The following is a 72,089-nucleotide window of genomic DNA, read 5'->3' on the forward strand; positions in this document are numbered from 1 at the left end:
CTAGGCTATGGTAGATGTTTTGACTCCCTCTAGGCTATGGTAGACGTTTGACTCCCTCTAGGCTATGGTAGATGTTTTCACTCTCTGTAGGCTATGGTGGATGTTTTGACTCTCTGTAGGCTATGGTGGATGTTTTGACTCTCTGTAGGCTATTGTAGATGTTTGACTCCCTGTAGGCTATGGTAGATGTTTTGACTCCCTCTAGGCTATGGTAGATGTTTTGACTCCCTCTAGGCTATGGTAGACGTTTGACTCCCTCTAGGCTATGGTAGATGTTTTCACTCCCTGTAGGCTATGGTAGATGTTTGACTCTCTGTAGGTTATGGTGGATGTTTTGACTCCCTGTAGGCTATGGTGGATTATCTAATCTATCTAATCCATCTATTCATCTACAGTGCCTACAGAAAATATTTATAGCCCTTGACTATTCCACATGTTGTTACAGCCCGAATTCAAAATGAATTAAAATATATACATGAGACATTAGAGACATGTTTTGCAAATGTATTGAAAATGCAAAAAATAAATATCTCATCTACATAAATATTCACACTCCCACGAGTCAATACATGTTAGAATCACCTGTGATAGTGATTACAGCTGTGATGCTTTCTGGGTAAGTCTCCAAGAGCTTTCCACACCTGGATTGTACAACATTTGCACATGATTGTTTTTGTAATTCTTCAAGCTCTGTCAAATTGGTTGTAGACAGCCATTTTAAATCTTGCCATAGATTTTCATGCCGATTTAAGTCCAAACTGTAACTAGGCCACTCAGTTAAAAAGAAACAGAATAAGCACAGACATAAATCCTAGAGGAAAATCTGGTTCAGTCTGCTTTCCAACAGACACTGGGAGATGAATTCATCTTTCAGCAGGACAACAACGTAAAACACAAGGCCAAATATACACTGGATTTGCTTTACAAGACAACATTGAAAATAGATAAAATAGCATCATTCCACTTTGACATTATGGGGTATTGTGTGTAGGTCAGTGATACAAAATCTCAATTAAATCCATTTAAAATGCAGGCTGTAACACAACCAAATGGGGACAAAGTCAAGGGGTGTGAATACTTTCTGCAGGCAGGCAGGCAGTCTCTCTCTCTCTCTCCCTCTCCCTCTCTCTCTCTCTCTCTCTCTCTCTCTCTCTCTCTGTGTCTCCCTTTCTCTCTCTGTCTCTCTCTGTCTCTGTCTCTCTCTCTGTCTGTCTCTCTCTCTCTGTCTCTCTCTCTCTCTGTCTCTCTCTCTCTGTGTCTCTCTCTCTGTCTCTGTCTCTGTCTCTCTCTGTCTCTCTCTCTGTCTCTCTCTCTCTGTCTCTCTCTCTCTCTCTCTCTCTCTCTCTCTCTCTCTCGGAGGAGGAGGAGTTGATGAAAGTCTTTAGGTGTCCCTGAAAGGCTTCAGGGTTTATGTACGCGTGTGTGTGTGTGTGTGTGTGTGTGTGTGTGTGTGTGTGTGTTTCTCTCATTCAATCTGGAGAATGCCTACCTCCACTCCTTCCCTATCAGTCTGGTATGAGCTTGTTTTTTTTAATTGGACCAGAAATCATAAATTGAGTGAACAAATCATTATCTTCCAATCCAAATGGTGTGTTTCTTTCTCCAGGCCAAAGTCACATTGTTTGAAGCTGGCCATCAAGATGATGAAAGCTGTTGTTTACTTTTGGTGGTAGTTCAAACGATTGTCTTTGGGCAATTACCAATGACATTTCATCCTGTTTCCCCGAGGCCTGAGTCCTTAAAATTCCAAATTCCTGTGCCGGCGGAGTTGGAACATTAGTATTAAAGAATGTGGTGTCTCCATTGTCGAGAGCCAAGCTGGCTGGACTCATTAGCACAGTTCCAGTAATGGGAGGAATCCCAGGCCACAATGAAGCCAAATACCTGATGGCTACCAATCATGCCCTGTCCTTCCTTCCTTCAGCTCACCATGGGAAAATATGTTTCTTCACATCTTCTGTTTCAAGGCCAGTTAGCCATCACGGGGATACTAATTTACAGAGTTGATTTGATTTATTTAATTCACAGTCGACATGACACATTTTTTTTTTTAAATAAGCAGAATGTAATACATTTAGACAATACTTTTAAAAAATTAAAAATAATTTAAAACACTAAATACTACATATAATGAAAAAAGGTGCTAGCTTATAAGACATGACAGTTTACAATCACATTCAGTTGGCTCTGAGGAGGGAAGTTCACTCCAACAGGTCCCATTCAGACCAGGGCACTGGGGGTTATTGATACACCCCCCCCCTCCTTCTTCATAAAATGATCTCCCTCTCTTCTGTTCTCCTCATATTTCCATCCTGGTTTCACTATAATATAATGAATATATAATAATAAATATAATGATGCTTTTATCTAAAGCGACTTCGTCAGGAGTGCTGTACTTTTTTCTTTCTCTCAGTTTTACTCTACAAGTGGGATTCAACCCATGACCCCCTGGCATTGCAAGTACCATGCTCTACCGACTGAGCTACATAATACTACAAAAATAATATTTATGTTAGGGTTGATTGGGTTAGAAATGTAGCGATGATGGGTGAGATGAGTGTCCAAACAGGACTCACAAATCATTCATTTTCCAGATCATTTAAATGGCACATTCCATAGTGTCTCCCAATTAGAAGCGCTGACACAGCACTTTGATGGTCAGCCTGTTGTACTCTTGTTTGGGAGATGGCTTTTGATCACCACAACAAAAGGGCAAGCTGCTTCAATAAAGGGCACTGACTGTCTTTTGTGAAAATGTGTGTGAGTCTTTTTTTCTCAGCTCGTTTTGGGATTTGCTGGTTGGTGACATGCCTCCCTCCGCCTGGCTCCTTATAGCGCCGGACCGGGTAGGGTTAGGGAGGTAGGAATTCTTGCCGAGTCGAATGGTACGGACATCGCCGACAGAGACCGCAAACACGGAGCACTCCTTTTAAACACGGTCTTATGACTAGAACCCGCTCAATCAGCTGGCTACTCAAGGAGCAGACAGGAGTAGCCAACAAACACAAGGACAGGAGAAGTGAGAGGGACATACGCGCACACAAGCTCCCCAGTGACAGTGATAGCAGACGTTTGTGGACATCGGATATTTGGCGATAACTGCCTGGAATTGGAACGGAAAACCAAAATAATTGTAGTCTTTCTCTGTACCTGTCTTCCAGGTACGTTTCTTGCAGGTGAATTATTCATGATTAGGGCCATGATACATAATAACAGACCTATAACTGCGATGATTTCAGATCATTAAAGTTCCTTATCTGTTGTCTTCTATGGTTTCCATTAGCTTGAGCTCCTTAAAATATGGATAGAATGTATAGGTTGAGCATTTACGTTGGCTGATGTGTCAGTCGTGATCACTACAGGCTACAAATATTTATGGATTATATTGAATTATAAGACTAGTGTTTTTTTTACTTTAACTAAATGATGCGTGCTTTTGATTGCAATTTCCAGATTTGACATGATTTATTTGTAAAAAAAAATGTTGCAGTATGAAATCTCGTTTTCAAGTGTCCCCAAAAAATAAAATAAAAATGACTTAGTAACAATAATAATATGGCAACTACAGTCTAATAATAATAACAACTAAATAATAATAAAATACAAACGTACATTAACGGCATAGAAACGTTGTACAATTACTAATAGGCCTACAACTAATTTAAAATACTACTACAACTAATATAAACTACTACTACAACTACTATAAAATACTACTACAACTACTATAAAATACTACTACAACTAATATAAAGTACTACTACAACTAATATAAAATACTACTACAACTAATATAAAGTACTACTACAACTAATATAAACTACTACTACAACTAATATAAAGTACTACTACAACTAACATAAAGTACTACTACAACTAATATAAAGTACTACTACAACTAATATAAAGTACTACTACAACTAATATAAACTACTACTACAACTAATATAAAGTACTACTACAACTACTATAAAGTACTACTACAACTAATATAAACTACTACTACAACTAATATAAACTACTACTACAACTAATATAAAGTACTACTACAACTAATATAAAGTACTACTACAACTAATATAAACTACTACTACAACTAATATAAAGTACTACTACAAATAATATAAACTACTACTACAACTAATATAAACTACAGCTAATAAAAACTACTACTACAACTAATATAAAGTACTACTACAACTACTATAAAGTACTACTACAACTAATATAAACTACTACTACAACTAATATAAACTACAACTACAACTAATATAAACTACAGCTAATAAAAACTACTACTACAACTACTATAAAATACTACTACAACTAATATAAACTACTACTACAACTAATATAAAGTACTACTACAACTAACATAAAGTACTACTACAACTAATATAAACTACTACTACAACTAATCTACTACTACAACTAATATAAACTACTACTACAACTAATATAAAGTACTACAACAACTAATATAAACTACTACTACAACTAATATAAAGTACTACAACAACTAATATAAACTACTACTACAACTAATAAAAACTACTACTACAACTAATATAAACTACTACTACAACTAATATAAACTACTACTATAACTAATCTACTACTACAACTAATATAAACTACTACTATAACTAATCTACTACTACAACTAATATAAACTACTACTACAACTAATATAAAGTACTACAACAACTAATATAAACTACTACTACAACTAATATAAACTACTACTACAACTAATATAAACTACTACTACAACTAATATAAACTACTACTACAACTAATATAAACTACTACTACAACTAATATAAACTACTACTACAACTAATCTACTACTACAACTAATAAAAACTACTACTACAACTAATATAAACTACTACTACAACTAATCTACTACTACAACTAATATAAACTACTACTACAACTAATATAAACTACTACTACAACTAATATAAACTACTACTACAACTAATATAAAGTACTACTACAACTAATATAAAGTACTACAACAACTAATATAAACTACTACTACAACTAATATAAACTACTACTACAACTAATATAAACTACTACTACAACTAATATAAACTACTACTACAACTAATATAAACTACTACTACAACTAATATAAACTACTACTACAACTAATCTACTACTACAACTAATAAAAACTACTACTACAACTAATATAAACTACTACTACAACTAATCTACTACTACAACTAATATAAACTACTACTACAACTAATATAAAGTACTACAACAACTAATATAAACTACTACTACAACTAATATAAACTACTACTACAACTAATAAAAACTACTACTACAACTAATATAAACTACTACTACAACTAATATAAACTACTACTACAACTAATATAAACTACTACTACAACTAATATAAACTACTACTACAACAAATATAAACTACTACTACAACTAATATAAACTACTACTACAACTAATATAAACTACTACTACAACTAATATAAACTAAACTACTACAACTAATATAAACTACTACTACAACTAATATAAACTACTACTACAACTAATATAAACTACTACTACAACTAATATAAACTACTACAACAACTAATATAAACTACTACTACAACTAATATAAACTACTACTACAACTAATAAAAACTACTACTACAACTAATATAAACTACTACTACAACTAATATAAACTACTACTACAACTAATATAAACTACTACTACAACTAATATAAACTACTACTACAACTAATATAAACTACTACAACAACTAATATAAACTACTACTTCAACTAATATAAACTACTACTACTACAGTGTATAAAATCGAGCACACAGCCATACAATCTCCATAGCTAATCATTGGCAGTATAATGATCTTACTAAAGAGCTCAGTGACTTTCAACGTGGCACCTTGATAGGATGCCACCTTTCCGAAAAGTCAAAAGTCAAGTCAAATATATAATACTGTATAATAACATTAACTCTGAATGTGGTGCAATTTCCTGGCCACAAAATAGGATTAATGAATTATTGGTTCATGAGGTCTCCATTTTCTGCAGGTCAACATTTCTCTTTAATTGATTGAATTGAATAGGGATGACAGCACCCCTCAACGGTACGTGGCCTTCTATGGAAAGAGCAGGCACGTGGCGGAGCTTAGGATAAGAGAGAGAGCCGGGGCAGTAATTGAACAAATGTTTCAACCATTGGAAGTGTTGGTTTTACAATGAAAAGTTCTTCCACGATTTCCATCAAGACCGATTGATGAAATGTATCTTAGGCAACGCTTGATATCATCAGGGACAACAATGGAAATCAGTCATTGGATTTATTGTGCCGTCCCTGTCATAACGCTGCTGTGGATATGCTTGCTTTTTAAACTGGCAAATAAAACTAATACAATTGAACACCCTTCTTTGCAGTGACCTCATCACTGCGGACCCGCCCACTCTGACATCATCAGCTCTATTTTACCTTTGACCCTGCACCTCCAAGGCCATGCGTCGCCTGTCGATGACCTCACTATTCGTCTGCTTCTGGTTGGCGGGGAGCGGTCAGTGTGACGCCAGCTTTCAGGACTCCATGGGAGAGCTGCACACAGAGTTCGCCGTCAGACTCTACCAAACGCTCAAAGAGACGGAGAATAACTCCAACCTGATCGCGTCGCCACTGAGCGTCTCACTGTCCTTGGGACTTCTGCAGCTGGGCGCCCGCGGCAACACGCTGGCACAACTGGAGGCGGCGCTGGGATATGACGTCAACGGTAAGACCCTCCGCCACGAGTGGCCTGTGTGATCCAGCATTTACAACCTCTGACCCCTTGGAACACATGTATGCCAGAGTTGGCATGGATTCGAATCCGACCTACTGCCCTTTGGCTCACCCTCCCCATGTTCCCCATCTTTCACAATGTACTATACTTTCAATCAAATAGAACCTATTATAAAAGGACTGGGACTTCCCCAGAACCCACCACCAAGCAGAGCCCCTAAGAGTTCAAAAGGCATCCAGAGGAGTGCAGTAGGTTACTGGGTGGTCAGACTACTGGGTGGTCAGGTTACTGGGTGGTCAGGGTACTGGGTGGTCAGGTTACTGGGTGGTCAGACTACTGGGTGGTCAGGTTACTGGGCGGTCAGGTTACTGGGTGGTCAGACTACTGGGTGGTTAGGGTACTGGGTGGTCAGACTACTGGGTGGTCAGGTTACTGGGTGGTCAGACTACTGGGTGGTCAGATTACTGGGTGGTCAGGGTACTGGGTGGTCAGACTACTGGGTGGTCAGACTACTGGGTGGTCAGGTTACTGGGTGGTCAGGTTACTGGGTGGTCAGACTACTGGGTGGTCAGGTTACTGGGTGGTCAGACTACTGGGTGGTCAGGTCACTGGGTGGTCAGACTACTGGGTGGTCAGGTTACTGGGTGGTCAGACTACTGGGTGGTCAGGTTACTGGGTGGTCAGACTACTGGGTGGTCAGGTTACTGGATGGTCAGGTCACTGGGTGGTCAGATTACTGGGTGTGTAGGCTTGTGTTCAAAGCCCATTACCAACACACCTTGTTCAACGAATCATGGTCTTAATGAGAAGTCGATTCTAAAGCAGTTTTAGTGCTGGGGTGGAACGAAACCCTGCATTTGTTTGCATACCCCTATTACTCTCCGGGACCAGTCAGTGGTGATGGGTGCCACAGCTGTTGATTGTTGGTATAACATGCTGTGCTGGTACAAAGACAGAGCACTTTAAGTAACATCTAAGTGTGGGGTTTATTTTGCTCTCTATTATTGTTAGTTCAAGTGTTTCTGGGTGTGTGCATATCATTCCTTTAAACTGGTGCTGGGCTATACCGTTGCTATGGGGCCCTGTAGGCTGGGTTGGCCCAGGCAAGGTAGAGTAGAGTGGTGTCTGGAGCTCTAATACCTGCCCCTGCTAATCTGATTATTCAGAGGGTAATACTGAGACTCTGGGGTCGAAAGGCCACCGTGTTACACTGCAATAGTGACAGCAGACACTAAACAAGTAGAGTTCACAAGTCATGAGAAGGACTTACTCCAGGCAGGGACATAATAACATTTTCTCTTGATTTATTTAGCATACTTGATTGAACAACAAAAAAAGGTGCAGGTGGTAAGGTGTCAGAGTGAAGAAAACCAAGGGTGTTATACATGTGGTATGGATCTGGTGCCTCAAGTAGGCCGAAATGAACTTACCAATGCAGACCTGGATTAAATTGGCTTGGCTGACACCTGGTCTCTTTTTCACTCATTGATTCTAGCGGGAACCTTTCCACTTGGCCTAGCCACTGATTCTACTTCCTGTCTCTCCAGACATGCAGGTGCAGGACTTCCTGTTGCGGTCGCAGAGGGACGTGGGTAACTCCAGTCAAGGGGTGCGGCTCCAGCAGGCCTGCGCCCTATTCATCCAGACCGGCGTCCAGCTCCTTCCTGTTTTTACCCAGCATGCAGCAGCCCTGAGCAACAGCAGTCTGGTCCAAGCCAACTTCAGTCAGCCCAACCAAACCCGCAGCCAGCTGCAACAGTGGGGACGTAACCACGGCACCGGTGAGCCGCTCCAGTCTGGTGGCAGCGGGGAGCTGTTTGGGTCTGGCGAGGCCAAGGGAGAGACCTCGTTGTGGGATAAGCGGCTGCAGATGGCCCTGGTCAACACTGTAAACTTCCGGGGCGTGTGGCAGAAACAGTTCCTCTTCACTGATACCCAGAACCTTCCCTTCACCCTGTCGGACGGCAGCACCATCAAGGTGCCCATGATGCACCAGGCCACAGAGGTCAACTTTGGTAAGTAGTAGGTTATTTTGAAGGGACCAAGTGCAATTAAAAGCACAGTTCAGACAGTGAAATATATATGCACCAATGTTCATTTTCACCCACAGTCCCTAGTGAGTACAGTACAGCAATAGTTTTCTGTCTGGACTTTTTTTTGCTGTAGTTGAACTTGTCAGTTCATCCCTTACATACTTATCGATTCATTACCTACATACTTATCGGTTCAACACTTACATACTTATCGATTCATTACCTACATACTTATCGGTTCAACACTTACATACTTATCGATTCATTACCCACATACTTATCGGTTCAACACTTACATACTTGTCAGTTCATCACTTACATACTTATCGATTCATTACCTACATACATGTCAGTTCATCACTTAGATACTTGTCGGTTCATCACTTAGATACTTGTCAGTTCATCACTTAGATACTTGTCAGTTCATCACTTAGATACTTGTCAGTTCATCACTTAGATACTTGTCAGTTCATCACTTAGATACTTGTCAGTTCATCACTTAGATACTTGTTGGTTCATCACTTAGATACTTGTCGGTTCATCACTTAGATACTTGTCAGTTCATCACTTAGATACTTGTCAGTTCATCACTTACATACAGTCAGATCAAATCATCAAGCACAAAACAACACAATACGAGTTTTGATTCATAGTATAGTAGACATTGTAAAGTGTTAATGTTTAGTGCTTCTGCCTGTGCATTGCTTCCTCTGGGGTTTTTAGCCTGGGTATCTGTAAAGCACCTTGTGACAACTGATGATGTAAAAAGGGCTTTATAAAATAAATGATTTTATTTAAAACGGTCCCTCCCTTGGTTTCCCTCTATGTGCAGGGCAGTTCCGCACCTTGTCAGACCAGCGTTACACAGTCCTGGAACTGCCGTACCTGGGCCGCTCCCTCAGTCTGCTGGTGGCTCTGCCCAGTGACAGGAAGACACCTCTGTGCTCGCTGGAATCCCAGATAACACCCCGTGCTGTGGCCACTTGGGACACTGGCCTCCGCAGAACCAAGATGGATGTCTTCCTCCCCAGGTGCGTGTTGATCTCAATATGTACTTATCTGAACTTTAGTTATACCAGGGTAGTCGCTACATATATTTCCTAATCTTCATGGTGTCTGATCTACTGTAGCATGGCAAAACAGGTGAATGGTAGAGTAATGGACTGGCTTTGACTTACAGATTTAAAATGCAGAGTAGGTTCAACCTGAGGTTGGTTCTGCCGTCAATGGGGGTCAGAGACGCCTTCAACCCAATGGCAGCTGACTTCACCGGCATCTCAGGTACAGTACACTCATTCAACTGCCTTATTCTGGGTTTTTATATGAGATCCATTTGGCTGGTCCTAAAATGAGTTTGTGCATTTGCCTACTCCATTGTCAAGCCAATGTTGTTTTTTTTTAAATGATAATTCCCTAAGGAACTGGCTGTTGGCCAGCTAACAGACTGGCACCCAGGCTAGAGAGCCATGTCATCCTCAGGACAGAGGACTGTCCAGAACTTACAGCATTGGGTTTGTTATCTCTCCACAGCAGAGGAAGGCCTGTATGTGTCAGATGCCTTTCATGAGGCCAGGATAGAGGTAACAGAGGACGGGACCAAGGCAGCGGCAGTAACCGCTATGGTGCTACTCAAACGATCCCGAGCTCCCGTCTTCAAAGCAGACAGACCTTTCTTCTTCCTCCTGCGACAAGTCAGCACAGGTAGGAGGCCTACCATACAAAAAATGGACAGATAGCTGACGTGATCTGCGTGATCACTGGCGTCACAGGAAAAGGAGGGCACTATTTTGGCGTTTTATTGCCGTTACAACATCACCTTGTTAGTTTGGTCTTCTATTCATCATCTCTTTCTCTCTCCAGGATCTGTTCTATTTATGGGGCGTGTGATGAATCCAGCTGAACAGGCACCCTAGGATCCCCTCAACCACCCTGGGACCCCCTCAACCACCCTAGGACCCCCTCAACCACCCTGGGACCCCCTCCACCACCCTAGGACACCCTCAACCACCCTGGGACCCCCTCCACCACCCTATGACCCCATTACCCCCTCAACCACCCTGGGACCCCCTCCACCACCATCCTAGGACCCCCTCCACCACCCTAGGACCTCCTCCACCACCCTAGGACCCCCTCCACCACCCTAGGACCCCCTCCACCACCCTAGGACCTCCTCCACCACCCTAGGACCTCCTCCACCACCCTAGGACCTCCTCTACCACCCTAGGACCTCCTCTACCACCCTAGGACCTCCTCCACCACCCTAGGACCCCCTCAACCAACCTGGTACCCCCTCCACCACCCTAGGACCCCCTCAACCACCCTGGGACCCCCTCCACCACCCTAGGACCCCCTTACCCCCTCAACCACCCTGGGACCCCCTCCACCATACCTTACCTCAATATTCAACCTCAACCATTCTAAAGATCTACTTTGACTGTATATAACAATATGAATATGTATATATGAATAGTGTGTAAATAGTATTTTTGTTGTCTCTTGGTGTCTTTGCTATATAAAACTGTTCAATGTAACATCTTCTGTTGTTCTGTTCTATAACGGTTCTGTACTTTGTCATGTATTTGTACTCTTTATGTGGACCCCGGGAAGAGTAGCTGCTGCGTGTGCAGTAGCTAATGGGGATCCTAATAAACTAAACTACCCGTATTTATTGGTGACCAACAAGAGGGTCAAGACACTTCAGGAAGAGGAACAATATTTTTGTACATTGTAAATAAAATATTAATACTTTGTGTTTTGCACCAAAAATGTTTTGGTCCATTTTTTTCCTGCAGCTGTATTATAGACCTTCCACTTCCTGTCTGATGCATGGTGTCACTTCCTGTCTGATGCATGGTGCCACTTCCCGGCTGATGCATGGTGTCACTTCCCGGCTGATGCATGGTGCCACTTCCTGTCTGATGCATGGTGCCACTTCCCGGCTGATGTATGGTGCCACTTCCTGTCTGATGCATGGTGCCACTTCCCGGGCTGATGAATAGTGTCACTTCCTGTCTGATGATGGTGTCACTTCCCGGCTGATGCATGGTGTCACTTCCTGTCTGATGCATGGTGTCACTTTCCGGCTGATGCACGGTGTCACTTCCTGTCTGATGCATGCTGTCACTTCCCGGGCTGTTGAATGGTGTCACTTCCCGGCTGATGCATGGTGTCACTTCCTGTCTGATGCATGGTGTCACTTCCCGGCTAATGCATTGTGCCACTTCCTGTCTGATGCATGGTGCCACTTCCCGGCTGATGCATGGTGCCACTTCCCGGCTGATGCATGGTGCCACTTCCTGGCTGATGCATGGTGTCACTTCCTGTCTGATGCATGGTGTCACTTCCAGGGCTGATGAATGGTGTCACTTCCTGTCTGATGAATGGTGTCACTTCCCGGGCTGATGAATGGTGTCACTTCCTGTCTGATGCATGGTGTCACTTCCCGGCTGATGCATGGTGTCACTTCCTGTCTGATGCATGGTGTCACTTCCCGGGCTGATGAATGGTGTCACTTCACGGCTGATGCATGGTGTCACTTCCCGGCTGATGCATGGTGTCACTTCCTGTCTGATGCATGGTGTCACTTCCCGGGCTGATGCATGGTGCCACTTCCTGTCTGATGCATGGTGCCACTTCCCGGCTAATGCATTGTGCCACTTCCTGTCTGATGCATGGTGCCACTTCCTGTCTGATGCATGGTGCCACTTCCCGGCTGATGCATGGTGCCACTTCCCGGCTGATGCATGGTGTCACTTCCTGTCTGATGCATGGTGTCACTTCCCGGGCTGATGCATGGTGTCACTTCCCGGGCTGATGAATGGTGTCACTTCCCGGGCTGATGAATGGTGTCACTTCCCGGCTGATGAATGGTGTCACTTCCTGTCTGATGCATGGTGCCACTTCCCGGCTGATGCATGGTGCCAGTTCCCGGCTGATGCATTGTGCCACCTCCTGTCTGATGCATTGTGCCACTTCCTGTCTGATGCATGGTGTCACTTCCCGGCTGATGCATGGTGTCACTTCCCGGCTGATGCATGGTGTCAGAGAGGATTCAGAAACTCTCACATCCACCACATTTTATTCAAACTCAAGTGATCACTGCTGTTTCCCATAGTTTGTGTGATAAAAATATATATACTGTATATCACCAGTCACATCTCCAAAGAGAAACCTCCTCAACAACATGCAAAGCCTCTCATTTCCTTGAAAGAAAGTGAAATAAAACATGACACTTACTGAACAACGGACGCTTTTACCTACATAGACATTCAAAATATAAAACATTATTCATGGAAATACAAAAAAAAAGGACTTCCTCTGGGAATTCACTTTAAAATGATTCAGTAGTTATTTACATCTATACAGTGTATTCAAAATACTATTGTGGTCGGGTCCTCTTTACGAACAACAACAAGTACGGGAAAGACCTATGAGGGAGGGGGTATTGGACCAGAGACAGAGACCCTATGAGGGAGGGGGTATTGGACCCGAGACAGAGACCCTATGAGGGAGGGGGTATTGGACCCGAGACAGAGACCCTAGAGGGAGGGGGTATTGGACCCTATGAGGGAGGGGGTATTGGACCCGAGACAGAGACCCTATGAGGGAGGGGGTATTGGACCCGAGACAGAGACCCTATAAGGGAGGGGGTATTGGACCAGAGACAGAGACCCTATGAGGGAGGGGGTATTGGACCAGAGACAGAGACCCTATGAGGGAGGGGGTATTAGACCCGAGACAGAGACCCTATGAGGGAGGGGGTATTGGACCAGAGACAGAGACCCTATGAGGGAGGGGGTATTGGACCAGAGACAGAGACCCTATGAGGGAGGGGGTATTAGACCCGAGACAGAGACCCTATGAGGGAGGGGGTATTGGACCAGAGACAGAGACCCTATGAGGGAGGGGGTATTGGGAGAGACCCTATGAGGGAGGGGGTATTGGACCAGAGACAGAGACCCTATGAGGGAGGGGGTATTGGACCAGAGACAGAGACCCTATGAGGGAGGGGGTATTGGAGAGAGACCCTATGAGGGAGGGGGTATTAGACCCGAGACAGAGACCCTATGAGGGAGGGGGTATTGGACCAGAGACAGAGACCCTATGAGGGAGGGGGTATTGGAGAGAGACCCTATGAGGGGAGGGGTATTGGAAAAGGGGGATAGGCAGGGAGAATATCAAATGCTTTGCAGTAACCTGCACACATGACAGCCAGCCTAACATCCAGGGCCTGAAGTCGACCTTAAACGTCCAGCAACACTTTAGAGAGACACACATTTAAAACACGACAGAGAGGTTAAGTTTAGGATCGCTGTAGTTAATACTAGTGGGACTGATGCTATTGCTAACCATTATGCTATTGTCCATTTCCTGTAGGAAATACTAGTGGGACTGATGCTATTGCTAAACATTATGGTATTGTCCATTTCCTGTCGGTAATGCTAGTGGGACTGATGCTATTGCTAAACATTATGGTATTGTCCATTTCCTGTCGGTAATGCTAGTGGGACTGATGCTATTGCTAACCATTATGCTATTGTCCATTTCCTGTCGGTAATACTAGTGGGACTGATGCTATTGCTAACCATTATGCTATTGTCCATTTCCTGTCGGTAATACTAGTGGGACTGATGCTATTGCTAACCATTATGCTAATGTGCATTTCCTGAGGTGTGTCTACTACCTAGAGCCGTGGTTCCCAACCTTTTTTGGTTACTGTTACCACCAACTGAATTTGTCTATGCCAGGAGTTACCATGAAGTACACCCTCATGTATATTTTAACAGTAGGCCTTTGGTCTCAGTCTTCTGAAGTACCCCCTGTGGATAGGCCAAGTACCTCCAGGGGTCCTAGTTCCCCCGGTTGGGAACCACTGACCCAGCATATTGAGGTTTCTTGTCCGTTTCTATCTAAAAATCCAGTATTGCTAAGGTAACTGACGTGTGAGGGCTAAATCTACTACTGCTAAGGTAACTGACGTGTGAGCGCTAAATCCAGTATTGCCAAGGCAACTGACGTATGAGGGCTAAATACAGTACTGCTAAGGTAACTGACGTGTGAGCGCTAAATCCAGTATTGCTAAGGTAACTGACGTATGAGGGCTAAATCCAGTACTGCTAAGGTAACTGACGTGTGAGGGCTAAATCCAGTACTGCTAAGGTAACTGACGTGTGAGCGCTAAATCCAGTATTGCTAAGGTAACTGACGTATGAGGGCTAAATCCAGTACTGCTAAGGTAACTGACGTGTGAGGGCTAAATCTACTGCTGCTAAGATAAAACACACTTATCTACTCTTTGTAACGTTTCTGAGGTAGAATATACATTTAAAACAGATTTTTTTTAGACTGAAATCTAAACTGTGAAACACAAGCACAAAAACTTGCCTCCAAATATGGAGTTGCATGAGAGTGAAACGTGGGCTTCAGTTTGGTTGTACAGATGCAGTATAGTTTAGATGCAAAGGGCCATGCCAGGCGCAGGAAGTCAAGAGTGAGGAAGGTGGCCAACTCTTTCTATTGGTAAACACAGTAACAGAGTGTGTTTCTATTGGTGATTACAGTAAAGTAGTAGGTTTATTGGTGGAGTGGAGTGGCCTATCACGATTCTCAGGGCATTGAGACCAAACAGGGACGTCCCCACATAGCAAAAATACCTCAGAGAGACAGAGAGAGAGGGATGAATATAAAGAGAGAGAAAAAAGGAAAGAAGACATTTCAAATGAGACAGAAAACAGCCTTTCAAAGCACTTCATGGTTACCGACGTGAGTGCTACGGGATCGGTAGTCATTTAGGCAGGTTACCTTCGTGTTATTGGGCACAGGGACTGATACAGAAATAGTAGACAGACACACAGGATAGAGAGTCTAGTTGAACTTAACAGAGCAGAGGGGTTTTTCGTTGTAATCACGAGGTGGAGTTCAGGAGTCATGTAAAGTGACAACGGTATAAATTGAAGTTTGTTGAGTAGTCAAAACAAGCAGTCAGACAGTAATACAAAGAAGGGTTTCGGGACATCTTACAATCTAAGCTAGATGCCCTCAATCTCACCCAAATTATCATGGAACCTACCCGGTACAACCCAAAATCCATAAACACATGCACCCTCATAGATATCATCCTGACCAGCCTGTCTTCTAAATACACCTCTGTTGTCTTCAACCAGGGTCGCAGCGATCACTGCCTCATTGCCTGCCTCCGTAATGGGTCCGGGGTCAAACGACCACCCCTCATCACTGTCAAACGCTCCCTAAAACACTTCAGCGAGCAGGCCTTTCTAATTGACCTGGCCCGGGTATCCTGGAAGGATATTGACCTCATCCCGTCAGAAAAGGGTGCCTGGTAGTTCTTAAAAGTGCTTTCCTCACCATCTTAAATAAGCATGCCCCATTCAAAAAAATGTAGAACCAGGAACAGATATAGTCCTTGATTGACTCCAGACTTGCCTGCCCTTGACCAGCACAAAAACATCCTGTGGCGTTCTGCATTAGCATCGGATAGCCCACGCGATATGCCACTTTTCAGGGAAGTTAGGAACCAATATACACAGGGAAGTTAGGAACCAATATACACAAGCAGTTAGGAAAGCAAAGGCTAGCTTTTTTAAACAGAAATGTGCATCCTGTAGCACAAACTCCGAAATGTTCCGGGACACTAGGAAACACTGTCACCACCGATAAATCCATGATAATCGAGATTTTCAATAAGCCTTTTTTCTACGGCTGGCCATGCTTTCCACCTGGCAACCTGTACCCCGGTCAACAGCTCTGCGCCCCCCGCAGCAACTTTCCCAAGCCTCCCCATTTCTCCTTCACCCAAATCCAGATAGCTGATGTTCTGAAAGAGCTGCAAAATCTGGACCCCTACAAAACAGCTGGGCTAGACAATCTGGACACTCTCTAAAATTATCCGCCACAATTGTTGCAACCCCTACTACTAGCCTCTCTTTCGTATCATCTGAGATCACCAAAGATTGGAAAGCTGCCGCGGTCATCCCCCTCTTCAAAGGGTGAGACACCCTAGACCCAAACTGTTACAGACGTATATCTAGCCTTCCATGCCTTTCTAAGGTCTTTGAAAGCCAAGTTAACAAACAGATCACTGACTATTTCGAATCCCACCGTACCTTCTTCACTATGCAATCTGGTTTCCGAGCTGGTCACCTCAGCCACACTCAAGGTCCTAAACGACATCATAACTGCCATCCATAAAAGACAGTACTGTGCAGCCGTATTCGTTGACCTGGCCAAGGCTTTCAACTGTCATTCATTGCATTCTTATTGGCAGACTCAACAGCCTTGGTTTCTCAAATGACTGCCTCGGCTGGTTCACCAACTACTTCTCTGATAGAGTTCAGTGTGTCAAATCGGAGGGTCTGCTGTCCGGACCTCTGGCAGTCTCTATGGGTGTACCACAGGGTTCAATTCTCGGGTCGACTCTTTTCTCTGTAAACATCAATGTTGTCGCTCTTGCTGCTGGTGAGTCTCTGATCCACCTCTACGCAGTATACTTCAGGTCCTTCTTTGGTGTTAACAACCCTCCAGACGAGCTTCAATGCCATACAACACCCCTTCCGTGGCCTCCAACTGCTCTTAAATGTAAGTGAAACTAAATGCATGCTCTTCAACCGATCGCAAATACCTAGGTGTCTGGTTAGACTGTAAACACTCCTTCCAAACTCACATTAAGCATCTCCAATCCAAAATTAAATCTAGAATCGGCTTCCTACTTCGCAACAAGGCATCCTTCACTTATGCTGCCAAACATTCACTCGTAAAACTGACTATTCTACCGATCCTTGACTTTGACGATGTCATTTACAAAATAGCCCCCAACACTCTACTCAGCAAATTGTATGTAGTCTACCACAGTTCCATCCGTTTTGTCACCAAAGCCCCATATACTACCCGCCACTGTGACCTGTATGCGCTCGTTGGTTAGCCTTCGCTTCATATTCGTCGCCAAACCCACTGGCTCCAGGTCATCTATAAGTCTTTGCTAGGTAAAGCCCCGCCTTATCTCGGCTCACTGGTCACCATAGAGGCACCCACCCGTAGCATGCGCTCCAGCAGGTATATTTCACTGGTCATCCCCAAAGCCAATTCCTCCTTTGGCTGCCTTTCCTTCCAGTTCTCTGCTGCCAATGACTGGAACAAATTGCAAAAAATCACAGAAGCTGGAGACTCATAACTCCCTCACTAACTTTAAGCATCAGCTGTCAGAGCAGCTTACCGATCACTGCACTTGTACAAAGCCCACCTGTAAATAGCCCACTCAACCACCTCATTCCCATATTGGCATTCTTGTTTTGCTCCTTGGCACCCCAGTATCTGGGGTGGAGACTCATATCTCCCTCACTAGCTTTAAGCACCAGCTGTCAGAGCAGCTCACAGATCACTGCACCTGTACATAGCCCATCTGTAAATAGCCCAAACAACTACCTCATCCCCATACTGCATTTATTTATATATCTTGATCCTTTGCACCCCAGTATCTCTACCTGCACATTTATCTTCTGCACATCGATCACTCGTGTTTAATTGCTAAATTGTAATTATTTCGCCACTGTGGCCTATTTATTGCCTTACCTCCTAATCTTACTTCATTTTCACACACTGTATATAGACTTTTCTATTGTGTTATTGACTGTACTGTATTATATAGTTAACTTACTGGAGATCTATTTTAAGAATGTCAATTAGGAGAGAGGGTGAGGGGGCAGGGGGGATGAGGAGAGGGAGAGAAACAGAGGGAGGGAGAGACAGATTCACCCCTTTGGGTACAGGAAATGGTTTTGATAGGGGTCGGGGTAATTAGTGTCAAGGAATGAGAGAGGGATTTGGTGTGTATTACACCATTTTTTCCCCCTTCATAACGCATGTGTGTATATTACACAAATTCCAATATGTTGTGGCTAACATTAGCTAGGTGGCTAACTTTAAGGTTAGGGATTAGGTAACATGCTAGCTAAGTAGTTAAGGTTAGCAGTTAGGTTAGGGTTTGTTAACATGCAAAGTAGTTGAAAACTAACTCAACAAGTAGTAACCCACTGGGAAAACAACCAAAGTGGAATAAACATTGAATTGAAGTCTGTGCAGTGGGATGTCGTTGAATTGAAGCCTGTGCAGTGGAATAAATGTTGAATTGAAGCCTGTTCAGTGGAATAAATGTTGAATTGAAGCCTGTGCAGTGGAATAAATGTTGAATTGAAGCCTGTTCAGTGGAATAAATGTTGAATTGAAGCCTGTTCAGTGGAATAAATGTTGAATTGAAGCCTGTGCAGTGGAATAAATGTTGAATTGAAGCCTGTGCAGTGAGATGTCGTTGAATTGAAGCCTGTGCAGTGGAATGTCGTTGCAGAGTTGCTAAAATGTAAAAGTTGTCCATGATGAGATTCGTTCAGGAAAAAAATAAACTTTTTCATGTGCATGTCACACATTTCCAATATAACAATTTGTGCCAGTGGGTTGAAATAGAGACAGCATTCTGTAGGTATAGTCAGAGACTTACACCAACACCTGACTAAAACAAAAGGCTGTGATACTCTCCAGTCACACATAGAGCTGGGTAGTATACTGCATTTTACTATAACCGGCAACGATGCACAGGCCGGGTTGGGTTTCGACTTTTACCTTCTATAACGGTATTTCAATGTGATTCGTAATTTCGGTCGTGTATAATGTTCGTTTTTAATAGTTTACTCGTTTTCTACTTCAGTCGTCTTTCTCCCTCTCCTCTTGTCACTCAAGGACAGAGCAGTTGCTCGACTACGGAGTCACGGGCACTTTCTTGTCATTCACTTCAAGATGTTGGTGACATGCTTCTTTCCACAAGTGTTCTATAATTACACTATTAGTTTGTCTATCTTTAGTGTCTGCAAACAACCAACTAGTTTATATTCTTAGCACATTGTGGCTAAAATAAATCTGGCTAGCCACCAATTCTAATTAGTTGGCTAGCTAGTTTGCTCAATGTTTAAGAGTGAGAGCAAATGTAGCTAGGTAATACAGCCTGGTACAAGCGCTGATGTAAAAATCAGAGAAGAATAGGCGAAGCATGAATATGTTAGCAAGCTAGCTAGCTAGCTAGCTACATGCAGTGGCTATATGAGGTAAGAAAACATGTAACATCTAATTAGGGTCACCTGGAAACATACCAACACTTTGGTTCCTATCCAGTCAATAATTCCTCCATTGGTTTACTCATTTGATATGTCAAACAATGTATTCAAGGTGCTGCCCACTATATTTCAACTATAGAATTAGAATAGTCATTCTATTTCCATGATTCCAACAGTTCAACAATGAATTATGCCCTTTGATTTTTTGCCCATATTATGCAGCCCTGCGTGACACAGTGTGGAAATTATGAAAATAATATTTGTTTGAAGTTAGATTGATCAGTATAAAGCAATCCAAATGGAGAATGACCCCATTGAAATCTCTTTTGTTTTAACCACCCAAGGGTGATGAACTACTCAAAGCATATTTACAACTTGTATGATTACAAAAAAAAACATATAAAAAAAAACTGTCAAATGTGAAAAATATTGTGATATAATATTTTGGTCATATCGCCCAGCCCTACCTATACATTATATAAACCACTCACTATGTCCTCTCTCTACTTCACAAAAACACATAACACTGACTTGGCAAATCTTGGGAACCTTTGTCCATTTATATAGGAATGGCAATGGTGTTAGCCTCTGCTAACACACTGCATAAGCCGACACCATGGACAACATGGATACTTGTTGACGTTCACAGCTCTTTCCCCACTGGTGACTGTTCCCATCAACGGATCTATTCCTTTCTAACTCTTCATTGAGGCCAGACAGTGATTTTGTTGTTGTTGTTGTTGTTGTTGCTCAGTGATAAATTGGGAGTCTATAAACAGAGTAAAGAAAACAGAGCCGCAAACCCCAGATGGACGAGTGAGGGTATCCATGACAACCTGGAGTTTTCCTGCAGAACGGTACTAATGATATCCTATTCAACCCCCCCCCCCTGCTGATCTGACTGAATATGAAGTAGCAGCCAGAGACAACCCTGCGGGACGGATTTAGACTTAAACCAATATATTCATTAGAAAACACAAATATTGAAAAGAGAAGAACTTGGATGCCAAAGAAGATACATATTTACTCAGATCCTCATTGGAATCACTGTAAGTGTCCACAGCATGGAAATGGATTCAGCTCGACACACTTCTAGACTTCAGCTTGACTGATGTAATCCACTGGCCTGGCAGGGCAGGTGTGGGTTGTGAAGTGTTCCCCTATGGGGTTGGCTCTCCATCTATGTGCGTTGGCACGTTGCCATGTCTACTAACATGTATAGACAGAGGTCATTAGATCTCAACTAGATGGGTTGCCATTTGTGCTCTCTCTCCCCCATCTCTCCTTCCTTCCTTTCTCTCCTCTCATTCCCTCCCTCTGCATTTGTACAGCTCCCCCTCAGTGTGCATCTTTTGAGGTGGCTGAGTGCTAACAACAGCTCAACTTCACACAGCCTTGTCACCACCTCTGCTCCCAGGGTTACACACAAGTGTATGATATAAAGGACCAATGAGATAGGATAGGACTGAGTCACACTAAGTATCTATTCTCTGATTATCCATTAAGTTGTTCCCTCATAGCGTTTACACATTCAGCATCGTTAACAGCTGGTAGTGACTGAGGCTTCGTTCACCCAGGCAGCCCTATTCTTACATTTTTTTCCCCCCACTAATTGCTCTTTTGACCAATCACATCAGATCTTTTTTCAGAGATGATTTGATTGGTCAAAAGACAAATGAGTGAAAACATTTCAGATTTGGGATGCCTGTCTAAAGGAAGCCTAACTGCCATTCCACCCGGTTCTATCAAATCACAAATCAAATTGTAATAGTCACATGCGCTGAATACAACAGGTCTGTAGACCTCACAGTGAAATGCTTTACTTACAAACTCTTAACCAACAATGTAGTTTAAACAAAAAATACAGATAAGACATAAAAGTAACAAGTAATTAAAGAGCAGCAGTGAAAATAACAATAGCAAGACTGTATACAGAAGGGTACCGGTACAGAGTCAATGTGTGGGGGCACTGGTTAGTTGAGGTAGTATGTACATGTAGATGGAGTTATTAAAGTGACTATGCATAGATGATAACAACAGAGAGTAGCAGTGGTGTAAAGAGGGGGGGGGGGTGCATAATGAAGCATTACTTAAAACAGACTACTCGTTAACAATGAATAAGATGTAGACTTGTAGGTAACCTTTTTGACATCTCCTACAGTGGTGGTTATAGCCCATATGTAGTTCTCTGTTTCAGTTCATACATTTTGCGTATACAGTAACAATATATAAATAAATGTAGTGAAATGTGTGGTTAATCACTAGGGTAAATCCTAAAGAGAGAAATAGTAAAGGTGTCTTTTTGAAGGCATGGTTCATTGGACAAAGCCTATGGGGAAATTTATGATGATTTTGGTGGGTTTTTGGATAAACGCCGAAAATAAGATCTGTGGTAAACACAGGCTAATGAGATCTAATACATTTTGTTCTATGAAATAATCAGCTAGCATCACTTTTTATTAATTTTGAAGCATTTATATAAACAAAAATGCAGATAAAGCCAATTAAAGGCTTCATAATTCATAGAGGTCATGTTAACTGACTGATATTATCTCATATACCAAAACGTATAAAATCTCCTAAACCTGTTTTAATCTCAGACCGTCATCCCCAAACCCTATTCTTTCCCCCCATAGGGAAAACTGAACTAACAACACATTTCTTGATTTTAGAACTACAAGCGGGCGAGTTTAATAGCACAGCGTTTCAAAACGCAGCCACGGGAGGTTAGTGGCACCTTAATTGAGGACACCGGAACCAGTGGAATGGTATCATATACATGGTTTCCAAGTGTTTCCGTTTGCTCCGTTCGGGCCTTTATAAAGAGACATTCTCCCCTCAGCAACCTCCTGTGCCAGAGGGCAATATCGAGAGACTTCCAGGAACACTTGCCAAACACCAGGTTTGAGAAGTCAACGAGAGAAGTTAAACATTTCCCTTGGTTCATAATGTTATTACTACAAACTCTTGAAAGTTACAAACTGACACGTTTTAAAACATTTCGCCTGCCTACAGAGGAACAATATCGGTCCGCTAATACAGGACAAGTAAAGGCCCAAATGCACAACTTTTATAAAGAAAAAAATAATATATATATTTTTTCTCCAATTTGTCAGGGGTTACTGCAGCACACCTACTTCCAGCGGCTTTAAACTTTCTAAAAATGGCTAGTTTCTAGATAATAAATCAATGTTGCTTTTCCTGCCCTGAAGAAGGAAACAATCCACCACGTGTCTGAATACAGAACCAGATAGCGTGAAACCCAGCTGCCGAACTAACGCGAGATTTCAGATTTCCGACCGTTTGAAAACTTGAGTTGCGTCTTCAACTCTGTTAACTTCTCTGGTGTCTAGCTGTTCACCAGGTTTCGTATAATCTGTGGTCTTTAAGTTTAGGATGGAATTTCAAGGTGGGTAAATAATTCTTTTTTTTTTTCTCTCTCTCTCAATCTAACAAGCTAAACAGATACAGAAACATTGCTCGTTAGTTATAAGCTAGCTAGCTAGCTAACGACGTTAGCATTGTCACATGAGTTAGCCAACTAGTTGGTTTTCTGTACCGCTAACGTTAGTGTCTTAGAGTAAGTATAATGTTTACTTTTGAGCCTAACATTTCAGAGAATGTCAAAGTTAAGTTAGCTAGTGAAGCGAACCAACTAACGTTAGCTAGCTAACACGTTTGACATGGTGACTGGTCAGTTAGCTACATTAACTAGCTAGTTATTGTTGAAATGTTTTATAGCTAGCTGGCAAAGTCAGCTACTAAGGTTGCCAGTTAGTGACTTTGATTATTAGCTAAAAGCAGAGTTTTGAAATCATCATCTGATCTATTTTGCTAACCGTGTGGAGGAAGGCAAGGCTATAGACTAAGTAAGTAGTTAGCTAATAACAAAAGAGCCATAGCTAGGTACCTGTATGCTAACAACTAGCTAGCTTACTTATTCATTAACTTCTCTATCTAACGTTATCTGCCATCTGTCCCTAGGCACGGAACCAATGACTCTGGGTTCCCCGACATCACCCAAGCCCGGCCCGGGTGCCCAGTTTCTCCCCGGGTTTTTGATGGGGGATCTGCCAGCGCCTATCACACCCCAGCCTCGGTCATTTGGGGTCATGGATATGAGGTCACCACTTCAAACAGGTGAGGGATGTTTTACTTTTGGGGGTAATTTATCATTCACTACTACAATTAAATAGCTAGCTGACTTTCTAATCTATCATATATAATTACCCCCCTTCATAGCGTGATAGGCCTAACTTAGTTTAAAACAACTACTTTTTGGGTTACTATCAGATCTGTTACTTTCACTTTCTGTGTTGTAATATGGCAACATGTAGAGCCACCTAACAGTCTCTCCTCTCAGCAATATTTCCAATTGATTCCTGACTGTTTCTCTAACTCTTTCTCTGTCAGGTGGCTCTCCCCCTCAACCTGTGGTTCCTACACCCAAAGACAAGAGTGGGGCCCCTCCAGTCAGGAGTATCTATGATGACCTCTCCTGTCCCGCTGTCGGGATGTCCCCTATGAGTGCACATAAACAGGTATGTGTTAACAGAGTAGGTTTCATCCCTCTCCTGACCTGGGCATGAACCCAGGACCTTGTGTACAACAACACTTTACACTCACAGACAGTGGTCTAATAGCCTGGTCACTGGTCTGGACACTTTACACTCACAGACAGTGGTCTAATAGCCTGGTCACTGGTCTGGACACTTTACACTCAGACAGTGGTCTAATAGCCTGGTCACTAGTCTGGACACTTTACACTCACAGACAGTGGTCTAATAGCCTGGTCACTAGTCTGGACACTTTACACTCACAGACAGTGGTCTAATAGCCTGGTCACTGGTCTGGACACTTTACACTCACAGACAGTGGTCTAATAGCCTGGTCACTGGTCTGGACAGTGAGCAGGAAAGCTGTGGACCCACTGGTCTGGTAACCCTTCCTTTCGGCTTTGAAGCGGGCGCTTTGATTGGTTCTCAAACTTTTTTCCCATGGGGGATTGAGGCCGCTCGGTTGTAAAATCAAGGTGGTGGCACTTCGGTGCTGTGTGTTGGTTTTTGAGTGAGTGACACAGAGGTGAACCAATAATACAGCTCCCTTCATTTTCGATCCCATCAAAAAGTCTATTCAGACTCTGGAGTCATCCCCCCGACTCTTCAGTCCCTCTGGAGTCTGTCGCTTTAGCCAGGGAAGTGTTCTAACCAATCGCTAGTGATTCTACACCTGCTACATTAGCATCTCACCAGAAGCGTTTGATTTTGAGTAGTGTGTCTGCATCAAGAGGACATGTAATCACCTGGATGTTATCTTCTCTCAGCCATTCTCAATGATGCACACCCCGCTGTCTGGCTATATGGCTGTCACACCAGGAACAGGTGAGATTTTTATTTCTTCACACTTGTTTATACCAACTTGTCTTTTAGATTTACTACGAGAGGGAATTCATAGGTATGTCCTAATGTCGTCTTCTGTTCAGCGTCCAGTCTATTTAGTCCTACTACCATCGGGCAGCAAGCAAAGTCAACAATGTCTCCAGCCCAAGTAGACCCTTTCTTCACTCAGGGAGACGCACTGTCTTCTGAAGACCATCTAGATGATACATGGATCACTGTATTTGGGTAAGTTCCTGGTATTGTACCCTCTAATATCTACAGGTGACTGCCTAAAAAACTGGTGTCTCATTAAAAGAGCCAACGCACCGATCCTGCATGTGATCCTCTGTTGCTCATTAAGAAACATGAACATTTCAGTCTTTGGGGATTTGTGGTTCAATGTTGTAGTTACTGGTGTTTGTCCACCAAGAGACACCGTAGGAACAAATCCAGTATTACTTCCTCAAAAATAATCAGCATCTAAGATAAGGCTGTACTGATGGGGCAGGTCTGTCCCACTGTCTAGTATTCTGCAGTCGGATTGGATAGCGCACAATCGTATAGCTGTGTACCCCGTGTTGGTGAGCATTGAATAAAATGAGCCTATTTACACTTGGTAGTCAATTTGGACAATATAATAAATTTTTCTGGCTATTATCAATGCCACATAGAAAACAGGCTATCAGAAGTTGTTTGTTGCCTTCAATTGCTCTTTAGTAGGACGAGCCAGAACAACTTCAATCCACCTCGGTGTAGATTCTACAAGTGTCTGGCACTCTATTGGAGGGATGTGACATCATTCTTCCCACGAGAAATGCCTTCATTTGGTGTTTTGTTGACGGTGGTGGAAAACGCTGGTCTCAGGCGCCGTTCCACAATCTCCCGTAAAGTGTTCAATTGGGTTGAGATCTGGTGACAGAGACGGCTATGACATATGGTTTACATCATTTTTCATGCTCATCAAATCATTCAGTGACCACTCGTTGCCCTGTGGATGGCGGCATTGTCATCTTATGGGAGCATAGCCATGGTAGCCAAAATAATGGCCTGCCCAGCATTTTATACATGACCCCAAGCATGTATAATCAACTTGGAAATCCCTCCTTTCAATATAGTTTGTATCCCTCATTCACTCGAGTGGTTCCTTTATTTGGGCAGTTGCCTGTACCTTTTCAACTGTTGAAATAAGGGGTGTGTTCGTTTTTAGCTCACCTGGTTTCCCAGAGGGCTGGAGTTTTCACTGTAGGACCAATCAAATTTGTCTCCAATGTGCAAACTCACATTCACTTTGCTGCCCTGGGTGACCTTAAGCAGATGCACCGAATGTGTCTGATCTGTAGATGACAATGCTGCACCTCTGGAATGGATATCTATTGTTGAGGTGAAAATGAACAACTTCCTGTATGTATAATATTTATTTATTTATTTTTAAAAACAGGTTTCCTCCTGCCTCTGCGTCTTATATTCTGTTGCAGTTCGCCCAGTATGGAAACATAACAAAACACACGGTAACAATATTTGCATTCTTTGAGAAGGAAATTTTAAGTGTGTGTGTGTGTGTTCTGTTTCACCATTCTGTTCTCTTGTTGTACTAGATGTCCAACACTGGTAACTGGATGCACATTCAATATCAGTCTAGACTCCAAGCAAGAAAAGCTCTAAGTAAAGATGGGAAGATTTTTGGCGAGGCTATAATGATTGGTGTTAAACCATGCATCGATAAGGTAAGTCACTCCTGGGTACATTTTTAAATTAGGAACACTCATTAGTGATAATATATATTTTATCAAAACAGTTTTAGAAATGGATAGATGTCTTTTACCCACTATGTAAACAACATCTAATCATTAATTAAGATTTGTGTGTGTCTCTAAGAATGTGATGGAGAGCTCAGACCGAGCCTCTACCTCCTCTGGTTCAGTGTTTACTCCTCCAGTCAGAAATGGAACCCCCAGCCACCATGTCTCTACACCTCGCTCCTCTATGAGGCCCCTCAGTGCAGCCTACAAGGCCTCCAGCAGTGACTACCAGGTAGGAATCTATGGGTTTCGTCATTAAATACTTTTGCCAAACCAACAGCAGTTGTAAGGCCGTCTTAAAGACGAGGACCAAGGAACTCTTCGTCATATAATTAAAATGCAGTTATTGTCACGACATGTAAATCAAATCAAATGTATTTATAAAGCCCTTCGTACATCAGCTGATATCTCAAAGTGCTGTACAGAAACCCAGCCTAAAACCCCAAACAGCAAGCAATGCAGGTGTAGAAGCACGGTGGCTAGGAAAAACTCCCTAGGAAGGCCAAAACCTAGGAAGAAACCTAGAGAGGAACCAGGCTATGAGGGGTGGCCAGTCCTCTTCTGGCTGTGCCGGGTGGAGATTATAACAGAACATGGCCAAGATGTTCAAATGTTAATAAATGACCAGCAGGGTCAAATAATAATATGTCAGAACACAAGGAACAAACATTTTTAAAAACTCTGACGTGTTTCGAACGCACCTTAGAGGGCTACAGTAGATGTACCATGGAGGACTACAGGGCTGTGTGTCCGCTGGGGGGGCTGTGTGTCCGCTGGGGGCTGTGTGTCCGCTGGAGGGGGGGCTGTGTGTCCGCTGGGGGGCTGTGTGTCCGCTGGGGGGCTTGTGTGTCCGCTTGTGTGTCCGCTAGAGGGCTGTGTGTCCGCTGGGGGGCTTGTGTGTCCGCTAGAGGGCTGTGTGTCCGCTGGGGGGCTTGTGTGTCCGCTAGAGGGCTGCAAAGCGACGGCTCTGGATAAAAATATTCCCAAACCTCAATGCGTACAATGCACTCTATGCATACTACATTATTTATAGTAGTTTAAAGTAGTGTACGGATTGGTTTCCTTTTTAAAAATGTAACAATACATTTCGGTCCTAATGCCATTGAGTGATCACTGTTTCTATGGGCATGGGGCCCGACGTGGAATTCACCAACCGTGTTACACGTTTGGTTTCAGGTGGTGGCAGACGAACAGACCCCAAGGAAAGACGACAGTTTAGTTTCTAAAGCGATGGAGTACATGTTTGGCTGGTGAGACGGTCTCCTCCGATTGGCCCGAGCGCTTTTTAATAATATAAAAACTGGGGGACCCGACAGCAGCCTTCTGTCATCACCGTGTTGTGGAGGTGTGTCCTAAATGGTACCCTAATGGCCCAATTAACCCTGGTCTAAAGTAGTGCACTACATAGGGAATAGGGTGCCCTAGGGCTCTGGTCAAAAGTAGTGCACTACATAGGGAATAGGGTACCATTTGGGGATCATCCAGTGTGTCAGTGATTTGGGGGAACCAAGCCGATGTGGATTTCTTCAACCCTGCGACGACTATGTGGTGATTTGAGTGGACGGGATTTTGACTAAACGAACACCGGGTATTGTATGTTGACATTGAATGAAGTGTTGTTTTTTTTTTGTGCCGACGTCATGGTGTTGACCTGACGAACACAAACTTACATATTTTCTTATTTGCTACTTGTCCTCTTGAGGATTTTTTTTATTTTTTAAAGGCTTTTTCATATGAGTTGATGTCGAATGAATCCAACATAAATCAAGACATTATTGTTATTTCTCAAATGTCCCCATTTCCTACGTTGTGTACAACTGTTGACCAGTACCCATAAGGGTCTGAATGGAATAGGGGGGCCATTTTGGATGCCCACATGGCCTGTCTACAGTATCTTAACCAAGTGCTGCTTTGACAGGTGGACGTCAAGGTTGCACATCAGTATCTTCTCTGTTTGATGCTGCAGGTTTCTTTTTGAATGTCATTTTCCCCCTCTAAATGGTTCATTAGTAAACAACGGTAAATATAACAGGATCAGAGTTAAGAATTGTGATTTTATACGAAATGTCTTTTTTGTGTGATGTCAAACATTTAAGTGTTTAAAAAAAAAAAAAAAAAATTCTCACAAAACTGTCGGTGTACCAAGTGTCTCGTCTTATATCCATTTAAAACTATTTGTCTGTTTCGGCTGGTCTACTATTTCGGCTGTCTCTTTTTAGTATTTCTACGGTCTCCTCTGTCAGCTGTCTCTGTTCTCTACTATGCCTACTGTTTTTAATGTCTCTGTCACTTGCTTACTATTTTTGTCAAATAAATGTCACATAATTTGAATACCGGTTGGGTGTTTGGTAGTTTTTTTATATGCCAACGATGAACTATATAGTGTTTGCTTTTACCATGAAGACTTCTGATTCCGTTTCAGTGTTAGTCTGTCTGACATTCTGTAGTTAGTATTCCAGCCAGAGCAGTAAGGAAGAGTGCTTAATATTCGAGACACCGTCTGGTGCCTATTCTAAAGTAGTGTGTTTAATATTCGAGACACCGTCTGGTGCCTATTCTAAAGTAGTGTGTTTAATATTCGAGACACCGTCTGGTGCCTATTCTAAAGTAGTGTGTTTAATATTTGAGACACCGTCTGGTGCCTATTCTAAAGTAGTGTGTTTAATATTCGAGACACCGTCTGGTGCCTATTCTAAAGTAGTGTGTTTAATATTCGAGACACCGTCTGGTGCCTATTCTAAAGTAGTGTGTTTAATATTCGAGACACCGTCTGGTGCCTATTCTAAAGTAGTGTGTTTAATATTCGAGACACCGTCTGGTGCCTATTCTAAAGTAGTGTGTTTAATATTCGAGACACCGTCTGGTGCCTATTCTAAAGTAGTGTGTTTTAGGGTTCCACTTGTGGCGTGACCATAATATGCACATTTAAAGCCTCCACGTGTTTAGGGTATAAGCCCTTTTTATTTAACTAGGCAAGTCAGTTAAGAACACATTCTTATTTTCAATGACTGCCTAGGAACGGTGGGTTAACTGCCTTGTTCATGGGCAGAAGGACAGATTTTCACCTTGTCAGCTCGGGGGATCCAATCTTGCAACCGTACAGTTAACTAGTCCAACGCTATAACCACCTGCCTCACATTGCACTCCACGAGGAGCCTGCTGTCTGTTACGCAAATCCAGTAGAAGCCAAGGTAAGTTGCAATCTAGCATTAAACGTATCTTATAATAATCAATCAATCATAATCACTAGTTATAACGACACATGGTTGATGATATTACTAGTTTATCTAGTGTGTCCTGCGTGGCATATAATCGATGCAGTGCAGGGGGATGATTATTAAAAAAAAATGTAAGCACATTTGCGAAAAAAGCACAATCGTTGGATGACTGTACCCAACCATAAACACCAATGCCTTTCTTAAAATCAATACACAGAAGTATATATTTTTAAACCTGCATATTTTTAGCCAAAAGAAATCCAGGGTAGCAGGCAATATTAACCAGGTGAAATTGTCATTTCAGAGTTAGTGTATATGCAACAGTTTGGGCTGCCTGGCTCATTGCGAACTAATTTGCCAGAATTTTGCGTAATTATGACATAACATTGAAGGTTGTGCAATGTAACAGGAATATTTAGACTCCGGGATGCCACCTGTTAGATAAAATACCGAACTGTACTGTTTTTTTCTTGAAATAATAAACGTTTTGTTTTCGAAATGATAGTTTCCGGATTCGACCATATTAATGACCAAAGGCTCGTATTTCTGTGTTATGTTATAATTAAGTTTATGATTTGATAGAGCAGTCTGACTGAGCAGCAGCAGGCCCGTAATCATTAATTCAAACAGCACTTTGTGCATTTTGCCAGTAGCTCTTCGTAAGCACAGCGCTGTTTATGACTTCAAGCCTATCAGCCTAATGGCTGGTGTAACCGATGTGAAATTGCTAGCTAGTTAGCGGGGTGCGCGCTAATAGCGTTTCAAGCGTCACTCACTCAGAGACTTGGAATAGTTATTCCCCTTGCTCTGCAAGGGCCGTGGCTTTTGTGGAGCGATGGGTAACGATGCTTCGAGTGTGGCTGTTGTAGATGTGTTCCTGGTTCGAGCCCAGGTAGGGGCCAGGACAGGGATGGAAGCTATACTGTTACACTGGCAATACTAAAGTGCCTATAAGAACATCCAATAGTCAAAGGTATATGAAATACAAATGGTATAGAGAGAAATAATCCTATAAATACTATATTAACTACAACCTAAAACCTCTCACCTTGGAATATTTAAGTCTCATGTTAAAAGGAACCACCAACTTTCACATGTTCTGAGCAAGGAACTCAAACATTAGCTTTCTTACATGGCACAAATTGCACTTTTACTTCTCCAACACTTTGTTTTTGCATTATTTAAACCAAATTGAACATGTTTCATTATTTATTTGAGGCTAAATTGATTTTTATTGATGTATTATATTAAGTTAAAATAAGTGTTCATTCAGTATTGTTGTAATTGTCATTATTACAAATACATTTTTCAAAAATCGTCTGATTAATCAGTATCGGCCTTTTTTGGTCCTCCAATAATCGGTATTGGCATTGAAAAATCATAATCGGTAGACCTCCAGGATAGAGGCGTGTTGTGAGTCTCCCTGCTTCAGTCTGAGATGTGTTGGAACAAGTGGTGCTGACATACGGTTGAAGGTGATACTGTTTCTGCTGTTCTCCCTCCATCCCTCCTTTCATATCGGCCTCTCCCTCCATTCCTCCTTTCATATCTGCCTCTCTCCACCCATCCCTCACTCTTGAGACTTTCACCTGCATCCCTCCCTATGAGGCTAATTTGCCTCCCTCTCTCCCCCCTTCATCACGCTCCCTCACTACCTCTTGAGACTGATTCTCCCTCCCTCTGAGGTTGATTCAGAGAGGCAGGTCCAGTCCAGGTGAGATGTTTTCCGGGATGCAGGGTACCTTGAGGGGGATGATGTAGCGAGAATTAATCCTGATCAGTTGTCTCATCTTTTTATTCTGCCCTTCCCTCCTGGGGCTGATGCTAGGCTAGATGACGTACAACCTTGAAATAGGTGTTTTCACCTCAACACACGATTGTCCATTAAAACATTACTTGAAGCCTGAAGGTATGTACTATGATGCATACTGTAGAACGCACTGTCGACCAAACGTTCTGTTGGCTGACACCTGGATGTAAATAGACAGGTCAACCAACACCAAGAACATGTAAACTCAGCAAAAAGAAGAAACGTCCTCTCACTGTTAACTGTTCATTTTCAGCAACCTTAACGTGTAAATATTTGTATGAACATAAGATTCAACAACTGAGACATGAACTGAACAAGTTGCACAGACATGTGACTAACCGAAATTGAATGTGTCCCCCCCCCCCCAAAGGGGGGTTCAAAATCAAAAGTAACAGTCAGTATCTGGTGTGGCCACCAGCTGCATTAAGTACTGCAGTGCATGTTCTCCTCATGGACTACACCAGGTTTGCCAGTTCTTGCTGTGAGATGTAACATCTCCCACTCTTTCACTAAGGCACCTGCAACTTCCTGGACATTTCTGGGGGGAATGGCCCTAGCCCTCACCCTCCAATACAACAGGTCCCAGACGTGCTCAATGGGATTGAGATCCGGGCTCTTCGCTGGCCATGGCAGAACATTGACATTCCTGTATTGCAGGAAATCACACACAGAACGAGCAGTGTGGCTGGTGGCATTGTCACGCTGCAGGGTCATGTCAGGATGAGCCTGCAGGAAGGGTACCACATGAGGGAGGAGGATGTCTTCCCTGTAACGCACAGCGCTGAGATTGCCTGCAATGACAACAAGCTCAGTCTTATGATCCTGTGACACACCGCCCCAGACCATGACGGACCCTCCACCTCCAAATCGATCCCGCACCAGAGTACAGGCCTCGGTGTAACGCTCATTCCTTCGACGATAAACGTGAATCTGACCATCACCCCTGGTAAGACCAAACCACGACTCAGTGAAGAGCACTTTTTGCCAGTCCTGTCTGGTCCAGCGACAGTGGATTTGTGCCCATAGGTAACGTTGTTGCCGGTGATGTCTGGTGAGGACCTGCCTTACAACAGGCATACAAGCCCTCAGTCCAGCCTCTTTCAGCCTATTGTGGACAGTCTGAGTACTGATGGAGGGATTGTGGGTTCCCTGGTGTAACTCGGGCAGTTGTTGTTGCCATCCTGTACCTGTCCAGCAGGTGTGGTGTACCGATCCTGTGCAGGTGTTACACATGGTCTGCCACTACGAGTACGATCAGCTGTCCGTCCTGTCTCCCTGTAGCTCTGTCTTAGTCTCGCAGTACGGACATTGCAATTTATTGCCCTGGACACAGCTGCAGTCCTCATGCCTCCTCGCAGCATGCCTAAGGCACGTTCAGATGAGCGGGGACCCTGGGCATCTTTCTTTTGATGTTTTTCAGAGTCAGTAGAAAGGCCTCTTTAGTGTCCTAAGTTTTCATAACTGTGACCTTAATTGCCTACCGTCTGGAAGCTGTTAGTGTCTTAACGACAGTTTCCACAGGTGCATGTTCATTAATTGTTTATGGTTCCTTGAACAAGCATGGGAAACAGTGTTTCAAGCCTTTACAATGAAGATAAATCGTAAAAATCCAAATATCTTTTAAGGACAGGGTCCTGAAAAAGGGATGTTTTTTTTCTAAGTTGATAAGATGCTGCTCGCTACCCCAACATCAACATGACCAATCCATGTTGGAAAATTCAAGTGTCCACTAGATGGCAGTATTGCCTTTACTGAGCTGTACCCCACCCCTCCAGGCATTGTTTACCACCATGTAATCTTTAAGTGTCCACTAGATGGCAGTATCTCCCATCACTGAGCATGTGGTCTGTAGTTGGAGCAATGGCCTCTTCCACCTACTGTATTACAATACAACTCAACGGGGTACATTTGTACCTGATGTGGATATGGCCTGTGTTATTTTATAGCCTACTCTATTTTGTTTCAGTGCACCCTTACTGTAAGGAGACATTGGATTTATAAAGCATCTAGGCTCCAAGACTTCTATTTTAGAATTAATAAATTCATAGCCGTCTATATTGCATCCCAGATGTATTATCAAGTCTTGGCATGCCCTGCCCTGACTGCCATATGCCCTGCCCTGACTGCCATATGCCCTGCCCTGACTGCCATATGCCCTGCCCTGACTGCCATATGCCCTGCCCTGACTGCCATATGCCCTATGCCCTGACTGCCATATGCCCTATGCCCTGACTGCCATATGCCCTATGCCCTATGCCATATGCCCTGACTGCCATATGCCCTATGCCCTGACTGCCATATGCCCTGACTGCCCTATGCCCTGACTGCCATATGCCCTGACTGCCATATGCCCTATGCCCTGACTGCCATATGCCCTATGCCCTGACTGCCATATGCCCTATGCCCTGACTGCCATATGCCCTATGCCCTGACTGCCATATGCCCTATGCCCTGACTGCCATATGCCCTATGCCCTGACTGCCATATGCCCTGACTGCCGAGGGGGGCTTTCCCTATGTTTTTTTTATTTTTAAATAGCTGTCAAGAATTCTACCTTTCATATAAATGCATAATTACTCAGGCTATCTATAGCCAAACCCACTGCCAAATCTGTCGAACATTCAATGTCTCCCAATACATTTCCAAAGGGGGAAATTAAAGCAACTAGGCTTTTGACACGATGACTCTGCAGTTCAATTTAATGCCTTTCCAAGATGTTCTTGCACCAACAAAACAGGAACAACTCACAGCAGGGGTGGGGGAACGGGGGGGGACGGGGGGACGGGTGGGGGGGACGGGGGATATTCATTCTACGCTGATATAGCCTACAATGTGTCACCGAAAGCAAAATTACACACGGCACGCACACACACACGGCACACACGCACACACGGCACACACGCACACACACACGGCACGCACACACACACGGCACGCACACACACACGGCACGCACACACACACGGCACGCACACACACACGGCGCACACACGGCACGCACACACACACGGCACGCACACACACACGGCGCACACACGGCACGCACACACACACGGCACGCACACACACACGGCGCACACACGGCACGCACACACACACGGCACGCACACACACACGGCACGCACACACGGCACACACACACGGCACGCACGCACACACACACGGCGCACACACGGCACACACACACGGCACGCACACACGGCACACACACACACGGCGCACACACGGCACGCACACACGGCACGCACACACGGCACGTACACACGGCACACACACGGCACGCACACACGGCACACACACACGGCACGCACACACACACGGCACGCACGCACACACACACGGCGCACACACGGCACGCACACACACACGGCGCACACACGGCACGCACAACACACGGCGCACACACACACACGGCACGCAAACACACGGCACGCACACACACACACGGCACGCACACACGGCACGCACACACGGCACGCACACACGGCGCGCACACACGGCGCACACACACGGCACACACACACGGCACACACACATGGCACACACACACGGCATGCATGCACATGAAGAGGAGAAAAACAAGTGTGGTATAATTTTAGCATCATGACCCGGCAGGGACATCAAGATGTCAGTGTCTGCCGTCCATCTCCTTCCATATGGGACCTAATTGACAGTAAGTGTGCTTTCGGGGGGTGGTATATGAGCTCTAATACGAAACAGGCAGGATGCAAGGCCTTGTTAGGCTAGGACTAATCTTATATGAGAGTGATCACAATTAAATTAAAGGAGGTTTACTCTTGCAATAAGATTAGGCCCATATTACGCCGACCACTACTTTTACAGATGTAATGGCATCTGGAAATACATTAATTCAGTGAGGATGAAAACTATCGATTGATTGGAGGAATCTGAAGCGAGAACACGACACACACACACACACACACAGTGTCGTCAACAACAGAACTCTCAGAGGAAATGCCTCAGCAGCCTGAACTCTGTAATGAGGAAAAGTGAATTAAAGTCTGCCAGAGAGAGAGAGCTAAAGTACCGTTCCTACACTGCAATGAATTGATCCTTTATTCACCACACAATGGAATAAGGTTTTTGGAGAGAGACGATCAATAGTAATACCTCCCGATCATAATCGTCAAGATTTACTTCTCTGTTGAAATGATTCTCATCAATTCCCTAAAGAGAGAGACCGGCCTGTGAAAGATCAATACAACTACAGAGCTGTGGTTTCTTAGCTTAATTCATTCAGGACTCATATTGCGTGTTGGCCTGCCGTGCCGTGAGGATCATATAATATTACAGAGAAACTGAATTTCTAGTGAATAAAATAAATGATCAAGGTTAGGGTCAGAGTAGTAGTCAGGGTAGAGTTAGTATACTAGCTGAAGGTTAGGGTCAGAGTAGTAGTCAGGGTAGAGTTAGTATACTAGCTGAAGGTTAGGGTAGAGTTAGTATACTAGCTGAAGGTTAGGGTCAGAGTTAGTGTACTAGCTGAAGGTTAGGGTAGAGTTGGTGTACTAGCTGAAGGTTAGGGTAGAGTTGGTGTACTAGCTGAAAGCTGAAGGTTAGGGTCAGAGCAGTAGTCAGGGTAGAGTTAGTATACTAGCTGAAGGTTAGGGTCAGAGTATACTAGTCAGGGTAGAGTTAGTATACTAGCTGAAGGTTAGGGTCAGAGCAGTAGTCAGGGTAGAGTTAGTATACTAGCTGAAGGTTAGGGTCAGAGCAGTAGTCAGGGTAGAGTTAGTATACTAGCTGAAGGTTAGGGTCAGAGCAGTAGTCAGGGTAGAGTTAGTATACTAGCTGAAGGTTAGGGTCAGAGTAGTAGTCAGGGTAGAGTTAGTATACTAGCTGAAGGTTAGGGTAGAGTTAGTATACTAGCTGAAGGTTAGGGTCAGAGTAGTAGTCAGGGTAGAGTTAGTATACTAGCTGAAGGTTAGGGTAGAGTTAGTATACTAGCTGAAGGTTAGGGTAGAGTTAGTATACTAGCTGAAGGTTAGGGTCAGAGTAGTAGTCAGGGTAGAGTTAGTATACTAGCTGAAGGTTAGGGTCAGAGCAGTAGTCAGGGTAGAGTTAGTATACTAGCTGAAGGTTAGGGTAGAGTTAGTATACTAGCTGAAGGTTAGGGTAGAGTTAGTATACTAGCTGAAGGTTAGGGTAGAGTTAGTATACTAGCTGAAGGTTAGGGTCAGAGCAGTAGTCAGGGTAGAGTTAGTATACTAGCTGAATGTTAGGGTAGAGTTAGTATACTAGCTGAAGGTCAGGGTAGAGTTAGTATACTAGCTGAATGTAAGGGTAGAGTTAATATACTAGCTGAAGGTCAGGGTAGAGTTAGTATACTAGCTGAATGTTAGGGAAGAGTGAGTATACTAGCTGAATGTAAGGGTAGAGTTAGTATACTAGCTGAAGGTTAGGGTCAGAGCAGTAGTCAGGGTAGAGTTAGTATACTAGCTGAAGGTCAGGGTAGAGTTAGTATACTAGCTGAATGTTAGGGTAGAGTTAGTATACTAGCTGAAGGTTAGGGTAGAGTTAGTATACTAGCTGAAGGTAAGGGTAGAGTTAGTATACTAGCTGAAGGTAAGGGTAGAGTTAGTATACTAGCTGAAGGTAAGGGTAGAGTTAGTATACTAGCTGAAGGTAAGGGTAGAGTTAGTATACTAGCTGAATGTTAGGGTAGAGTTAGTATACTAGCTGAAGGTAAGGGTAGAGTTAGTATACTAGCTGAAGGTAAGGGTAGAGTTAGTATACTAGCTGAATGTTAGGGTAGAGTTAGTATACTAGCTGAATGTTAGGGTAGAGTTAGTATACTAGCTGAAGGTAAGGGTAGAGTTAGTATACTAGCTGAAGGTTAGGGTAGAGTTAGTATACTAGCTGAAGTTCAGGGTAGAGCTAGTATACTAGCTGAATGTTAGGGTAAAGTTAGTATACTAGCTGAATGTTAGGGTAGAGTTAGTATACTAGCTGAAGGTTAGGGTAGAGTTAGTATACTAGCTGAAGGTCAGGGTAGAGTTAGTATACTAGCTGAAGGTTAGGGTCAGAGTAGTAGTCAGGGTAGAGTTAGTATACTAGCTGAAGGTTAGGGTCAGAGCAGTAGTCAGGGTAGAGTTAGTATACTAGCTGAAGGTTAGGGTCAGGGTAGAGTTAGTATACTAGCTGAAGGTTAGGGTAGAGTTAGTATACTAGCTGAAGGTTAGGGTCAGAGTAGTAGTCAGGGTAGAGTTAGTATACTAGCTGAAGGTTAGGGTAGAGTTAGTATACTAGCTGAAGGTTAGGGTAGAGTTAGTATACTAGCTGAAGGTTAGGGTCAGAGTAGTAGTCAGGGTAGTTATATACTAGCTGAAGGTTAGGGTCAGAGCAGTAGTTAGGTAGAGTTAGTATACTAGCTGAAGGTTAGGGTAGAGTTAGTATACTAGCTGAAGGTTAGGGTAGAGTTAGTATACTAGCTGAAGGTTAGGGTAGAGTTAGTGTACTAGCTGAAGGTTAGGGTAGAGTTAGTGTACTAGCTGAAGGTTTGGGTAGAGTTGGTGTACTAGCTGAAGGTTAGGGTAGAGTTAGTGTACTAGCTGAAGGTTAGGGTAGAGTTAGTGTACTAGCTGAAGGTTAGGGTAGAGTTAGTGTACTAGCTGAAGGTTTGGGTAGAGTTGGTATACTAGCTGAAGGTTTGGGTAGAGTTAGTATACTAGCTGAAGATTAGGTTTAGAGCAGTAGTCAGGGTAGAGTTAGTATACTAGCTGAAGGTCAGGGTAGAGTTAGTATACTACCTTAAGGTCAGGGTAGAGTTACTATACTTGCTGAAGGTTAGGGTCAGAGCAGTAGTCAGGGTAGAGTTAGTATACTAGCTGAAGGTTAGGGTAGAGTTAGTATACTAGCTGAAGGTTAGGGTAGAGTTAGTATACTAGCTGAAGGTTAGGGTAGAGTTAGTATACTAGCTGAAGGTTAGGGTCAGAGCAGTAGTCAGGGTAGAGTTAGTATACTAGCTGAAGGTCAGGGTAGAGTTAGTATACTAGCTGAATGTTAGGTAGAGTTAGTATACTAGCTGAAGGTTAGGGTAGAGTTAGTATACTAGCTGAAGTTCAGGGTAGAGTTAGTATACTAGCTGAAGGTTAGGTAGAGTTAGTATACTAGCTGAAGTTCAGGTAGAGCTAGTATACTAGCTGAATGTTAGGTAAGTTAGTATACTAGCTGAATGTTAGGGTAGAGTTAGTATACTAGCTGAAGGTTAGGTAGAGTTAGTATACTAGCTGAAGGTCAGGGTAGAGTTAGTATACTAGCTGAATGTCAGGGTAGAGTTAGTATACTAGCTGAAGGTAAGGGTAGAGTTAGTATACTAGCTGAAGGTTAGGGTAGAGTTAGTATACTAGCTGAATGTCAGGGTATAGTTAGTATACTAGCTGAAGTTCAGGGTAGAGCTAGTATACTAGCTGAATGTTAGGGTAGAGTTAGTATACTAGCTGAAGGTAAGGGTAGAGTTAGTATACTAGCTGAAGTTCAGGGTAGAGCTAGTATACTAGCTGAATTTTAGGGTAGAGTTAGTATACTAGCTGAAGGTAAGGGTAGAGTTAGTATACTAGCTGAATGTTAGGGTAGAGTTAGTATACTAGCTGAATGTTAGGGTCAGAGCAGTAGTCAGGGTAGAGTTAGTATACTAGCTGAAGGTTAGGGTAGAGTTAGTATACTAGCTGAAGGTTAGGGTAGAGTTAGTATACTAGCTGAAGGTTAGGGTAGAGTTAGTATACTAGCTGAAGGTTAGGGTCAGAGCAGTAGTCAGGGTAGAGTTAGTATACTAGCTGAAGGTCAGGGTAGAGTTAGTATACTAGCTGAATGTTAGGGTAGAGTTAGTATACTAGCTGAAGGTTAGGGTAGAGTTAGTATACTAGCTGAAGTTCAGGGTAGAGTTAGTATACTAGCTGAAGGTTAGGGTAGAGTTAGTATACTAGCTGAAGTTCAGGGTAGAGCTAGTATACTAGCTGAATGTTAGGGTAAAGTTAGTATACTAGCTGAATGTTAGGGTAGAGTTAGTATACTAGCTGAAGGTTAGGGTAGAGTTAGTATACTAGCTGAAGGTCAGGGTAGAGTTAGTATACTAGCTGAATGTCAGGGTATAGTTAGTATACTAGCTGAAGGTAAGGGTAGAGTTAGTATACTAGCTGAAGGTCAGGGTAGAGTTAGTATACTAGCTGAATGTCAGGGTATAGTTAGTATACTAGCTGAAGTTCAGGGTAGAGCTAGTATACTAGCTGAATGTTAGGGTAGAGTTAGTATACTAGCTGAAGGTAAGGGTAGAGTTAGTATACTAGCTGAAGTTCAGGGTAGAGCTAGTATACTAGCTGAATGTTAGGGTAGAGTTAGTATACTAGCTGAAGGTAAGGGTAGAGTTAGTATACTAGCTGAAGTTCAGGGTAGAGCTAGTATACTAGCTGAATTTTAGGGTAGAGTTAGTATACTAGCTGAAGGTAAGGGTAGAGTTAGTATACTAGCTGAAGGTTAGGGTAGAGTTAGTATACTAGCTGAATGTTAGGGTCGAGTTAGTATACTAGTCCTTACAATTTGTTCTCGTTTTCCTGCTGGTAGGAAGGAGGAGTTGAGCTCCTGGCTGTGAATTGATTATCTGTGTGGAGGTGCTTTCACAGATGGCGGCTAGAGATAATAAAGAATCCCTCTTTATTTTCCCCAGGTTTGTGTGTGTGTGTGTGTGTAGGTGTGGAGGGAAAAAGCAGAGTCCCTTCCTGAAAACAAGGAGAGAGGGAGTTTTGTGAAGGCAGTAGGGAAGGATGGAAGGTGGGTGACATTTCAGAGGTGAGAGTGATTCAATACCTCGCTGCTCTCTGAGTGATGGGAAGTGACACTGTTAAGAGAGAGAGGAGATAGAGATGTAGGAGGCCCACACAGCAGGACAACTCAACCAGGCACACACTTGGTGCTATACAGCCACTGACGTGAGTTCATCAGCACACCACAGGGCTAATGGTGACTGCTAGTGAACTGGAGCCTGAGAGAGGTAGCAGATTATGTTCAGGTAGACAGGGCCCAGAGAGGGAGAGGTAGCAGATCATGTTCAGGTGGACAGGGCCCAGAGAGAGGTAGAGGTAGCAGATTATGTTCAGGTAGACAGGACCCAGAGAGGGAGAGGTAGCAGATTATATTCAAGTGGACAGGGCCCAGAGAGAGGTAGCAGATTATGTTCAGGTGGACGAGAGAGAGAGAGAGAGAGAGAGAGAGAGGTAGCAGATTATGTTTAGGTAGACAGGGGCCCAGAGAGAGGTAGCAGATTATGTTCAAGTGTACAGGGCCCAGAGAGAGGTAGCAGATTATGTTCAGATAGACAGGGGAGAGAGAGAGAGTTAGCAGATTACATTCAGGTAGACAGGGCCCTGAGAGCGGTAGCAGATTATGTTTAGGTGGACAGGGGAGAGAGCGTTAGCAGATTATGTTCAGGTAGACAAGGCCCAGAGACAGGTAGCAGATTATGTTCAGGTAGATAGGGGAGAGAGAGAGGTAGCAGATTATGTTCAGGTAGATAGGGGAGAGAGAGAGGTAGCAGATTATGTTCAGGTAGACAGGGGAGAGAGAGAGGTAGCAGATTATGTTTAGGTGGACAGGGGAGAGAGAAAGAGGTAGCAGATTATGTTCAGGTGGACAGGAGAGAGAGGTAGCAGATTATGTTCAGGTAGACAGGGCCTAGAGAGAGGTAGCAGATTATGTTTAGGTGGACAGGGAGAGAGAAAGAGGTAGCAGATTATGTTCAGGTGGACAGGAGAGAGAGGTAGCAGATTATGTTCAGGTGGACAGGAGAGAGAGGTAGCAGATTATGTTCAGTTTCCGAGCCGGTCACGGGTGCACCTCAGCCACGCTCAAGGTACTAAACGATATCATAACCACCATCGATAAAAGACAGTACTGTGCAGTCGTCTTCACCGACCTTGCCAAGGCTTTCGACTGTCAATCACCATATTCTTATCGGCAGACTCAGTAGCCTCGGTTTTTCTGATGACTGCCTTGCCTGGTTCACCAACTACTTCTCCGATAGAGTTCAGTGTGTCAAATCGGAGGGCATGCTGTCCGGTCCTCTGGCAGTCTCTATGGGGGTGCCACAGGGTTCAATTCTCGGGCCGACTCTTTTCTCTGTATATATCAATGATGTTGCTCTTGCTGTGGGCGATTCCCTGATCCACCTCTACGCAGACGACACCATTCTGTATACTTCCGGCCCGTCCTTGGACACTGTGCTATCTAACCTCCAAACGAGCTTCAATGCCATACAACACTCCTTCCGTGGCCTCCAACTGCTCTTAAACGCTAGTAAAACCAAATGCATGCTTTTCAACCGTTCGCTGCCTGCACCCGCACGCCCGACTAGCATCACCACCCTGGATGGTTCCGACCTAGAATATGTGGACATCTATAAGTGCCTAGGTGTCTGGCTAGACTGTAATCTCTCCTTCCAGACTCATATCAAACATCTCCAATCTAAAATCAAATCTAGAGTCGGCTTTCTATTCCGCAACAAAGCCTTCTTCACTCACGCCGCCAAGCTTACCCTAGTAAAACTGACTATCCTACCGATCCTCGACTTTGGCGATGTCATCTACAAAATAGCTTCCAACACTCTACTCAGCAAACTGGATGCAGTTTATCACAGTGCCATCCGCTTTGTTACTAAAGCACCTTATACCACCCACCACTGCGACCTGTATGCTCTGGTCGGCTGGCCCTCGCTACATATTCGTCGCCAGACCCACTGGCTCCAGGTCATCTACAAGTCCATGCTAGGTAAAGCTCCGCCTTATCTCAGTTCACTGGTCACGATGGCAACACCCACCCGTAGCACGCGCTCCAGCAGGTGTATCTCACTGATCATCCCTAAAGCCAACACCTCATTTGGACGCCTTTCGTTCCAGTTCTCTGCTGCCTGTGACTGGAATGAATTGCAAAAATCGCTGAAGTTGGAGACTTATCTCCCTCACCAACTTCAAACATCTGCTATCTGAGCAGCTAACCGATCGCTGCAGCTGTACATAGTCCATCGGTAACTAGCCCACCCAATTTACCTACCTCATCCCCATACTGTTTATATTTATTTACTTTTCTGCTCTTTTGCACACCAATATCTCTACCTGTACATGACCATCTGATCATTTATCACTCCAGTGTTAATCTGCTGAAGTGTAATTATTCGCCTACCTCCTCATGCCTTTTGCACACAATGTATATAGACTCCCCCTTTTTTTTCTACTGTGTTATTGACTTGTTCATTGTTTACTCCATGTGTAACTCTGTGTTGTCTGTTCACACTGCTATGCTTTCTTGGCCAGGTCGCAGTTGTAAATGAGAACTTGTTCTCAACTGGCCTACCTGGTTAAATAAAGGTGTTCTCAACTTGCCTACCTGGTTAAATAAAGGTGTTCTCTACTAGCCTACCTGGTTAAATAAAGGTGAAATAAAAATAAAAGACAGGAGAGAGAGAGAGAGGTAGCAGATTATGTGCAGGTGGACAGGAGGGAGAGGTAGCAGATCATGTTCAGGTGGACAGGAGAGAGAGAGAGGTAGCAGATTATGTGCAGGTGGACAGGAGAGAGAGAGAGAGAGAGAGGTAGCAGATTATGTTTAGGTGGACAGGAGAAGAGAGAGAGAGGAGAGAGAGAGTAGCAGATTATGTTTAGGTGGACAGGAGAGAGAGAGGTAGCAGATTATGTTTAGGTGGACAGGAGAGAGAGAGAGTGCAGACAGGAGAGAGAGAGGTAGCAGATTATGTGCAGGTGGACAGGAGAGAGAGAGAGAGAGAGGTAGCAGATTATGTGCAGGTGGACAGGAGAGAGAGAGAGAGAGAGGTAGCAGATTATGTGCAGGTGGACAGGAGAGAGAGAGAGAGGTAGCAGATTATGTTCAGGTGGACAGGAGAGAGAGAGAGAGAGAGGTAGCAGATTATGTGCAGGTGGACAGGAGAGAGAGAGAGAGGTAGCAGATTATGTGCAGGTGGACAGGAGAGAGAGAGAGTAGCAGATTATGTTCAGGTGGACAGGAGAGAGAGAGAGAGAGAGAGAGGGTAGCAGATTATGTTCAGGTGGACAGGAGAGAGAGAGAGAGGTAGCAGATTATGTTCAGGTGGACAGGAGAGAGAGGTAGCAGATTATGTTCAGGTGGACAGGAGAGAGAGAGAGGTAGCAGATTATGTGCAGGTGGACAGGAGAGAGAGAGAGAGAGAGAGAGAGGTAGCAGATTATGTGCAGGTGGACAGGAGAGAGAGAGAGAGAGAGAGAGGTAGCAGATTATGTTCAGGTGGACAGGAGAGAGAGAGGTAGCAGATTATGTTCAGGTGGACAGGGAGAGAGAGAGAGAGAGAGGTAGCAGATTATGTTCAGGTGGACAGGAGAGAGAGAGAGAGGTAGCAGATTATGTTTAGGTAGACAGGGCCCAGAGAGAGGTAGCAGATTATGTTCAGGTAGACAGGAGAGAGAGAGAGAGAGAGAGAGGTAGCAGATCATGTTCAGGTGGACAGGGCCCAGAGAAAAAGAGTGAAAGCGCCCATTGCCCTTTATGGTTGTGAGATCTGGGGTCTGTAAATGGGACAAACACCAAACCCACTAATGTTCAACATCCAGAAAAGAGACGTTAAATTCTACAACCACCTAAAAGGAAGCGATTCCCAAACCTTCCATAACAAAGTCATCACCTACAGAGAGATGAACCTGGAGAAGAGTCCCCTTAAGCAAGCTGGTCCTGGGGCTCTGTTCACAAACACACCCTACAGAGCCCCAGGACAGCAACACGATTAGACCCAACCAAATCATGAGAAAACAAAAAGATCATTTCTTGACACATTGGAAAGAATTGACAAAATAGACAGAGCAAACTAGAATGGTGTTTGGCCATAAACTATAAGGGCACAGGGTGAGATCCAGATGCAGACCAGATGCAGACCAGGGAGGTGATATTTATTATAATCCAAGGGGACGATCATAACAAGGTCAGAGTCCAGGAGGTACAGAGTGGCAGGCAGGCTCAGTGGCATAACAAGGTTCAGAGTCAAGACGGGCTAGAGGGTCAAAACCGGGAGGACTAGCGAAAGAGAGATAAGAAAATGCAGGAGCATGAGAAAAACGAGCTGGTTGACTTGACAAGATAAGACGAACTGGCAACAGAGAGACAGGAAACACAGGGATAAATACACTGGCACAGAGAGACAGGAAACACAGGGATAAATACACTGGTACAGAGAGACAGGAAACGCAGGGATAAACACACTGGTACAGAGAGACAGGAAACACAGGGATAAATACACTGGCACAGAGAGACAGGAAACGCAGGGATAAATACACTGGTACAGAGAGACAGGAAACACAGGGATAAATACACTGGTACAGAGAGACAGGAAACGCAGGGATAAATACACTGGTACAGAGAGACAGGAAACGCAGGGATAAATACACTGGCACAGAGAGACAGGAAATGCAGGGATAAATACACTGGTACAGAGAGACAGGAAACACAGGGATAAATACAATGGTACAGAGAGACAGGAAACACAGGGATAAATACACTGGTACAGAGAGACAGGAAACGCAGGGATAAATACACTGGCACAGAGAGACAGGAAACACAGGGATAAATACACTGGTACAGAGAGACAGGAAACACAGGGATAAATACACTGGTACAGAGAGACAGGAAACACAGGGATAAATACACTGGTACAGAGAGACAGGAAACACAGGGATAAATACACTGGCACAGAGAGACAGGAAACACAGGGATAAATACACTGGTACAGAGAGACAGGAAACACAGGGATATATACACTGGAATAGAGAGACAGGAAACACAGGGATACATACACTGGTACAGAGAGACAGGAAACACAGGGATAAATACACTGGCACAGAGAGACAGGAATCACAGGGATAAATACACTGGGGGAAATAAGCGACACCTGGAGGGTAGACCCACAAAGAGATTAAAAACAAATCCAATTTTGAAAAACTCCCATATCTACTGGGTGATTCCACAGTGTGACATCACAGCAGCCAGATTTTTGACTTGTTGCCGCAAGAAAAGGGCAACCAGTGAAGAACAAACACCATTGTAAATACAACCCATATTTATGCTTATTTATGTTCCATTTTGTACTTTAACTATTTGCACATCATTACAACACTGTATATGGAACTTGTGAGTGTAATGTTTACTGTTACTTTTTTATTGTTTATTTCACTTTTGTTTATCTATTTCACTTGCTTAGGCAATGTAAACATATGTTTCCCATGCCAATAAATCCCCTGAGAGAGAGACAGAGAGAGAGAGAGAGAGACAGACAGAGAGAGAGACAGACAGAGAGAGAGAGAGGCAGAGAGAGAGAGAGGCAGAGAGAGAGAGAGGCAGAGAGAGAGAGACAGACAGACAGACAGGCAGAGAGAGAGACAGACAGACAGACAAGAGACAGAGAGAGAGCGAAAGAGACAGAGAGAGAGAGCTGGGAGAGAGAGACCTTCCATAACAAAGCCATCACCTACAGAGAGATGAACCTGGAGAAGAGTCCCCTAAGCAAGCTGGTCCTGGGGCTCTGTTCACAAACACACCCTACAGAGCCCCAAGACAGCAGCACAATTAGACCCAACCAAATCATGAGAAAAAAAAAGATAATTCTTTCCAATGTGTCAAGTAATTAACAAAAAAACAGAGCAAACTAGAATGCTATTTGGCCCTAAACAGAGAGTACACAGTGGCAGAATACCTGACCACTGTGACTGACCCATAATTAAGGAAAGCTTTGACTATGTACAGACTCAGTGAGCATAGCCTTGCTTTTGAGAAAGGCCGCCGTAGGCAGACATGGCTCTCAAGAGAAGACAGGCTATGTGCTCACTGCCCACAAAATGAGGTGGAAACTGAGCTGCACTTCCTAACCTCCTGCCCAATGTATGACCATATTAGAGAGACATATTTCCCTCAGATTACACAGATCCACATTGAATTTGAAAACAAATCCAATTTTGATAAACTCCCATATCTACTGGGTGAAATTCCACAGTGTGCCATCACAGCAGCAAGATTTGTGACCTGTTGCCACAAGAAAAGGGCAACCAGTGAAGAACAAACACCATTGTAAATACAACCCATATTTATGCTTATTTATTTTATCTTGTGTCCTTTAACCATTTGTACATTGTTAAAACACTATATATAATATGACATTTGTAATGTCTTTATTGTTTTGAAACTTCTGTATGTGTAATGTTTACTGTTAATTTTTATTGTTTATTTCACTTTATATATTCACTTTATATATTATCTACCTCACTTGCTTTGGCAATGTTAACACATGTTTCCCATGCCAATAAAGCCATTGAATTGAATTGAGAGAGAGACAGACAGACAGAGAGAGAGAGACAGAGAGAGAGCTGGGAGAGAGACAGAGAGAGAGAGAGAAATGCCAGAACTGGACAAGAACCTGACACCCTCAGCACACAGGGGGACAAACACCTGCCTGCAGGTGACAGCATTCCCTCCCACATATGCCCCCCTAGGCACAACTTTGACAACATAACCAACAAAAACGGGTCACAACTCCTGCAGCTCTGTCAGGAGTAAATGTCAGTTGGCTTTTCATAGACGATCATTAAGAGTATCTCTACCGCTCCTGCTGTCTCTAGAGAGTTGAAAACAGCAGGTCTGGGACAGGTAGCACGTCCGGTGAACAGGTCAGGATTCCATAGCCGCAGGCAGAACAGTTGAAAGTGGAGCAGCAGCACAGCCAGGTGGACTAGGGACAGCAAGGAGTCATCAGGCCAGGTAGTCCTGAGGTATGGTCCTCCGAGAGAGAGAAAGAAAGAGAGAAAGAAAGAGAGAAAGAGTGAATTAAAGAGAGCACACTTAAATGCACACAAGACACCCGATAGGGTGAAATACTCCAGATATAGCAGACTGACCATAGCCCCCCCGACACATAAACTATTGCAGCATAAATACTGGAGGCTGAGACAGGAGGGGTCAGGAGACACTGTGACCAACGATACCCCCTGACAGGGCCAAACATTAAGGATATAACCCCACCCACTTTGCCAAAGCACAGGCCCCACACCACTAGAGGGATATCTTCAACCACCAACTTACTATCCTGAGACAAGGCCGAGTATAGCCCACAAAGACTTACCCCACGGCACAACCCAAGGGGGGGCGCCAACCCGGGCGGGAAGATCACATCAGTGACTCAACCCACTCAAAAAGCCCTGCCTCCAGCTGTTTGCTTAGAAATTCTAGGGACAATTAGGAGCGCCGCGACTTGTGACTGTAGCGTATGTGTAGGTATGTACGGCAGGACCAAATCAGAGAGATAGGAAGGAGCAAGCCCATGTAATGCTTTGTAGGTTAGCAGTAAAACCTTGCCTTAACAGGAAGACAGTGTATAGAGGCTAGATCTGGAGTAATATGATTACATTTTGGGGTTCTAGTCAATATTCTAGCAGCCGTGTTTAGCACTAACTGAAGTTTATTTAGTGCTTTATCCGGGTAGCCGGAAAGTAGAGCATTGCAATAGTCTAACCTAGAAGTGACAAAAGCATGGATACATTTTTCTGCATAATTTTTGTACAGAAATTTTCTGATTTTTGCAATGTTACGTAGATGGGAAAAGCTGTCCTTGAAATGGTCTTGATATGTTCTTCAAAAGAGAGATCAGGGTCCAGAGTAATGCCGAGGTCCTTCACAGTTTTATTTGAGACGACGGTACAACCATTAAGATTAATTGTCAGATTCAACAGAAGATCTCTTTGTTTCTTGGGACCTAGAACAAGCATCTCTGTTTTGTCCGAGTTTAAAAGTAAAACATTTGCCGCCATCCATTTGCCGCAATTTTGGGGCTTCAACATGTTTCATCAAAATGTACAGCAGTGTGTCGTCCGCAAACCAGTGAAAGTTAACATTATGTTTCCGAATGACATCCCCAAGAGGTAAAATATATAGTGAAAACAATAGGGGTCCTAAAATGGAACCTTGAGGAACACCGAAATTTACAGTTCATTTGTCAGAGGACAAACCATCCACAGAGACAAACTGATATCTTTCCGACAGATAAGATCTAAACCAGGCCAGAACTTGTCCGTGTAGACCAATTTGGGTTTCCAATCTCTCCAAAAGAATGTGGTGATTGATGGTATCAAAAGCAGCACTAAGGTCTAGGAGCACGAGGACAGATGCAGAGCCTCGGTCTGACGCCATTTAAAAGGCCATTACAACCCTCACAAGCGCAGTCTCAGTGCTATGATGGGGTCTAAAACCAGACTGAAGCATTTCGTATACATTGTTTGTCTTCAGGAAGGCAGTGAGTTGCTACGCAACAGCTTTTTCTAAAATGTTTGAGAGGAATGGGAGATTCGATTTAGGCCGATAGGTTTTATATTTTCTGGGTCAAGATTTGGCTTTTTAAAGAGAGGGTTTATTACTGCGACTTTTAGTGAGTTTGGTACACATCCGGTGGATAGAGAGACATTTATTATGTTCAACATAGGAGGACAAGCACAGGAAGCAGCTCTTTCAGTAGTTTAGTTGGAATAAGGTCCAGTATGCAGCTTGAAGGTTTAGAGGCCGTGATTATTTACATCAATGTGTGAAGAGATATAGTTTAAAAAAAACTTGAGTGTCTCCCTTGATCCTAGGTCCTGGCAGAGTGGTGCAGACTCAGGACAACTGAGCTTTGGAGGAATATGCAGATTTAAAGAGGAGTCTGTAATTTGCTCTCTCTTCCCTTGGGGAATGCTGCTTTTTAGTTAGCTTTGCGACAGTATCAAAAGCACATTTTGGATTGTTCTTATTTTCCTCAATTAAGTTGGAAAAATAGGATGATCGAGCAGCAGTGAGGGCTCTTCGATACTGCACGGTACTGTCTTTCCAAGCTAGTCGTAAGACTTCCAGTTTGGTGGAGCAGCAGTGAGGGCTCTTCGATACTGCACGGTACTGTCTTTCCAAGATAGTCGGAAGACTTCCAGTTTGGTGGAGCAGCAGTGAGGGCTCTTCGATACTGCACGGTACTGTCTTTCCAAGCTAGTCAGAAGACTTCCAGTTTGGTGTAGCAGCAGTAAGGGCTCTTCGATACAGCACGGTACTGTCTTTCCAAGCTAGTCTGAAGACTTCCAGTTTGGTGGAGCAGCAGTAAGGGCTCTTCGATACTGCACGGTACTGTCTTTCCAAGCTAGTCGGAAGACTTCCAGTTTGGTGGAGCAGCAGTAAGGGCTCTTCGATACTGCACGGTACTGTCTTTCCAAGCTAGTCGGAAGACTTCCAGTTTGGTGGAGCAGCAGTAAGGGCTCTTCGATACTGCACGGTACTGTCTTTCCAAGATAGTCGGAAGACTTCCAGTTTGGTGGAGCAGCAGTGAGGGCTCTTCGATACTGCACGGTACTGTCTTTCCAAGCTAGTCAGAAGACTTCCAGTTTGGTGTAGCAGCAGTAAGGGCTCTTCGGTACTGCACGGTACTGTCTTTCCAAGCTAGTCTGAAGACTTCCAGTTTGGTGGAGCAGCAGTAAGGGCTCTTCGATACTGCACGGTACTGTCTTTCCAAGATAGTCTGAAGACTTCCAGTTTGGTGGAGCAGCATTAAGGGCTCTTCGGTACTGCACGGTACTGTCTTTCCAAGCTAGTCGGAAGACTTCCAGTTTGGTGGAGCAGCAGTAAGGGCTCTTCGATACTGCACGGTACTGTCTTTCCAAGATAGTCTGAAGACTTCCAGTTTGGTGGAGCAGCATTAAGGGCTCTTCGGTACTGCACGGTACTGTCTTTCCAAGCTAGTCTGAAGACTTCCAGTTTGGTGGAGCAGCAGTAAGGGCTCTTCGATACTGCACGGTACTGTCTTTCCAAGATAGTCTGAAGACTTCCAGTTTGGTGGAGCAGCAGTGAGGGCTCTTCGGTACTGCACGGTACTGTCTTTCCAAGCTAGTCGGAAGACTTCCAGTTTGGTGGAGCAGCAGTGAGGGCTCTTCGATACTACACGGTACTGTCTTTCCAAGCTAGTCTGAAGACTTCCAGTTTGATGGAGCAGCAGTGAGGGCTCTTCGGTACTGCACGGTACTGTCTTTCCAAGCTAGTCGGAAGACTTCCAGTTTGGTGTAGCAGCAGTGAGGGCTCTTCGATACTACACGGTACTGTCTTTCCAAGCTAGTCGGAAGACTTCCAGTTTGGTGGAGCAGCAGTGAGGGCTCTTCGATACTACACGGTACTGTCTTTCCAAGCTAGTCGGAAGACTTCCAGTTTGGTGGAGCAGCAGTAAGGGCTCTTCGATACTGCACGGTACTGTCTTTCCAAGCTAGTCAGAAGACTTCCAGTTTGGTGGAGCAGCAGTGAGGGCTCTTCGATACTGCACGGTACTGTCTTTCCAAGCTAGTCAGAAGACTTCCAGTTTGGTGTGATGCCATTTCCGTTCCAATTTTCTGGAAGCTGCTTCAGAGCTCGGGTATTTTCTGTGTACCAGGGACCTAGATTCTTATGTCAAATGTTTTTGTTTTTAGGGGTGCGACTGCATCTAGGGTATTGTGCAAGGTTAAATTGAGTTCCTCAGTTAGGTGGTTAACTGATTTTTGTACTCTGAAGTCCTTGGGTAGGTGGATGGAGTCTGGAAGGGCATCTAGGAATCTTTGGGTTGTCCGAGAATTTAGCACGACTTTTGATGCTCCTTGGTTGGGGTCTGAGCAAATGATTTGTTGCGATTGCAAACGTAATAAAATGGTGGTCCGATAGTCCAGGATTATGAGGAAAAACATGAAGATCCACAACATTTATTCCGTGGGACAAAACTAGATCCAGAGTATGACTGTGACAGTGAGTAGGTCCGGAGACATGTTGGACAAAACCCACTGAGTCAATGATGGCTCCAAAAGCCTTTTGGAGGGGGACTTTTAAATGTGAATATTCAATGTCACCAAAAATTGAAATATTATCTGCCATGACTGCACGGTCCAATAGGAATTCAGGGAACTGAATGAGGAATGCTGTATATGGCCCAGGAGGCCTGTAAACAGTAGCTATAAAAAGTGATTGAGTAGGCTGCATAGATTTCATGACTAGAAGCTCAAAAGATGAAAACGTCGGGGGGTTTTTGTAAATTGAAATTTGCTATCGTAAATGTTAGCAACACCTCCACCTTTGTGGGATGCGCGGGGGGGATATGGTCACTAGTGTAACCAGGAGGTGAGGCCTCATTTAACACAGTAAATTCATCAGGCTTAAGCCATGTTTCAGTCAGACCACTAACATCAACATTATGATCAGTGATTAGTTCATTGACTGTAACTGCCTTGTAGTACACTACGGTCACAAGACGCAGGCCTCCTAATTGTCCCTAGAATTTCTAAGCAAACAGCTGGAGGCCTGTGTGAATTTAAGTATGCTCTCTCTAATTCTCTCTTTCTTTCTCTCTAACGGAGGACCTGAGCCCTAGGACCATGCCTCAGGACTACCTGGCATGATGACTCCTTGCTGTCCCCAGTCCACCTGGCCGTGCTGCTGCTCCAGTTTCAACTGTTCTGCCTGTGATTATTATTATTTGACCATGCTGGTCATTTATGAACATTTGAACATCTTGGCCATGTTCTGTTATAATCTCCACCCGGCACAGCCAGAAGAGGACTGGCCACCCCTCAGCCTGGTTCCTCTCTAGGTTTCTTCCTAGGTTTTGGCCTTTCTAGGGAGTTTTTTCTAGCCACCGTGCTTCTACACCTGCATTGCTTGCTGTTTGGGGTTTTAGGCTGGGGTTCTGTACAGCACTTTGAGATATCAGCTGATGTACGAAGGGCTTTATAAATACATTTGATTTGATTTGATTTGTAAGTGAGGGATCTAACGTTTAGTAGAAGTCCTATTTTGAGATGTGAGATGATCACAATCTCTTTCAATAATGACAGGAATGGAGGAGGTCTTTATTCCAGTGAGATTGCTAAGGCGAACACCGCCATGTTTAGTTTTGCCCGACCTAGATTGTGGCAAAGACACAGCCTCAATGTGGATATCTGAGCTGACTACACTGACTGTGCTAGTGTCAGACTCCACTAAACTGGCAGGCTGGCTAACAGCCTGCTGCCTGGCCTGCACCCTATTCCATAGAGGAGTTAGAGCCCTGTCTATGTTGGTAGATAAGATGAGAGCACCCCTCCAGCTAGGATGGAGTCTGTCACTCCTCAGCAGGCCAGGCTTGGTCCTGTTTGTGGGTGAGTTCCAGAAAGAGGGCCAATTATCTACAAATTCTATCTTTTGGGAGGGGCAGAAAACAGTTTTCAACCAGCGATTGAGTTGTGAGACTCTGCTGTAGAGCTCATCACTCCCCCTAACTGGGAGGGGTCCAGAGACAATTACTTGATGCCAACACATCTTTCTAGCTGATTTACACGCTGAAGCTATGTTACGCTTGGTGACCTCTGACTGTTTCGTCCTAACATCGTTGGTGCCGATGTGTATAACAATATCCTTATACGCTCTACACTCGCCAGTTTTAGTTTTAGCAAGCACCAGCTTCATATTAGCCTTAACGTTGATAGCCCTGCCCCTTCAGCTCCTTCAGGGTCATCTTTGGTCTCTTTGTTGCCTCTCTGATTAATGCCCTCCTTGCCTGGTCTGTGAGTTTTGGTGGGCGGCCCTCTCTTGGCAGGTTTGTTGTGGTGCCATATTCTTTCCATTTTTTAATAATAGATTTATTGGTGCTCCGTGGGATGTTCAAAGTTTCTGATATTTTTTTATAACCCAACCCTGATCTGTACTTCTCCACAACTTTGTCCCTGACCTGTTTGGAGAGCTCCTTGGTCTTCATGGTGCTGCTTGCTTGGTGGTGCCCCTAGCTTAGCGGTGTTGCAGACTCTGGGGCCTTTCAGAACAGGTGTATATGTACTGAGATCATGTGACAGATCATGTGACACTTAGATTGCACAAAGGTGGACATTATTTAACTAATTATGTGACTTCTGAAGGTAATTAGTTGCACCAGATCTTATTTAGGGGCTTCATAGCAAAGGGGGTGAATACATATACACGCACCACTATTTTGTGTATGTCCATTACATGAAATCCAAATAAAAATCTATTTAAATTACAGGTTGTAATGCAACAAAATCTGAAAAATGCCAAGGAGATGAATACTTTTGCAAGGCACCATGTCCTCTCTCTCTTTCTTCCTCTTCCTCTTCTTATTCTCTTCCTCTCTCTGCCTCTCTCTCTCTCTCTCTCTCTCTCTGTCTCTCTCTCTGTCTCTCTCTCTGTCTCTCTCTCTGTCTCTCTCTCTCTCTCTCTCTCTCTCTGTCTCTGTCTCTCTCTCTCTCTCTCTCTCTCTCTCTCTCTCTCTCTCTCTCTCTCTCTCTCTCTCTCTCTCTCTCTCTGTCTCTCTCTCTCTCTGTCTCTCTTCAATCTCAATTCTCTCTCTCTCAAGCCTCTTTATTGGCTCTCTCTGTCTCTCTCTCTCTGTGAGGTCTCTCTATAAAGTGAAATAAACTCTTAACAGTCTCTCACTCTCTCTGTCTCTCTCTCTGTCATATCTCTATATCTCTCTCTCTCTATATATCTCTCTCTGTTTTAACTGTCTCTGTCTCTCTCTCTCTGATCTCTCTCTCTCTCTCTCTGGTGTCTCTCTCTCTCTGCCTCTCTCTCTCTCTGTCTCTCTCTCTGTCTCTGGTGTTTGTTCTTCACTTTGCCCTTTTCTCAATTCAATTCAATTCAATTCAATTCAAGGGCTTTATTGGCATGGGAAACATGTGTTAACATCGCCAAAGCAAGTGAGGTAGATAATATATAAAGTGAAATAAACAATAAAAATTAACAGTAAACATCACACATACAGAAGTTTCAAAACAATAAAGACATTACAAATGTCATATTATATATATATATATATATATATATATATATATATATATATATACAGTGTTTTAACAATGTACAAATGGTAAAGGACACAAGATAAAATAAATAAGCATAGATATGGGTTGTATTTACAATGGTGTTTGTTCTTCACTGGTTGCCCTTTTCTCGTGGCAACAGGTCACAAATCTTGCTGCTTTGATGGCACACTGTGGAATTTCTGTGCTGCTGTCTCTCTCTCTCTCTCTCTCTCTCTCTCTCTCTCTCTCTCTCTCTCTGTCTCTCTCTCTCTCTGTCTCTCTCTCTCTCTCTCTGTCTCTCTCTGTCTCTCTCTCCCTCTGTCTCTCTCTCTCTCTCTCTCTCTCTCTCTCTGTCTCTCTCTGTCTCTCTCTCTCTCTCCTCTCTCTCTCTCTCTCTGTCTCTCTCTCTCTCCCCCTCTCTGTCTCTCTCTGTCTCTCTCTCTCTCCCTCTGTCTCTCTCTCTCTGTCTCTCTCTCTCTCTCTCTCTCTCTCTCTCTCTCTCGGTCTATCACTCTCCTCTCTCTCTCTCTCTCTCTCTCTCTCTTCCTTTCACTACTCTCTCTCTCTCTCTCTCTCTCTCTCTACTCCTCTCTCTCTCTCTCTCTCTCTCTCTCTCTCCCCTCTCTGTCTCTCTCTGTCTCTCTCTCTCCCCTCTCTCTCTCTCTCTGTCTCTCTCTCTCTCTCTCTCTCTCTCTCCTCTCTCTATCACTCTCCTCTCTCTCTCTCTCTCTCTCTCTCTCACTTCCCCCTCTCTCTCTCTCTCTCTCTCTCTCTCTCTCCTCTCACTCTCCCTCTCTCTCTCTCTCTCTCTCTCTCTCTCTCTCTCTCTCTCTCTCTCTCTCTCACTACTCCCTCTCTCTCTCTCTCTCTCTCTCTCACTACTTCTCTCTCTCACTACTCCCCTCTCTGTCTCTCTCTCTCTCCCTCTGTCTCTCTCTCTGTCTGTCTCTCTCTCTCTCTCTCTCTCGGTCTATCTCTCTCCTCTCTCTCTCTCTCTCTCTCTCTCTCTCTCTCCTTTCACTACTCTCTCTCTCTCTCTCTCTCTCTCTCTCTCACTACTCCCCTCTCTCTCTCTCTCTCTCTCTGTCTCCCTCTCTCTCGCTACTTCCCCCTCCTCTCCCTTTCATCCTCTTTTTCTGCTGGATGTCGATTAAGGCAGCCCCCCGCATCTCTGTGATTCAGAGGGGTTGGGTTAAATGCAGGAAGACACATTGCAGTTGAAGGCATTCATTTGTACGACTGACTAGGTATCCCCCCTTTTCCCCAGTCATGAGTTTTATCTCTGTCTCCCTTTCATCCCCTTTCCCTTTAATCAATTGGATGCATCAGTTTTTAAAGCCGGGGATATAACAGGCCTTCTTTGTGGAGGGAGACGTGTGTCCCAAATGGCACCCTATTCCCTATGTAGTGCACTACTTTAGACGAGTGCCCTGTGGGCCTTGGGAAAGGGAATAGGGTGTATAGGGTGTCATTTGGGACAGAAACAGCGAAATGGGTTTCGGAGCCTGTTACTGAGCCGACGCAGCACTGGAGAACCAAGGACGACTGAGCATGTGTCTGATTATCTTCAGATAGTCTCCTGGCAGGCTGACACTAATGGGAGAAAGGTCCACTACGACAGGTTCTGCAGAGCCACTGCCACTTGCCATTCGGGTGATCAGACACCACAACAACTGTCCCATCACATTACACTACAATGCAATATGGCTTCAGAGCGAAACACTCCACAGAAACGGCCAACTGCTTTCTGCTGGACAATGTGAAGTCCAAGATGGACAAAGGGGCTGTGTTTCTGGACCTCAGGAAGGCTTTTGATACTGTTAACCATGAGGTTCTCATCACAAAATTGTCCAAGTTTAACTTTTCCCCTGATGCCTTGAGATGGATAAAATCATACCCTGAAGGCAGAACCCAGTGTGTCAGAGTGAGCAATGAGCTGTCACCCACTCTTAGCTATGTTGTGGGCGTGCCCCAAGGGTCAATTCTGGGGCCCCTCCTGTTCAGCCTGTACATTAATGATCTGCCTTCTGTCTGTACTGGGTCTGAAGTTCAAATGTTTGCAGATGATACCGTGATATATGTGCAAAGAGCAAACAACAAGCTGCACAAGAACTCACTACTATAACGGTCCAGGTTACAAAGTGGCTCAGTAACTCGTGTTAGCATCTCAATGTAAAAAACACAGTCTGCATGTTGTTCACAAAGAGGCCAACTGATGCCACTGAGCCAGATGTCTATGTGTCAGGGGAGAAGCTCCAGCTGGTATCTGATGCCACTGAGCCAGATGTCTATGTGTCAGGGGAGAAGCTCCAGCTGGTATCTGATGCCACTGAGCCAGATGTCTATGTGTCAGGGGAGAAGCTCCAGCTGGTATCTGATGCCACTGAGTCAGATGTCTATGTGTCAGGGGAGAAGCTCCAGGTGGTATCTGATGCCACTGAGTCAGATGTCTATGTGTCAGGGGAGAAGCTCCAGGTGGTATCTGATGCTACTGATACAGATTTCTATGTGTCAGGGGAGAAGCTCCAGGTGGTATCTGATGCCACTGAGCCAGATGTCTATGTGTCAGGGGAGAAGCTCCAGCTGGTATCTGATGCCACTGAGCCAGATGTCTATGTGTCAGGGGAGAAGCTCCAGCTGGTATCTGATGCTACTGAGCCAGATGTCTATGTGTCAGGGGAGAAGCTCCAGCTGGTATCTGATGCTACTGAGTCAGATGTCTATGTGTCAGGGGAGAAGCTCCAGGTGGTATCTGATTTTAAGCACCTTGGCATCATACTTGATTCCAACCTCTCTTTTTAAAAGCAGGTGAAAAATGTAACTCAAATAACCAAATTCAACCTAGCTAATTTCCCGATTTATACAAAATTGTTTGACTACAGAGGTAGCAAAACTGTACTTCAAATCTATGATACTCCCCCACTTAACATACTGCTTGACTAGTTGGGCCCAAGCTTGCTGTTCAACATTAATAACCTGTTGAATCTAGGGGGCACTATTTTTATGTTTGGAAAAATAATGTTCCCAAAGTAAACGGCCTATTTCTCAGGACCAGATGCTAGAATATGCATATAATTGACAGCTTAGGATAGAAAACACTCTAAAGTTTCCAAAACTGGAAAAATATTGTCTGTGAGTATAACAGAACTGATATTGCAGGCGAAAGCCTGAGACAAATCCAATCAGGAAGGGACTCTTATTTAGAAAGCTCTGCATTCCTATGCGTCTCTATTGAGCAGTGAATGAGATATCAACCAGATTCCTTTTTCTATGGCTTCCCTAATGTGTCTAGTGTCAGAATACATAGTTTCAGGCTTTTATTTTGAAAAATGAGCCTGAACGTCAACATTACGTCAGTGGTCAGCTGGAGTCTCTCAGAGTGTTTTGTGCGTAAGGGACAAATGAGGCCATTGTTTCTCTCTTTCCTACTAAGAAGCCACCTGTCCCGGTTGATATATTATCGAATAGATATTTGAAAAACACCTTGAGGATTGATTATAAACAACGTTTGCCATGTTTCTGTCGATAATATGGAGCTAATTTGGAATTGTTTTCGGCGTTGTCGTGACCGCAATTTCCGGTCGAATTCTCAGCCAAACGTGAAGAACTAACGGAGTTATTTCGGCTACAAAAATAATATTTTTGGAAAAAAGGAACATTTGCTATCTAACTGGGAGTCTCGTGAGTGAAAACATCCGAAGCTCATCAAAGGTAAACGATTTAATTTGATTGCTTTTCTGATTTTCGTGACCAAGCTTCCTGCTGCTAGCTGGACAAAATGCTATGCTAGCCTATCGAAAAACTTACACAAATGCTTGTCTTGCTTTGGCTGTAAAGCATATTTTCAAAATCTGAGATGACAGGGTGATTAACAAAAGGCTAAGCTGTGTTTCACTATATTTCACTTGTGATTTCATGAATATGAATATTTTCTAGTAAGATTTATGTCCGTTGCGTTATGCTAATTAGTGTCAGTTGATGACAACGCTCCCGGATCCGGGGTGGGGAGTTACAAGATTAAGACCTATTCAGTCTGTCTACAAACAGGCTCTCAAAGTGCTTGATAGGAAGCCCAATAGCCATCATCACTGTTACATCCTCAGAAAGCATGAGCTCCTGAGTTGGGAAAATCTTGTGCAATACACCTACGCATGTCTTGTATTCAAGATCCTAAACGGCCTGGCTCCCCCTCCACTCAGTACTTCTGTTAAACAGAAAACCCAGACCCATGGCAGCAGATCCTCAAGGTCTGCCATGAGAGGTGACTGTATAGTTCCCTTAATAAGGAAAAGCACCTTCAGTCAATCTGCTTTCCATGTGAGAGCTTCCCATGTCTGGAATACACTGCCATCAGACACACATAACTGCACCACCTATCACACTTTCACACAAAAAAAACATGGCAAAAGGCCAATTAGATTTGTGAACAAAATCCTTAGCTGTGTGTTGCTGCTTTCCATGTTGTCTGTTGTCTGTAGCTTGTGAGGTGTGGAAACACTCTGTTACTTTTATGGATTTTGTCTTGTTGCTTTTTTGCTATGTTGTTCTGTCTGTATGCTATGTCTTGCTTGTTCTATGTTGCTCTGTCTGTATGCTACGTGTTGCTTGTTCTACGTTGCTTGTTCTATGTTGTTCTGTCTGTATGCTACGTCTTGCTTGTTCTACGTTGCTCTGTCTGTATGCTACGTCTTGCTTGTTCTATGTTGCTCTGTCTGTATGCTACGTGTTGCTTGTTCTACGTTGCTTGTTCTATGTTGTTCTGTCTGTATGCTATGTCTTGCTTGTTCTATGTTGCTCTGTCTGTATGCTACGTCTTGCTTGTCCTATGTTGCTTGTTCTATGTTGCTCTGTCTGTATGCTACGTCTTGCTTGTTCTATGTTGTTCTGTCTGTATGCTACGTCTTGCTTGTCCTATGTTGCTTGTTCTATGTTGTTCTGTCTGTATGCTACGTCTTGCTTGTTCTATGTTGCTCTGTCTGTATGCTACGTCTTGCTTGTCCTATGTTGCTTGTTCTATGTTGTTCTGTCTGTATGCTACGTCTTGCTTGTTCTATGTTGCTCTGTCTGTATGCTACGTCTTGCTTGTCCTATGTTGCTTGTTCTATGTTGTTCTGTCTGTCTGTCTTGCTTGTTCTATGTTGCTCTGTCTGTATGCTACGTCTTGCTTGTCCTATGTTGCTTGTTCTCTGTCTGTCTGTATGCTACGTCTTGCTTGTTCTATGTTGCTCTGTCTGTATGCTACGTCTTGCTTGTCCTATGTTGCTTGTTCTATGTTGTTCTGTCTGTATGCTACGTCTTGCTTGTTCTATGTTGCTCTGTCTGTATGCTATGTCTTGCTTGTCCTATGTTGCTTGTTCTATGTTGCTCTGTCTGTATGCTACGTCTTGCTTGTCCTATGTTGCTTGTTCTATGTTGTTCTGTCTGTATGCTACGTCTTGCTTGTTCTATGTTGCTCTGTCTGTATGCTATGTCTTGCTTGTCCTATGTTGCTCTGCGTGTGCTCACTACTCAATGATTGTCTGTATTGTAATTGTTTTTAATAACCTGCCAAGGGACTGCGGTTGAAAATTAGCCGGCTGGCTAAAACCTTCACTTTTACTGAAACGTTGATTAATGTGCACTGTCCCTGTAAAAACAGGGACACTCCTCTCTTCTCCTCTCCTCAACTTCTCTCCTCTCCACTCCTCAACTTCTCTCCTCTTTTCTCCTCAACTTCTCTCCTCTCTTCTCCTCTCCTACACTTCTCTCCTCTCTTCTCCTCTCCTACACTTCTCTCCTCTCTTCTCCTCTCCTACACTTCTCTCCTCTCTTCTCCTCTCCTACACTTCTCTCCTCTCTTCTCCTCTCCTACACTTCTCTCCTCTCTTCTCCTCTCCTCAACTTCTCTCCTCTCTTCCCCTCTCCTCAACTCATCTCTTCTCTCCTCTTCTCCTCTTCTATCTTCTCCTCCTCTCTTCTCCTCTCTTCTCCTGAACTCTTCTCTTCCACTCTCCTCAACTTCTCTCCTCTCTTCTCCTCTCCTCTTCTATCTTCTCCTCCTCTCTTCTCCTTCTCTTCAGTGTTCCCGTCTTTTGACAACTAACGCCACCCTTCTCATTACAGTAAATCAAAGTTGTGAACTTAGTAAAGGTTGTACAGAAGTGACATTAAAGAACGACTATATCAGGAGAGATCAGAAAGAACGACCTGATAGCGGGTCAGAAAGAACCACCTGATCCCGGGTCAGAAAGAACCACCTGATCCCGGGTCAGAAAGAACCACCTGATCCCGGCTTAGAAAGAACCACCTGATCCCGGCTTAGAAAGAACCACCTGACCCGGGTCAGATAGAACCACCTGATCTCGGGTCTTCTGGGTCCCAAATGTCACCTATTCAGTGGGTTCTGGTCCACAATAGTGCACTATATAGGGAATAGGGCTCTGGTCTATAGTAGTGCAATGTAGGGAATAGGGCTCTGGTCTATAGTAGTGTACTATATAGGGAATAGGGCTCTGGTCTATAGTAGTGCACTATATAGGGAATAGGGCTCTGGTCTATAGTAGTGCACTATATAGGGAATACTGGCCCTGGTCCAAAGTAGTGCACTATATAGGGAATAGGCCTCTGGTCTATAGTAGTGCACTATATAGGGAATACTGGCCCTGGTCCATATTAGTGCACTATATAGGGAATAGGGCTCTGGTCTAAAGTAGTGCACTATATAGGGAATAGGGCCCTGGTCTAAAGTAGTGCACTATATAGGGAATAGGGCCCTGGTCTAAAGTAGTGCACTATATAGGGAATAGGGCTCTGGTCTAAAGTAGTGTACTATATAGGGAATAGGGCTCTGGTCTAAAGTAGTGCACTATATAGGGAATAGGGCTCTGGTCTATAGTAGTGTACTATATAGGGAATAGGGCTCTGGTCTATAGTAGTGCACTATATAGGGAATACTGGCCCTGGTACAAAGTAGTGCACTATATAGGGAATACTGGCCCTGGTCCAAAGTAGTGCACTATATAGGGAATATTGTGCCATTTCAGACCATGTGTAAATAAATTATAATCACTCTCACTAAAACACACTAAAACACAATACAATGCGATTTCAATGGGAACAACAGTAACGCACTACCAACCTGTTTATCTGAAAAACATTAAGTCATATATTGTAAGTCTATGAATGAATAATTACTGCTACAGGGGGCAGCAGCTGTCCTGTTTGATTGAACAACAATAATTCCACCCTGGCTGGTGGGCTCATCCCATCCGTCTTCCCTGGGGCATCAGCAACACACAGCCTTGAGCCAGCATTGAGCAAGCCTTGAGCCAGCATTGAGCAAGCCTTGAGCCAGCATTGAGCAAGCCTTGAGCCAGCATTGAGAGACCTGTTATAAATCTAACAGCCTTGAGCCAGCATTGAGAGACCTGTTATAAATCTAACAGCCTTGAGCCAGCATTGAGCCAGCATTGAGAGACCTGTTATAAATCTAACAGCATTGAGCCAGCATTGAGAGACCTGTTATAAATCTAACAGCATTGAGTCTCCTGTTATAAATCTAACAGCATTTAGCCAGCATTGAGTCTCCTGTTATAAATCTAACAGCCTTGAGCCAGCATTGAGAGACCTGTTATAAATCTAACAGCATTGAGCCAGTATTGAGAGACCTGTTATAAATCTAACAGCATTGACCCAGCATTGAGAGACCTGTTATAAATCTAACAGCATTTAGCCAGCATTGAGTCTTCTGTTATAAATCTAACAGCATTGAGCCAGCATTGAGTCTCCTGTTATAAATCTAACAACATATAGCCAGCATTGAGAAACCTGTTATGAATCTAACTGCCATTCGTTCTATTGGCCAACGTGCAATCAATGGAAAATGAAATGGATGACCTACGATCAAGATTATACTACCTCCCTATGTTTTAGATGTGGCTCAGATGAAGGAACATTCCTCCATTCCACTTGGCAGTGTTGAAAACTATGCGGTTTCTGGCAGGGGGTATGCGATACCATATACTCAATTCACGGGGTTGCATTCCCTTTAGACCCGGAGGTCTGTCTACTGGGTAACTTTACTAACACCAATCTTAGGCAAAGCCATACCATAAAGCTAACAGAAATATTGCTAGCGATTGCCAAGAAATGTATTGCCTTGAAATGGAAATTGGTTTCCTCCCTGCCAGTTGTAATGTGGCTATCGGAAGTTAATAGTTGTATCTCTTTGGAGAAAATCACTTACTGCTTGTGGAATAAGTTAAAGACATTTTACAGAATTTGGCAACCTTTTATTGACTATATGGAGAATCTCCCCCCACATCTCATTGATTGAATCTATATATAATCCTCACATAATGTTTCACACGTAATGTATAATATGTAGCCTACGGCAGGTGATCCAATGTCTCATAATTTTTTTTTCTTGTTGTATGTTTGTGTATATAATTATTATTATATATTTTTTATGCTAGTCTGTTACTGTCACTTTGTCCTATCGTTGTCTAATATCTTTTCACTTTTGTTTTGAATGTTCTTAATTGGAAAATGCAAAAAAAAAAAAAAAAAAAAAACGATTATACTACCAACGGGACATTAAAGACTGCCATATCTTATGTTTCCCAGTCGTGACTGAATGACGCCTGAACCAGGCGAGGCAATCATTTGAGTAACCAAGGCTATCGAGTCTGCCGATGAGGATGTGGTGATTGACAGAGTCGAAATCCTTGGCCAGGTCGATGAAGATGGCTGCACAGTGCTGTCTTTTATCGATGGTGGTTATGATATTGTTTAGGAACTTGAGCGTGGCTGAGGTGCACCCATGACCAGCTGCGAAACCAGATTGCATAGCGGAGAAGGTACGGTGGGATTCGAAATGGTCGGTGATCTGTTTGTTAACTTGACTTTTGAAGACTTTAGAAAGGCAGGGTAGGATAGATATGGGTCTGTAGCAGTTTGGGTCAAGAGTGTCTCCCCCTTTGAAGAGGGGGATGACCGTGGCAGCTTTCCAATCTTTAGGAATCTCAGATGATACGAAAGAGAGGTTGAACAGGCTAGTAATAGGGGTTGCAACAATTGCGGCAGATCATTTTAGAAAGAAAGGGTCTAGATTGTCTAGCCCAGTTGATTTGTTGCCGGTCCAGATTTTGCAGCTCTTTCAGAACATCAGCTGACTGGATTTATGTGAAGGAGAAGCGGGGCGGGCTTGGGCAAGTTGCTGTGGGGGGTGCAGAGCTGTTGGCCGGGGTAGAGGTAGCCAGGTGGAAAGCATGGCCAGCCGTAGAAAAATGCTTGTTGAAATTCTCGATTGTCATTGATTTATCGATGGTGACAGTGTTTCCTAGCCTCAGTGCAGTGGGCAGCTGGGAGGAGGTGCTCTTATTATCCATGGACTTTACAGTGTCCCAAAACCTTTTGGAATTTGTGCTACAGGATGCACATTTCTGTTTGAAAAAGCTAGCCTTTGCTTTCCTAACTGACCATGTATATTCGTTCCTAACTTCCCTGAAAAGTTGCATATCGCGGGGGCTATTCGATGCTAATGCAGAACGCCACAGGATGTTTCTGTGCTGGTCCAGGGCAGTCAAGTCTGGAGTGAACACATTAGTTCTACATTTTTTGAATGGGGCATGCTTATTTAAAATGGTGAGGAAAGCACTCTTAAAGAATAACCAGGCATCCTCTACTGATGGGATGAGGTCAATATCCTTCCAGGATACCCGGGCCAGGTTGATTAGAAAGGCCTGCTCGCTGAAGTGTTTTAGGGAGCATTTGACAGTGATGAGGGGTGGTCGTTTGACCGCTGGCCCATTACGGACGCAGGCAATGAGGCAGTGATCACAGAGATCCTGGTTGAAGAAAGCAGAGGTGTATTTAGATGGCAAATTGGTCAGGATGATATCTATGAGGGTGCTTGTGTTTATGGATTTAGTACCTTAGTACCTAGTATGGGTTCCTTGATAATTTGTGTGAGATTGAGGGCATCTATCTTGGATTGTAGGACGGCCGGGGTGTTAAGCATATCCCCAGTTTATGTCACCTAACAGTACGAACTCTGAAGATAAATGGGGGGCAATCAATTCACAAATGGTGTCCAGGACAAAGCTGGGGGCTGAGGGAGGTCTATAGCAAGCAGCAACAGTGAGAGACTTATTTCTGGAAAGGTGGATTTTTAAAAGTAGAAGCTCAAACTGTTTGGGCACAGATCTGGATAGCTTGACAGAACTCTGAAGTCTATCTCTGCAGTAGATTGCAACTCCGCCCCCTTTGGCAGTTCTATCTTGGCAGAAAATGTTGTAGTTGGGGATGGAAATTTCAGAATTTTTGGTGGCCTTCCTAAGGCAGGATTCAGACATGGCTAGGACATCAGGGTTGGCATTGTGTGCTAAAGCAGTGACTAAAACAAACTTCGGGAGGAGGCTTCTGATGTTAACATGCATGAAACCAAGGCTTTTACGGTTACAGAAGTCAACAAATGAGAGCACCTGAGGAATAGGTGTGGTACTGGGGGCTACAGAGCCTGGGTTAACCTCTACATCACCAGAGGAACAGAGGAGGAGTAGGATAAGGGTACGGCTAAAGGCTATTAGAACTGGTTGTCTAGTGCGTTGGGAACAGAGAATAAAAGGAGCAGAATTCTGGGTGTGGTAGAATAGATTCAGGGCATAATGTACAGACATAGTGTATGGTAGGATGTGAGTGCAGTGGAGGTAAACCTAGGCATTGAGTGATGATGGGAGAGGTTGCATCTCTGGAGGTGAGGTGAGCGGGACTCTGCTAGGTGAGCGGGACTGAGGGCTCTACAGTAAAATAAAACAATAAGGACTAGCTGACAGCAGTAGACAAGGCATATTGACATTAGAGAGAGGCATATTGACATTAGAGAGAGGCATATTGACATAAGAGAGAGGCATATTGACATTAGAGAGAGGCATATTGACATTAGAGAGAGGCATATTGACATTAGAGAGAGGCATAAAGCAGTCACAGGAGTTGATCAGGAGAGCTAAGACAACAACGGGTAAATGGCGATGAATGGGCAGAGCGGGTCAGTTATGTACATACAAGAACTGAGTTCGAGGCCGACAGATAAACAAAATGAGGTACCGTGTTATTGAAACAGTCCAGGGAGCATCAGATGTGTAGCCGAGTGATCATAGAGTCCAATGAGCAGCAATAGGTGAGTCATGGAGCCATTCGGTAGTCACTACTACACTTGGCTAGCGGGAGACACAGTGTTCAGAAAGCTAGCGAGCCGGGGCTAGCAGATGGGTCTTCAGGGACATCACAATGGAAAAGCCTGTTGAGACCACATCGTACGATTACGTCGGCAGACCAATCGTGATGTATCGGCAGGGCTCTGTGTTGACAATAAAGGGTCCAGGCCATTTGGCAAAAGAGGTATTGTAGCCAAAGAATTAGCTGGTATATGGGCCTAGCTCGAGGCTAGCTCAAGGCTAACTGGTGCTTGCTTCGGAACAGAGGCATTAGCTAACAGTAGCCACTCAGTAGCAGCTAGCTAGCTGAGATGATCCGGTGTAATGATTCTGAGCGGCAGGAATCCGGTGATGTGGTAGAGAGAAGCAGTCCGATATGCTCTGGGTTGATATCGTGCTGTACAGACTGGCAGGTATTGTCCGAGCTAAAGGTGGCTGGTGTCCGAGCTAAAGGTCAAGACCGCTAGCAGTGGCTAACAAAGACTAGTAGCTAGTTAGCTGGCTAGCTCCTGTTGGAGGTTCCAGTTATAAAAGATAAAGATAGCAGCTCCGTACCACATTGGGTGAGGCGGGTTGCAGGAACGTATATTTAGTTCGTAGATAGAATGTGAGATTAAAATATATAATAAAAAAACGCTATTTTAAAAGGAATAAGACAAAGACAAACACACGTCTGACTGCTACGCCATCTTCGAACTCTCTAGATGACAGAGTAAACAGAAGGAAGTCTGTAAAGAATCAAAATATTCTAAAACATGCATCCTGTTTGCAACAACACCTTTTCAGGAAATGTACTTTTATTGTCCTGAATACAAACTGTTATGTTTGGGGCCAATCCAACACAACACTGAGTACCACTCTTCATATTTTCAAGCATGTTGTTGGCTATTGTTGCTAGCTATCTGGCCATCCAGAATCATGGCAGCTTCTTGTCGTTGTTGCTAGCTATCTGGCCATCCAGAATCATGGGAGCTTCTTGTCATTGTTGCTAGCTATCTGGCCAACCAGAATCATGGGAGCTTCTTGTCATTGTTGCTAGCTATCTGGCCATCCAGAATCACAACACACGGCCTTCTGCCCCACTGAAGCGTGTGCATCGTTTTTGTGACGTTCTCAGCTAACCTCCTAACGTGGAGGGCAAATATGGCCGACTGGTGGCTTCAAAGCCTCTCAGTGGCCTATATAAGCATCAACAAACGGTCTCTCTCTCTCTCTCTCTCTCTCTCTCTCTCTCTCTCTCTCTCTCTCTCTCTCTCCACTTCTTTTAGAAAACACCAGATGTGAGTGTCAGGTGAAAGCTAACTCAATGTAGCCCTCGCTTTCAAAATTCTAATAGATTTATATTTCCTCTGACCTCTACAATCACTTTGGAATTCATGTTAAACAAAAAACCAAATAGCTGTTTTTCTTTCTCTCTACTCTGTTACCATGCAACAGCCCTGCATATTAAAAGGGGACTTGACATTTGCATAGGTAGTGCAACGTTTGTACAGTAGGATAGTACAGTCAATAGACTTTAGGCCATATGAAAAAAACCTTGACCTTTGGTTCAGTATAGTTAGAGTACTGCAGAAGCAGCCTTGTTATAGACCAGTCATGATATAGACCAGTCATGATATAGACCAGACATGATATACACCAGTCATGATATAGACCAGTCATGTTATAGACCAGTCATGATATAGACCAGTCATGATATAGACCAGACATGATATACACCAGTCATGATATAGACCAGTCATGTTATAGACCAGTCATGTTATAGACCAGTCATGATATAGACCAGTCATGATATAGACCAGACATGATATACACCAGTCATGATATAGACTAGTCATGTTATAGACCAGTCATGATACAGACCAGTCATGATATAGACCAGACATGATATACACCAGTCATGATATAGACTAGTCATGTTATAGACCAGTCATGATATAGACCAGTCATGATATACACCAGTCATGATATAGACCAGTCATGTTATAGACCAGTCATGATACAGACCAGTCATGATATAGACCAGACATGATATACACCAATCATGATATAGACCAGTCATGTTATAGACCAGTCATGATATAGACCAGTCATGTTATAGACCAGTCATGTTATTTGCCTGTCATGATATAGACCAGTCATGATATAGACCAGTCATGATATAGACCAGTCATGATATAGACCAGTCATGATATAGACCAGTCATGATATAGACCAGTCATGATATAGACCAGTCATGATATAGACCAGTCATGTTATAGACCAGTCATGTTATAGACCAGTCATGATATAGACCAGTCATGATATAGACCAGACATGATATACACCAGTCATGATATAGACTAGTCATGTTATAGACCAGTCATGATATAGACCAGAAATGATATACACCAGTCATGATATAGACCAGTCATGTTATAGACCAGTCATGATACAGACCAGTCATGATATAGACCAGACATGATATACACCAGTCATGATATAGACTAGTCATGTTATAGACCAGTCATGATATAGACCAGTCATGATATACACCAGTCATGATATAGACCAGTCATGTTATAGACCAGTCATGATACAGACCAGTCATGATATAGACCAGACATGATATACACCAGTCATGATATAGACCAGTCATGTTATAGACCAGTCATGATATAGACCAGTCATGATATAGACCAGTCATGTTATAGACCAGTCATGTTATTTGCCTGTCATGATATAGACCAGTCATGATATAGACCAGTCATGATATAGACCAGTCATGATATACACCAGTCATGATATAGACCAGTCATGTTATAGACCAGTCATGTTATTTGCCTGTCATGATATAGACCAGTCATGATATAGACCAGTCATGATATAGACCAGTCATGTTATTTGCCCATCCAGTTGTAATTCAGACCTTTCATAAAACTGTTCATGAATGACCATTATAACTCAACCTCAATAACACCCTCCATTTACATTTCCATGGTAACAATAACACCCTCCATTTACATTTCCATGGAGACAATAACACCCTCCATTTACATTTCCATGGTAACAATAATACCCACCATTTCCATTTCCATGGTGACAATAACACCCCCCATTTATATTTTTATGGAGACAATAACATCCTCCATTTCCATTTCCATGGTGACAATAACACCCTCCATTTCCATTTCCATGGAGACCAATTGTTCAATTTTTAGTTTATCAATACATTATTGGGTTTTTATGTCCTGCCTTGGTATATGCTCTGAGATTAAATAGGCAGTGATGTCACACTCCTGTCCTGCCTTGGTATAGGCTCTGAGATTAAATAGCCAGTGATGTCACGCTCCTATCGCACAGCAACATGTGGCCTACCCATACACTCTTACAGAAATGTGTTGAAAAACGGTTCTTTGGCTGTCCCAGTAGGAGAACCCTTTTCAGTTCCCGGTAGAACCCCTTTTTGGTTCCATGTAGAACCCTCTGTGGATAGGACAAACACATAAAAAACCTTGTTCCTTATTATTCATTGTTGTACTGTCGTTGACATGTTTGAACAGGTTATTCCTATCCGCTTTCATGGGCTATAGTAGTAAAGGCCAAATTCAATATTTTATCAAATAATTGTTTTATATATTTTTCTTGATACCTGTTGGGATCCTAAAATTCAAAAATCTAATACCTTTCCATGGAATGACCATCTTAAAAACAATTCCATTTGTCATCTTAAATGTGGACATATGGAATTGTTTTAAGAAGGTCATAACCTTGGATCATTTAGGCATTTGATTTTGAATTTTAGGATCCCAATAGGTATAAAAAATGTTTTTAGGAATTCTTCTTTACTACTATAGCCCATAAAAACACATTCAATAACACATTTGTAAGTGGCACGAACACTAAAAAAATAAATCATAAGGAACAAGGTTTTGACGTGTATGTCCTATATAATAATTTATATTTATATATATATATATATATATATATATATACAGTACCAGTCAAATGGCTGGACACACCTACATTCCAGAGTTGTCCTTTATTTTGTACTATTTTTATTTTTATTTTTAGGGGGAACGGGGGTAGACGTGACACATATATTACAAACAAGGTGATGTTTCCTTTTATTCGAATCAGATTCAAATTTTTCTTTGTCTTTTTTTTAGGTCTTTTCAATAGTGAATTTAATTATTGACGACGTTTGGCATTTTACACTATACCTATACCAGTGCGAATGCTCAAATCAAATCAAATCAAATCCAATTTTATTTGTCACATACACATGGTTAGCAGATGTTAATGCGAGTGTAGCGAAATGCTTGTGCTTCTAGTTCCGACAATGCAGTAATAACCAACAAGTAATCTAACTAACAATTCCAAAACTACTGTCTTATACACAGTGTAAGGGGATAAAGAATATGTACATAAAGATATATGAATGAGTGATGGTACAGAGCAGCATAGGCAAGATACAGTAGATGGTATCGAGTACAGTATATACATATGAGATGAGTATGTAAACAAAGTGGCATAGTTAAAGTGGCTAGTGATACATGTATTACATAAGGATGCAGTAGATGATATAGAGTACAGTATATACATATGAGATGAGTATGTAAACAAAGTGGCATAGTTAAAGTGGCTAGTGTTGTGTTTAACACCATGTTTCTATATTGAAGCCATGAAAGTACTTAGAACAATATGAACTGTAAACCATATTTAGCGAATATGGGATAGGCCTACATTTTGTTGGTTTGTTTTCCTGGGCTATTTAACAAAACTAGGCTATAATGGAGTAATATTCATATTTCAGTTGATGACAACGCAATACATGAAATACCGTAAATACACAACAGGAAGCAGCCACATATTTAGCCGTGGAGAACCTTCTGATTGGCCAGTGAGGGGCCTACAACTTGTTTATTCATCAAAACCTCCTTGTGTGCCACCGCCAGCTACATATTTAGCCGTGGAGAACCTTCTGATTGGCCAGTGAGGGGCCTACAACTTGTTTATTCATCAAAACCCCCTTGTGTGCCACCGCCAGATACTCCGCCCATAATTCTGGTTTTAGAAAAAAAATCGCTTAAAATATTTAGACCACTGTGTTACGTTTTGTTAAAATAGAACCCAGGGTACATTTTGGACTCAGCCCATGTTGACCTCTGGTTGATCCACAAAGAGGACTAAACTCTTATCACGGATGAATTCTCCTCCAATAACGGATAATAGAAGTCAGCAGAAATGAAGCAGGCATGGAGAGGCAGGCAGACAAATAAAATGGTGGCTTATCCCGTAAGGTCCCTAGTGAGAACCAATCATTGCATCCCAATTGGTACCCTATTCCCTACATAGATCACTACTTTTAACCTGAGGTAATAGGGTCAAAAGTAGTGCACTTCATAAGGCAATAGGATACCTTTTGAGACACAGGCCCCCCCCAATGGGATGCCAGCGCAGATGGGAAGAGCTGAGGGCTTAGGGAATGTTTATTCTCTCTCTCCTCTCTCAAGGTCCAAGCTAGACACTGAAAGACATGTCCCCCCACACACACACACACATACATACACACACACACACACACACACACACACACACACACACACACACACACACACACACACACACACACACACACACACACACACATACACACACACACACACACATACACACACACACATCTACACACACACACACACACACCACACACACACACACACACACACACATACATACACACACACACACACACACACACACACACACACACACACACACACACACACACCAAAATGACACCCAATTCCTGACATTCCCAATGTCAGGGCTACTCAAACCTTTTTTATCAGAGACTCATAATGAGTATTCAAGTAAGATAAAAATAGCATACGTTGAGTTTTACTGTTT

General features: G+C 43.6%; 2 protein-coding genes across 3 annotated transcripts; both read left to right on the forward strand.

Moving 5' to 3' along the window:
* Positions 1–2,809: 2,809 nt before the first annotated feature.
* Positions 2,810–10,826, forward strand: LOC112246134 (probable serpin E3). Its single transcript, XM_024414408.2, has 7 exons — positions 2,810–3,161; positions 6,445–6,785; positions 8,342–8,809; positions 9,660–9,858; positions 10,008–10,108; positions 10,358–10,528; positions 10,688–10,826. Exons 2-7 carry the CDS (start codon positions 6,521–6,523, stop codon positions 10,738–10,740), a joined length of 1,257 nt encoding a protein of 418 aa, XP_024270176.2. The 5' UTR covers positions 2,810–3,161; positions 6,445–6,520; the 3' UTR covers positions 10,741–10,826.
* Positions 10,827–22,736: 11,910 nt separating this feature from the next.
* nup35 (nucleoporin 35) lies at positions 22,737–29,456 on the forward strand. Of its 2 annotated transcripts, none has more exons than XM_042320021.1 (9): positions 22,737–22,846; positions 23,929–24,084; positions 24,358–24,485; positions 25,268–25,325; positions 25,427–25,568; positions 26,761–26,830; positions 26,918–27,046; positions 27,198–27,353; positions 28,298–29,456. In XM_042320021.1, exons 2-9 carry the CDS (start codon positions 23,940–23,942, stop codon positions 28,373–28,375), a joined length of 906 nt encoding a protein of 301 aa, XP_042175955.1. In that variant the 5' UTR covers positions 22,737–22,846; positions 23,929–23,939; the 3' UTR covers positions 28,376–29,456. The 2 variants fall into 2 exon arrangements, with proteins under 2 accessions (XP_042175955.1, XP_042175954.1); XM_042320020.1 differs by lacking the exon at positions 22,737–22,846 and adding an exon at positions 23,162–23,353.
* The last annotated feature ends 42,633 nt before the right edge of the window (positions 29,457–72,089 follow it).

Source organism: Oncorhynchus tshawytscha, linkage group LG03, assembly GCF_018296145.1.
Source record: "Oncorhynchus tshawytscha isolate Ot180627B linkage group LG03, Otsh_v2.0, whole genome shotgun sequence".
Taxonomy (NCBI): domain Eukaryota; kingdom Metazoa; phylum Chordata; class Actinopteri; order Salmoniformes; family Salmonidae; genus Oncorhynchus; species Oncorhynchus tshawytscha.

Coding starts and splice junctions, on each gene's coding strand:
- LOC112246134 (XM_024414408.2), top strand. CDS start 6,521: ATGCGTCGCCTGTCGATGACCTCACTATTCGTCTGCTTCTGGTTGGCG. Junction 6,786..8,341: donor GCTGGGATATGACGTCAACG/GTAAGACCCTCC, acceptor CTGTCTCTCCAG/ACATGCAGGTGCAGGACTTC. Junction 9,859..10,007: donor ATGGATGTCTTCCTCCCCAG/GTGCGTGTTGAT, acceptor TTTGACTTACAG/ATTTAAAATGCAGAGTAGGT.
- nup35 (XM_042320020.1), top strand. Junction 24,085..24,357: donor GAGGTCACCACTTCAAACAG/GTGAGGGATGTT, acceptor TTTCTCTGTCAG/GTGGCTCTCCCCCTCAACCT. Junction 24,486..25,267: donor CTATGAGTGCACATAAACAG/GTATGTGTTAAC, acceptor ATCTTCTCTCAG/CCATTCTCAATGATGCACAC.